Consider the following 72,089-nt stretch of genomic DNA (forward strand, 5'->3'; position numbering starts at 1 on the left):
TGAGATTTGTTCTTCTTCCTTGGCCTTATGGCCACATTTTCTCAAATAATTCTTGATAGATAATTTTCCAAGATCATGCCCAGTGCTCCGATATGATTTTGGTAGAATAATGGAAACTATGCAAAGCTTCTCTCGCACCTCTCCACTAGTTTGCAAAAAAGGCTACAACTTAACTACTTGTGCTTTTAGGCTCCTTACCTTTCCGTTTTCCAAGAGCGGACATTAAAGAAGAAGGTTATTCTTAAATGAAATAGACAAGTCTAACCGCAGCGGAAATATAAAATTTTAGCTATTTTCCTTTTCTCAAGACCCGTTAAGCATTATTTTATAGAAAGAGGGATTAAACAAGTGTACCTTTTCTGATGATCTATCTACCATTGCAAACGAAGTACCCACTAACTTCTCAACTGTAACAATAGAAAAGAAAATGGTTAATAATCAACCAATTAATATCAATCTAAATTGATTGCCTCTAAAGGAATCGACACGAGATCAAAAAGAGAGTAAACGAAAGTATTAATTAGACGAGTGGAGTTCGGAAGAATTTCTTCCCTTTTTATTTTGGCTTGGCCGAATTCTATAACCTTACAAGGTATTTATAGTCCCTTGAATATTAACAACTAATCACATTAGATTAAAACTCTTAATTAGAATCCTATTCGGAATAGGTATACTAATTACATAAATAAATACAATTATTATCTTTATCTATATCTAATATAAATAAATAATAATCCTAATCCTAATTATATATTTATTTATGTTAGGAAATTAATTTAATTAGAGATATAATCATATTAAACCTCCTAATTAATATTGTCACATAATACATTAATTTAACCATAACTATAATCTAATTATAATTATCAATTAAATTAAATTAGTCGCAATATATATAAATTCCGGCCCCCATAATTTCCACCCTCTCAATTACTATTTCGTCCTCCGGTTCCAAGTCCCGTGTGCGACCCACTAGAAAATAAATGTATTGTAATTAATTTAACCAAATTAATTTCAACTAAATATATAACAGAATGAGTTCGAAGACTGTTACTACCAGAACCGTAACATTCCCCCAGAGCGATAAGAAGTCAGGTTGATATTGATGTTTACCTTTCCGTATTAGGTTTAGTATAATTCGATCCTTCATCAGCTATATCCTTAGACGAATCTGTAACTATGGAATATGTCAAGTTATATATAATGAGATGTTTATTCTACTTGTCCATGTAGAATTAACTCTAAATAGATAGGTTAAGTGAAATCTCCATTTCTACTCTTAACCTTATCACATTGCAAGGATTTCCAGTTAATTCTTCCACAATAGGCCATGGATATGTCTCCTATCTATATATCATGAGTGAATGCTCAATCCAACATTAAAGTATAGTCTCACTTCATGCTTTATGAACACTTTATGATTACTTAAATAAACTTGAGATTTCTTTTATTTAACTTGATTAGTTCTGAATAAAAGATTAATGTCTTTATATAGTTGAACATACTATATCTCATAAAACAAATGATAACGAATGATTCATTTACAATTAGTTTATATCCTAAAACAATTGTTTATAGGATATAAAACTCCAACAATTCTTGCTCCACCTTGGACGCGAAGTAGCATCTAGTTCAATGACCTTTTTTCCTTTTGCAAAAAATTTCTTCTGCGTTTTTTGGTCCTCCCTCAAAATAGAATCTCGAACGATGGAACCTTTTAACGCCGATTATGGCCTGCTAACCGCTTCAGACATGCTCCCACTCAAACAACTCAACAAACCCACCTCAACAACGACACAATCCCCCCTAAGAAAGAGAAAAAATGTGCGAGAAAGTGAGAGTAATAAGAACAAAAACGATAAAGGCCAAAAGTAGTGAAAGGACTGACCTCTCAGTCTGGTAGCAAGATAAAGTAATTGTAGTCAGAATGATCTGACTTTCCAGGTTTTCAGACACCTTCCCTCGACAAGAAAGTCTAGCCAAAATAGTGATAAGGTTCGAATGAGGAATGATGAGAGATTTTTTTTTCTCTCTCGAATTTTAGAGCATAAAAATATCTTCTAGTGATGCCAACAAAGCTTATTTATACTAAACAACGGAAAGCCCTAAAGTCACATCCATCATTGAATTTATTAATGAGGTCGCCTTCAAATCAAGGCTCTTTGAAAACACAAGCATGCTTCAAAAGGAAAAAACTCGCATCTTCGAAGAACTTACCGGATGTAGACATTTGTAACTTGTTTACTACTCCATGACTGGTAAAAAGATCTTATAGGTCCCTCAATCCAAAGGAACTAATTTAAAGGTTTACATGAAATGCCTTACTAGATGAAGAAAGGAAGGACTTCTTGATGAAGCATTTGGGATTAAGCCCTCAATCATTCGTGAGACCATTCCGAGAGCTAGCTTGCGTGAAGTCCATATGTGGCCTCCGCATATGTTAGGCCATCTCAAGGACACGAAACCACGTAAATCCAATCGTTCCCGATCCCACAGCCACTCAAGACTCAAGGCAATGTGAACTTATTCTTCTTAATCAAAGTCTACAAAAGAGGCCACATCAAAGGAGATAAACTTGGAAATGGTAAATTTGATAAATCTGAACAAAATTTAAATCAATTTGTTTCAAATTTATGATATCTGCAAATCAGAAAAGGTAGAGCAAAGTTAGATGTTATACCAATAAAAAGAAAACATGATCCATGTTGGCGATTTTGTGAGTGACCGTTGAATTTACAAGAGTGGTGGCAAAAAAAAATGGCACGTAGGAGAAATTTCAGAGATTTGATATTCTCTACACAGCTTAAGTTCCAACAAAATGAAAAGCGAGAAAGGGATAAATTACATTTAAGGCCCAATATATGAAAGGCCTAATACACAAATAACTCCTTGAACTTGTCCAAATGTTGCAACTGCCGCCCTCAACTTTTAATTGTAACAACTTACCCCTCAAACTTGTCCAATTATAAAATATAACCCCTCAAACTTGTCCAATTGTAAAACATAACCCCAAATTTGGATTTTTTTTACCTCGTACTTGAAGCAACCATAAAAATGTTTCCCCGAATTCGTATCACGCTATGAAATCTTCAATGGAGCCATTTCTCCACATAAACACATTTTCACCCACATAATATCCCAAAACTTTGAATCAAGAAATCACTAAAAAACGAATAGCAATAACAAAAAGAAGAAGAAGTTGAAGAATTGAGGATTTGATTACTTAAATACTTATTTTTTTGGATCTAAAGATCTGATTATCACATTCCACGAGCGTTTGCAGCTTTTGTATTTCACGTGTTTCTTCAATTGCAGTCCGTGTCAGCATTTGGAGTTCTGTTTTACAATTGAACAAGTTTGAGGGGTTATGTTTTACAATTGGACAAGTTTGAGGGCTAAGTTGTTACAATTGAAAGTTGGAGGGGACGGTTGCAACACTTGGACAAGTTCAGGGGGTTATTTATCTATTAAGCCTATATGAAATGATGCGTACTGTTCTATTAAAATTTTGAGATCAATTTTAGCACCACGTTATTAAAAAATTTAAAAACTAGTTTGATTGTTATTTAACTATCACATCGTATCTTTCAAACAAATTTGTTAACAAACTAAAACAGTTTTGTATATTTTTTTGTAACAATATTTATAACACAATAAATATTTTAGACAGTTTAATAAAAAAAAATTGTGATTAACTCATGGTGAAGAATTTTTATGAAGATTGAGAGTTTTGAGATCTATCTCTTCTCTTTTAGATCTTTCTCTCTCTTTTAGATCTATCTTCTCTTTTTCAGATCTGTCTTCTCTCTCTCAGATCTGTTGTCATGGTGAAGAATTTTTATGAAGATGGAGAATTTTGAGATCTATCTTCTCTCTCTCAGATCTATTTCTCTCTTTTAGATCTTTTTCTCTCTTTTAGATCTATCTCCTCTCTTTCAGATCTCTCTTCTCTCTCTAAAACACATGATCAATTTTATAACTCAATTTTTTTTCTCTCTCTCTCTCTCTCTCAATTAGTTATAACTAAATTAACTATAACTAATAGTAGAATTTAACACCTAAATCCTAAAAACAAACGGGCGATTCTTTTGGCGATTTTTCATGGCGAAGGAATGAGAGGCTAGGTCTAGGGTGACGATGGGAGGAGCGGGCGGCCGGGCTGCGAAGGAGGCGGCGGCTCGTGTGGCAACGAAGGGGCTGGGCGTGGATCTGGATCTGGATGGAAGATTGGTGGAGGAGGCTAGGAGATCGGCGGATATTTCTCCGCGGGTTAGACGGTTCAGTACCGACCGTATTCGTGAAAGGTCGAGGGAACGGGTTTCTGTTCCGGAGGAAGGTGTTGCTGGGGCGGGGCTTGGTGGCTTGGAGTGTGGCCAGATTATGGCCGCGGCTTCGGGGGCGCTGGGACTGGTTGATGGTGTAGGCGGGAGCGCTGGCTCTGTTTCTCTACCGGTTGCAGAAGAGGGGGAGCATGAGCGGGGGGCGGGATCCTTGGCATGTGTTGCGGATTTTATCGCCTCGACTGGGGAGGGCGGTAGGCCTTCGCCTGGCGCTCCTACGAGTGTAGGCAGCGACGCGGGGTTGCCGGCACTAAAGGTGGATGCCCAAGGTGAGGCCCCGAAGGATGGCACGGAGTTTAGGGATGTTGGGGATTTTGTGGCTCCCCCGTTGAGCGGGGCTTTGGCCCAGGGGGCTGCTTGCCTAAAAATCTCAGTTCCTAGGTCTAATCCCGGTATTCATGGTAACCCTGGATTAGGGCTGGGGAATTTATCCTGGAAAGACAAGGTAATAGGGGTGGTAGAGGAAGAACCCATGATTGAGGATGACATTATCGAGGAGGTTTCTGAGGGAGATGTTTCTGACTCAGATATTGAGGATGGTGAGCAAGAGGACCCTTTGTGTCCTGTTATCCGGCTTTCATCGGAAGACAAGCGGGTTCTTAGATCCAAATGGAAACTCTCCTTAATTGTCACTGTTCTTGGGAAAAGGATAAGCTTCAATTACTTTGCCTAGAGGATCCAGGCCCAATCGGCAAAGAAAGGGAAGGTTACCATCACGGATCTAGAGAATGACTATTATGTCATAAAATTTACAAGGGCAGAAGATTACAATTCAGTGATTATTGGTGGACCTTATATCATATCCAATCATGTTTTAGCGCTGAGGCCTTGGGTACCAAATTTTAATCCGCATGATTGCTCTGTTAATAGGATCCTTACTTGGGTTAGATTCCCAAGTCTACCCATTGAATACTATAATGAAAGATTTTGGAATAAGATTGGTGGCCTGGTTGGGAAAGTTCACCACATTGACAAGACTACCGTGGGGGCAGAAAGAGGCAAGTTTGCCAGGGTTTGTATTGACATTGATCTTGCTAAGCCTCTTTTGTCTAAATTCTTCGTTCAGAATAAGGTCTTTTATATTGAATACGAAAGTATTCACAATATCTGCTATGAATGCGGTATGTTTGGCCATACCTATGATGGCTGCCCCAGAAGAAGGAAAGTGGTCGAGGAGGTGGTGGTGCCTATCATAGGCAGAGATGAAGGTAGCAAAGGTGAGGAGAAGAATTTTGGGCCATGAATGTTGGCCAAAAGGTCAGCCCGAAGGAAGCCACGTGCTTATGCTTCTCGGAATCAAGTTCCAGACATCAGCAAGGAGATGACCTCTCTCCAAATTGCTCCTGAGATCAAGGCTAGGCCTCCTGATACTAAGAGTGGTGTTGGTAGGGACTCAGCTTCCGGTTCAGGATCTAGATTCGGAGCCCTGTCTATTGTGGATGGTCAGGATTCGGAGTTACCAGCTGAACACATGGAGTTAAGTATGCCAAGCCTGGAATCTGCTGAGCCAGCTACCATCCTTGGTGACTCTATTTGTAACGCCCGTAAAAAAAATATTATATTCATACATCTAAGGTTTCTAAGATAATTAATTAAGTTTTATTAATTTTAAGTAAATGAAAATATTAATATATGTTTATATTTCAAAAAAATATTTTGGTATATAAATAGCCGTAATAGATTAGCACATAGTAATAAATTATTATCAATATATATCATGAATGCTAATGTGTTTGTATTCCACTTAAAATGTTACATATATATATTTTTTTTATATTATTAATAATTAATGGTTATTTTAATTAAAAGCAATTTTAATTAGGTTACACTTCCTTTCCTTTTCCATGTATATATAAAATCTTCTTTATGTTGGAGGGGGCAACCGCAAATGATAGAAAAAAATGGTTTATTCTTTCAAATGTAGGATACATGTATGAATTTGAAGATATATTATCATCGCTTGCTAATTTAGTGTTCTGTTTCGGAATTGAGGTAAGTGGTTAATTATATACGTAGTTCTTCGTTCTTTGCTTGTTTGTATGTCTATTGTAATTGACTGTTATACTTCTAATGAATGTGAGTAGTTAATTAAATATATGATACATTTGATTGTATATTTGTTGTTATACTGACTAATTGATATAAATTGTGTAATTGGTTTGATATATGGGTTTGGCATGTCTATATGATACGTTAATGATGATCGTGTTGGTAGAAAAATATTTGAGAATGACATTGATGATGATGGCATGAGAATGAGAAATATATATATGGCAAATGTAAATTGGACTCTAGAAAATGTCAGAGATATGAGAATAAAAGCTTAAACTAGGATAGTATATTCAATGGTTGCGATTGAAATGAGAAAAAGGAATATTGTGATCACGTGAAATATAAACACCGGGTATTTTTTACGACAGGGTGTTAAGGTACTGGGTATTTGTTACGACAGGATACCTAGAAGACGGGATACTGGGTATTTGTTACGACAGGGTATCCCAAGATATGATTTTATTGGCCAAGCAACCATTGAGTATTACTAGACTAGAGTAAGCAGGGCCCTTGAATAAATTAATAGTAATTCATTAAGTATTGGATGTTTTGTTTGATAACTAATAAATATTAAATGCATGTAAACTGAATTGTATGCACGTGTGGATGTACTATGTATATAGTTGGCTATCTTACTGAGCCCCCCAAGCTCACCCCACTCTTTGCCAGTTTTCTTTTCAGGTTAATGTCATTAAATGCTTCGTGATGCTCGTATGGATCGGCCAGTATGTAGAGTCGTAATTATTAGGTTTATATTACTAATAGTCTAGCTTATGTGCACTTTTGGTAAATTTTAAACGTTTGGTTTCATTTATTTGAACCTATTGGAATGCTTTTATAAACGTAATGGAACTGCGTTTTTGTTGTTGTTTTGTTAGTATATTAAATGGAAATTACTTTTGTTCTAGAAATCGACGGTTTTTAAAAAGGGATGTTACACTATTAATCCTCTCTTCGATCCCAAAGCTTATGCCAAGGGGAAATCCCTGATCACTGGCTCGATAGGAAAAGCAAAGCTTAATGAGGTTAGTGTCCTGAATCCCCTTGTAGACTAATGTTATCTGGAGTTTTTGTGCATGCGCATGGATAAATTCGGGCGAAAAGCACGTTGTTGGCGTTCGGCAACCGAGCGGAGGCGTATCGGGCAAGACGGCTCGATGAACTGGCCTATTTTAGGCCAGCTCGCCGAGCTGGCTATACCAGCTTGCCGAACAGGCCCTTAGGGGCCTGCTCGGGCGAGCTGGCCTTCGTAGGCAGAGGCCTGCTCGCCGAGCAGGCCGGCAGAGGGCTGCTCGACGAGCAGCGCCTGCTCGCCGAGCAGCTCGCCCTGCTCGGCGAGCAGGCCTGCGGGAATTGGTCAAAAAGACCAATTCCGCCCCCACGACGCCATGATGGACCCCATGACTTCCTACCTGCATAAGGACACGAAATAGGTCAAGAAAAGGGGCCGAGCCGCGTCTATAAATAGGATTTTTCCAATGTAAATTAGATATCTTTTATCTTTGTAATTTTCTTAGCTTTTCATCTTGAGAAATCCTCTCCACCTCCTCCATATCCTTCAAACCTCCATTGAAGACACCTCCGAAGCTCCGTTCACCGAGGATTGCTCAAGCTCCATCCTTAAGTCCTAGGAAGACGCCTGCATTGGTAGATAGGTTCCCTGAAAGGGACTGTCTAGCCTCTGATACATGTTATGAATCCTAGGCTCATTGTAACTTCGTGACAATACTTTCATCTTTGATATATATTATAGTTCTTGTTCATTCAATTGTTTTAATGCTTTAATCTTTATCTTACGCTTTGTCTGATTGGTTTAACTCATTCGATAATCCCAAAATCAAGTTGGCACATATTGCGAGCTGAATCTGACCTAGTCAGTGCCTATAGTATTGACGACCCTATAGAAGATTAAGCCCAAATTACTGAGTCTTAGAGCTAGTTTCGGCCTTACAAGGGAATCACGAACTAGGGACTTTAGGAGGATAGGTCGGGTTAATCGCCTCGGACACAAGTGACTTAGGTTTTAATTCAATTGCTTAAACAATCTATTTTCATTATCATCGTATCCTTTCATGTTCCTTCGGATAATTGCATTGGTAAATGATCACTTAGGAGTAGTTTAACTTAATTAGGGGTAGAGTAACTTAATTAGGCGTAGAATAACTTAGTTAGAATCAGATAACTTAGTTAGGAATAGTATAATTCAACCTAGGAGTAGATTAACTTAGAAAAACCAACTCAAAACCCCCTAAGCCTAGATAACACCTGAAACCAAGTAACTCGATACTTGCAGAAATAAATCCTGTGGACGATAACCTGGACTTAACCAGAAATTTATTACTTGATAACGACGGGGTACACTTATCCCTTAATGAGTCTCGCGGTATGAACGCCGTGAGGCGCATCAAGTTTTTGGCGCCGTTGCCGGGGATTTATTTCTTCTGCAATATCGAACCAAAGGTCGATTTGTTAGTTTAGGCATTCATTGTGAATACCTTTGTTTATATCATTTATACTTGTTTATATATACTTGTTTATATATACTTGTGTATAATAGTCATACTTGTATTTATACTTGTCAATAATAACTATACTTGTTCATACTTATACTCGTTCATATCATTGTCTATATATATACTTGTTTATATCATACTTGCTTATATTTGACTATAACTTATACTTGCATATACACATACTTGTTGATATACTATTACTTCAATTCTGTAACATTACTTGTACTTATAAAATCATTCTTCCAGCAATTATGGACAACAGAGCTTCAAATCCGTCCATGAACGATCTCAACACAAAAATGGATTTTCTTGTGGCTTCATACAGCCGTGATAGCCAACCAAGGACACCATTTTGCGAGAGATGTGGCCAGAATCACCCCGGTGAGGTATGCCACGTCAACTACTACGTACCTAGAGGTGAGAATGTAAGTTACTTGGGTAATCATCAAAGGTATAATTCTGAACCCCCAACTTACAACTATTACGATCAGGAGCATACACGATATCCACCGGCGCCCTACATGGCACCCGTGGATACCCTTCCATGTCCCCATTCTAACTCTGATTTTTATGGCAGGCAAACAGAATGTTCAGAAGGAATAATGACCCTCTTAAGAGAGATATCCGTCCGACTGGCAGCCAACGAGGAGGCATGCAGGACCCTAAGCAACCAGCTTGCCGCAATCAGACAAGAAGAAAGGGAATGCCAAGAGGCGTTCCTCTTACAAGAGGAGGCGATTCAAGCCATCGCCCTAAGGAGCGGCAAGGAAGTAGACACACTCGTGGCACTTCCATCGCAAACACATCCGTCACCTCAGGTAAGTAGGGAACCGGAAGTGGTAAGCAACCCCGGTCCCGCATCTGAAACTCCAGCTCCTGAAATAGCTGTAGAAAAAGTAGTTAGGCCTTACGCACCAAAGCTGCCATTTCCTCAGAAACAGAAAAAGGCCAACTTAGATAAGAAATTTGCTCGGTTTTCGGAAATCCTTAGTAGATTAGAAATCAATATTCCATTAATGGAAGCACTAGAGGAAATGCCGAACTATGCAAAATTTCTTAAAGACATGTTGTCGAAAAAGAAAAAGTTTGGGGAAAATGAGATAGTGGCCCTAACAGAATAATGCTCGGCCATAATCACCCATAAATTACCCCCCAAGCTTAAAGATCAAGGGAGCTTTACCATCCCGTGTAGGATAGGCAACATGCACATAGATAGGGCATTATGCGATTTAGGAGCAAGTATTAATCTAATGCCTTTATCAATTTTCAGGAAATTGGGACTCGGAGAGCCTAAACCAACAAACATGACACTACAGCTAGCGGATAGATCAATCGTATGGCCTAGAGGCATAGTTGAAGATGTCTTGGTGAAGGTGGACAAACTGATCTTCCCGGTCGATTTTGTAGTCCTCGACATGGAAGAAGATGACTCCGTCCCCATTCTTCTTGGGAGACCGTTCCTTGCAACCGGTAGGACACTGATAGACGTCCATGGAGGTAAATTGGTCCTAAGGGTGCAGGACGAAGAGGTAACATTTAACGTTTACGAGTCTATGAAATTTCCTCAAGAACGTTCCAAAAGTTGTAACTTTATGGATGCACTAATAGATGAATGTATTGAGGAAGTTGACCTTAACATAAGAAATGCCTCTTTAGAACTCGGTCTAGGTGGTGAGGAATGTGAAAACTCGAATGAACCCTTTGAAGACCTCCCACCTGAAAAATGTTATTGGGTCAAGGGTAGAAAAGAGGACCTTGATCGTGAGATAAAACCTAAACCCAAAACCTCATTGGAGGAACCTCCGGAATTGGAGCTTAAACCCTTGCCCGACAATCTGAAATATGTTTTTCTTCAACCTCCCACAGATTTACCCGTTATTATTTCTTCTTTGTTGACAGTTGAACAGGAAGAAAGATTGGTGGAGGTGCTGATGCAACATAAAGGGGCCTTTGGATGGTCAATCCACGACATCAAAGGCATCGACCCCAAAATCTGCACGCATAGGATTTTTCTTGAGGAAGAGATCAAGCCATATGCCCAACCTCAACGACGGCTCAACCCTAACATGAAAGAGGTGGTAAAAGCCGAGGTTATAAAACTCCTCGACGCAGGTATCATCTTTCCGATTTCTGATAGCCAATGGGTAAGCCCGGTTCAATGCGTGCCCAAAAAAGGGGGAACAACGGTGATGGAAAATGAAAAAGGGGAATTAATCCCAACTAGAAAGGTTACGGGTTGGCGTGTATGCATAGATTATAGGAAATTAAATGAGGCCACCCGTAAAGACCACTTTCCATTACCATTTATTGATCAAATATTGGAACAGTTGGCAGGGCATGAATTTTTCTGTACTTTAGATGGGCTATCCGGTTATATGCAAATTCCCGTGGACCCTTTAGACCAAGAGAAAACCACATTCACTTGTCCCTACGGGACTTTTGCATATAGACGGATGCCTTTTGGATTATGTAATGCCCCTGCCACATTCCAACGCTGTATGATGGCTATGTTTTCTGACATGGTCGAAGAGTTCCTAGAAATTTTCATGGATGATTTTAATGTTGTAGGACCTACTTTCGACCAATGTCTTGAAAACTTGGACCGAGTCTTAGAACGTTGTGAAGACAAAAACTTGGCACTCAATTGGGAAAAGTGCCAGTTTATGGTCCAAAATTGCATAGTGTTAGGACACAAGGTGTCGGGAAATGGGATTGAGGTCGATCCGGTAAAAATTGAGGTGATTGAAAAACTTCCACCTCCTACCAATGTAAAATTGGTTAAGAGCTTTTTAGGACATGCGGGGTTTTATAGACGGTTCATAAAAGACTTTTCAAAAATCACTAAACCCCTCACTCAATTATTACTAAAAGATGCTGATTTTAATTTCAATGAAGAATGTATGTCTGCATTTAAATTATTGAAAAAGAAATTAATTGAAGCACCTATTATGGTAAGCCCGGATTGGTCCCTTCCCTTTGAGTTGATGTGTGATGCCAGTGATCTGGCTGTAGGAGCCTGTCTTGGGCAGAGGGTGGATAAACTTTTTCGCCCAATCTTCTATGCTAGCAAAACCTTAAATGATGCACAGCAGAATTATTCAATAACTGAAAAGGAATTGCTAGCCGTAGTTTTTGCCTTTGACAAATTTAGATCTTATTTGGTGCTATCTAAGGTAATTGTTTTTACTGACCATGCAGCCTTGAGATATCTGATGAGCAACCAGGATGCAAAACCTAGACTAATCCGTTGGATCTTACTACTCCAAGAATTTGACATCGAGATCAGAGACAAGAAAGGGGTGGAAAACGTGATAGCAGACCACCTATCCAGGTTAGAGTCAGATCAGCAATCCTTAGAGCATGAGGCAATCAAGGAGGTATTCCCGGATGAAACGTTATATTCGGTAAAAACTCTCCCCTGGTTTGCAGACATCGCGAACTATAAAGTCGGTAACATTCTTCCTCTTGATTTAGATGAGAAAAAAAGACGTAAGTTTTTGTTTGAAAGCAAACAATATTTTTGGGAAGAACCTTATTTATTTCGATTCTGCACTGATGGCATGATTAGGAGATGTATACCTATGGAGGAGGTAGAGTCAGTGATTAACATGTGCCACTCTAGGGAACCAGGCGGCCACTTTGGGCCAGATAGGACAGTGGCAAAAATCCTCCAAAGTGGGCTTTGGTGGCCACAAATGCATAGTGATGTCAATAGTTATATTAAATACTGTGATGCATGTCAGAGAGTAGGGAATATCTCTAGGAGGAATGAGATGCTTCAACAAGGCATACTCGTCTGTGAGCTATTTGATGTTTGGGGCATAGACTTTATGGGACCTTTCCCTACGTCACACACCAACCAATACATTCTTGTCGCGGTTGATTATGTCTCTAAATGGGTGGAGGCCGAAGCCCTACCCACAAACGATGCTCGAGTAGTGATAAAATTCCTGAGAAAGAATATCTTTGTTAGATTTGGAACCCCCCAGACTATCATTAGTGATGGGGGATCCCATTTTTGCAATAAACAGTTTGACACGTTGCTCCAAAAGTATGGCGTAGCCCATAGGGTCGCAACACCTTACCATCCTCAGACGAGTGGTCAGGTAGAAGTGTCAAACAGAGAGCTAAAACGTATTCTTAAGAAAACGGTGGGGAATGCTAGAAAAGATTGGAGTCTTAAACTGGACGATGCTCTTTGGGCATACCGGACAGCATTCAAGACTCCCATAAGAATGTCCCCCTACCGTTTAGTTTTCGGGAAATCTTGTCATTTGCCTGTTGAATTAGAGCACAAAGCTTATTGTGCGCTGAAATTTCTAAACTTTGACCCTAAACTTTCAGGTGACCTACGGTTAACACAACTACATGAACTGGATGAGCTCCGATATAACTCTTACGAGAATTCCAAGCTGTACAAAGAACGAACCAAGAGGGTGCACGATAAAAAAGTATAGCGAAAAACCTTCCAAAAAGGCGACCAAGTACTACTTTATAACTCCCGATTGAGATTCTTCCCTGACAAGCTCAAGAGTAGATGGTATGGACCATTCTCAGTTCTTGACGCACATCCCTCCGGTATGGTTGAGATTATGTTGAATGATGGAACCACCCAAAAAGTAAATGGACATCGACTCAAACTTTATCTCGGTATCGGGTGTCCAAATCCTCCGTCTTCAAGATGATCAGTAAGTTGTCTTCTCCACCCTAACTTTTTGCACTTGTACTTTATGGTTTGTGATGCAATGTTGGAACTTATTGCATATTTTTAGTGTGAGGATGAGGGGTAGACAAACTTACAAAAATTGTATAATTTTTAAAATTTTTGTTGCGTCGTGTCTAGTTTAGTTTTGCATTTTTTGGGTTTTATTTATGTTTTGCATGTTTAGGACCTAAAACCGTGAACCTCCTTCGAATCTAAACTTTGTTATTTGTCCTTGAGGGCTGAGAACCGAATCTAAGATTGCATGACAACTAGTTTAGGTGTAGGACACAATCCTTGTATCTGTAAAAGCATGAGCTAAAGTTTGCATTTAGACCCTACTTTTGAAGAAATGTCAAAATCATTACTTAGGTAGATAACTTAAGAATTGAAGGCATGTGATGTTAAACTTGAGTTTGGGGAGAACTAGTAAACACAAAATTGAAACCCAAAGAATTGTGAGTTGAATTTGAGCGTAAGAGCGAACATCAAAAAGCTCTTTTTCTTGACATTTTTGTGTGAATGCTTTGACTTGTGGAAGATTACAGATTTTGCACCTAATACTGAGTTGAACCTACATGCAATGATTTGAGATGATAAACGATGAAATCAGCCTCATTAGAATTAACCCTTTTCTTTACCTTATTTTCTCTTTTTCAACTACTCTAGGAAGCCCCTTTGAGCCTGTGTTTTTGTAGTTTGTAGAATTTTTCTTTCGTTCTAACCCTTATTTTTGCAAACCATCACTTAGTTTGTTACCTAACCCAAATTTTTGCAAAGCTCAAATTGAGCCTTTGTTTTCTTCTAGCGCTTTTTCTTTGTTTATGGCATTATAGTAGCAAGCCAAAAGGCTAAGAAGTGAATGAGCATCACTATCCAAAAAAAAAAAGAGAAAAACAGGAAAAGAAAAGAGACAAACTAAAAGGGGAGAACTTCATCCCCCAGTTCTTGAAATCAAAACGTCTTAAGAAAACATCCCAAAAAGAGGATAATGGATGAATAAAAAGCTCAATCACTTCATATTTGCTAAAGCCATTTGAACCTCGTTTTTCTAACGCTAGAACTATTAACCCTTGTTGTACCTTTAACCCTCTAACCACATTACAACCCCAATTCGAGGCTGTTTTTGATATCATCGGAGTCATATAGCATAGTAGAGGAACTCGGATGAATGTGCAAAATCAACGTAATCCTAAGCAAGAATATTAGCCGAGAGTAAACACTTTAGCCACCGAAAATTGTGTGAAATGAGTGAACTACCTATGGTGAGGTGTTTTACTTAGCGATCCCCTCAAGCTCGTTTAATTGAACATGTGTCCTTTTGCTTAAAACATATGACCTATGATAATTGAAATGCGGCTTTTGGATATCGTGTCTCTACTTTGTATTTCCGAATGCATGTGATTACAGATGCTCGAAATTATGTCAAACACCTAGTCAAACCGGGAGGTTTTCTAGCTTGTTTGTGATTACGGGTTTAGTTTTTTAGTTTACTTGGGGACAAGTAAAGTTTTAAGTGCGAGGAGGTTTGATAGGGGTCAAAAAACCCTATATTTGGGTACGGTTTTAGGACGGGTTTTAGCGTTATTTAGTTAATAAGCGAGCAATTCTCGCATTTAAATGCTTTTCTGTGAGTTAGTTAGAAATTGGAAATGTTTTATTTACTTTTCGTTGTTTAGACTCGTTTTGTGATCAATTTAGGCAAATACGGCCAAAATGGCATGCGTATAATAATTCCGTTATCTTTTGAAGCTAATTGATCCATCAAAAGTCGCACCAAACGAAGCGTTTGCTCAAAATAAGCGATTGGCGGGTCAATTTAGCCTTTGGACTAATGTTATCTGGAGTTTTTGTGCATGCGCATGGATAAATTCGGGCGAAAAGCACGTTGTTGGCGTTCGGCAACCGAGCGGAGGCGTATCGGGCAAGACGGCTCGACAAACTGGCCTATTTTAGGCCAGCTCACCGAGCTGGCTATACCAGCTTGCCGAACAGGCCCTTAGGGGCCTGCTCGGGCGAGCTGGCGTGGCCAGCTCGCCGAGCAGGCAATGCCTGCTCGCGACGAGCAACGCCTGCTCACCGAGCAGCTCGCCCTGCTCGGCGAGTAGGCCTGCGGGAATTGGTCAAAAAGACCAATTCCGCCCCCACGACGCCACGATGGACCCCACGACTTCCTACCTACATAAGGACACGAAATAGGTCAAGAAAAGGGGCCGAGCCGCGTCTATAAATAGGATTTTTCCAATGTAAATTAGATATCTTTTATCTTTGTAATTTTCTTAGCTTTTCATCTTGAGAAATCCTCTCCACCTCCTCCATATCCTTCAAACCTCCATTGAAGACACCTCTGAAGCTCCGTTCACCGAGGATTGCTCAAGCTCCATCCTTAAGTCCTAGGAAGACGCCTGCATTGGTAGACAGGTTCCCTGAAAGGGATTTTTCTTCTTTTATATTCTGTCTAGCCTCTGATACATGTTATGAATCCTAGGCTCATTGTAACTTCGTGACAATACTTTCATCTTTGATATATATTATAGTTCTTGTTCATTCAATTGTTTTAATGCTTTAATCTTTGTCTTACGCTTTTTCTGATTGGTTTAACTCATTCAATAATCCCAAAATCAAGTTGGCACATATTGCGAGCTGAATCTGACCTAGTTAGTGCCTATAGGATTGACGACCCTATAGAAGATTAAGCCCAAATTGCTGAGCCTTAGAGCTAGTTTCGGCCTTACAAGGGAATCACGAATTGGGGACTTTAGGAGGATAGGTCGGGTTAATCGCCTCGGACACAAGTGACTTAGGTTTTAATTCAATTGCTTAAACAATCTATTTTCATTATCATCGTATCCCTTCATGTTCCTTCGAATAATTGCATTGGTAAAAGATCACTTATCAGTAGTTTAACTTAATTAGGGGTAGAGTAACTTAATTAGGCGTAGAATAACTTAGTTAGAATAAGATAACTTAGTTAGGAATAGTATAATTCAACCTAGGAGTAGATTAACTTAGAAAAACCAACTCAAAACCCCCTAAGCCTAGATAACACCTGAAACCAAGTAACTCGATACTTGCAGAAATAAATCCTGTGGACGATAACCTGGACTTAACCAGAAATTTATTACTTGATAACGACGGGGTACACTTATCCCTTAGTGAGTCTCGCGGTACGAACGCCGTGAGGCGCATCAGGAATGCCCTAATAGTAAGGAGGTTTGGCAGAAAGTTGTTCCGCACCACATTCTCCCCTCCTTCTTTGCCTACCCTGAGAATGACTGGTTCTCCAATGGGGTTAAAGGTAGGTTAATGGCTAGCATGGAGCATGGAGACATTTTATTTGCTATTATCTGCCACCACCTTTGGAAGTGGAGAAACGAGGAGATCTTTGGTGAGAAGACTGTTTTTATTCAGAACTTACCCGAGTTCTTCTCTAAAAAGCTCCTTACCATTACGGGGAGCTTCAAAGGGGACCCCTTTGCCAATTCTACCCAGAATAAAAAGGTTCATCTCGTTGGGTGGTGTAGGCCGAAGGATGGGGTGGTTAAGTTGAACACGGATGGCTCCTGTCTCAACAATGGAAAGATCGCGGCTGGAGGCGTGCTCAGGGATGCGGGAGGTGCCTGGTTGTCTGGATTCACCCATAACCTGGGTTTGGGCTCATCCTTTTCAGCGGAACTTTGGGGTATTCTTTCTGGAGTCAAGCTTGCCAGAAATCTGGGTATTAAAGGCTTGCTGTAGAGTCTGATAATATGGAGGCTATTAGTATGATCTCTAATAATCATGCTTTTTGTCTTAGTAGCCAGAACCTTATCAAAGCAATAAGAAGTCTTGGCTCCTCCTTTGAGTCCTTAGAGTTCAGCCACATCTACAGAGAACAAAATCGAATTGCGGATCGTTTGGCGGCGGCTGGGCACGAGGGGATGTTAGATGTTTCCACCCTTCCTGATCATCCTATCTATCTTTCTTCTCTCCTTTTAGAGGAAAGAGTTGGGGTTAGCTTTCCTAGACTGATCCCAGGTTAGCTTTTGTCTCGGTGTTGGTTTGTTTTCTTTCATGTTTCTACCAACAAAAAAAATAACACTTTTTTTTAAAGCATTTAAAGTAACACTTAAATACTAATTTTTCTAATTTTTTTATAATTTATTGTTAACTTGATTTTGTTTAGAAATATAAAAATTAAATTTATATTATTTCGTGACTAAATTTGTACATGTTAAAATTAAATTTAGTTTTTATTCCTATTTTTATCAACTCTACAAGAATTACCTGTTGGAGTGAGAATTTTGATAAATGGGGTCATTATATTAGGGAAAAGCTATCCGGATAGAATTTATCCGGATAGAAGGGATAGAAAAAAAATTCTACTAAAATGCCCTTTTGAAATATTTTTATTTTGTTTATTTTTATATTCTATTAATGATTCAATACTACTAATACATTAAATACTATTTTAGTTTGTGAGTTCCCATGACTACAAATATATAAACGAAATCTAATTTTATTTTATGAAAGGTAATTATGATATTTTAACTCATTCTATCCATTCTATCCTCATTTTTTCTATCCATTTAGCAGTGTCCATCGTATTAATAAATTGCAAATTTCTTGTGCTATAATGTTCACAAAGCATAATTAAAGTAAGGTGAAAGTTTGTGCCATATTATAGTTCACCCCAGAGAAAGTTACACTTTCTTTTATGACAAATTTAGGATGGGTCCCACTTGCGCACACAAATTTGTAATGAAGCTGTCTGAAATTGCCTCGACTACCTTCATACTTCTCCTTCCCCCAACGGTCATTTCTCTTCTCTGCTATAGGAGGAGTAATATTTATTTTGGATTTAATTTCTTTATTTTCATTTCTATATTATTTTCAATCCCTTCAAAATAAATAATTTACATTTATTTTTTAAATATAACACAAAAAAAAAAAAAAATATTACTACCTCCGTTTCATATTACATCTAAAGATTCTTTTTTATTTCATATTACATGTCATTTTATATGATCAGTACACGTTAAGTCATCATTTTTTCTGCTATAAAATGCGGGTTTACGAAAATTAATTAGCATAATGGACTTATTATAGAATAAATAAATATTGGAATCAATAAATAAGTGGCAACAATGTTTTTGTTTTAATATCCTTAATTTCTATATAACTCTCTAAAAAGTCATGTAATATGAAACGGAGGGAGTAATATTCTATTAAATATATTCAAAAATATATATAAATATTTAAAATTATTATTATTTTTTATGAATATTTTTTATATAGACGTTTAATAAAAAAAAATTAGATTTACATGTGATACTCACCCCTAAACTAACATAATTTTAGAGGGTTAAATTTTGTTAAATATAGTTTGGATAAAAAAATTATAGGGTAAATTCTAAAAACAACCCCTGTGATTTCATGTTGTTAAAAAAAAACCCATGTGGTTTGTTTTTACAAAAAAATGACCGTGGTTTACGCCGTTACCCAAAAAACGGAAAACGGCTTAACAGTGTTAAAATAGAGAGGTAAAATTGGAAATTCCATATTTTTTTATTTTTTATTTTATTTTTCTTTACTTTTCTTCTTCTTCTCCTCCTCCTCCTCCTCTCTCTTCCTTCTTCTTCGTTTTTCTTCTTCTTCTTCTTCCTCTCTCTCTCTCTCTTCTTCATCTTTTTTTTCTTTTTTTTTTAATTTTCCAGAATTCTGGACGTCTGAAATCCAGACGTAACGTCTGGATTTCAGAATTTAAAAAAAAATAGAAGAAGAAGAGAGAGAGAGAAGAAGGAGGAGGAGGAGGAGGAGGAGGAGGAGAAGAAGAAAATGAGGAGGAGAGGAGGAAGAAGAAGAAGAAAAATAAAAAGAAAAATAAAAAAATAAAAAAAATATTTTTCCAACTTTATCCCTTGCCACGTCAGCAATTTTAACACCGTTAAGCCGTTTTCCGTTTTTTAGGTAACGGCGTAAACCACGGTCCTTTTGTTTTGTAAAAACAAACCACATGGGTTTTTTTTTTAATAACATGAAACCACGGGGGTTGTTTTTGGAATTTACCCTTTAATATTTTATATGTCATTTTTAATAAAAAAAATGAAATGAAATTATATTAATATGGCCTAATCAAATGAGAACTTTAAAAGGCACACTGTAACGATCCGATTCGGAGTGGGTGGCGCCAGGATAGAATGCTTGAGCAAGAAGCGGCGTTAAGGGATGACGATGGAGACATGAATGAATTGAATCCCACATCGGAAGTTGAGAGAGAGTGATTGAGACTTATTAGTAAGGATTGAATCCAATACATGTAGATACGTTTTAAAACCGTAAGGCCAATGTGTTGAATTTGGACCAGAGTGGATAATATCTATATGGTATTAGACCGTGATGTTACATACACGTACTCTACTCCTTATTCCTTGTCAAAATAAGCGAAAGCAGCATGTATTTTCAAAATATTCATCGCTCACTTAAACATTAGAGTGGAATCGTGGGTCCTCACTTATCCGCTGACTACTTTTCTATCTTATTTTACGCGATTAGTACGATCAATAAGTTCAGTTTGGGAATTCATATATCAACTACAAATCACAGTAATACAAATTTCATCATTGAAATTCTTCTGATAAAATGGATCTTCTCCAAATTTATTATGAAATTGTAAAAAACATACTAACTTTTTACTTTTCTTTTTTCTTTTTTAATTTTTGAACAAACAGATATGTAATTAACTTAGAATCTGTGAATAAAATATTTAAAGTTTTTATTTATTTAATAGATCTGAACCATAATGAAATTGGTTAAAATAGTTATTCTTAACAGAGGGTTAAGGGTGAAATTGTCATTGGTTGACAACGATACTCCTTACACTCTGCTTGGATGAAAGTTTCGTAAGGTTCATTAAAGGAAGGGGAAGGGAGGGAAGGGAAGGGAGAGGAGGTTAATTAAAGGGAGGGGAAGGGAAGGGAGGGGAGATTAGAGAACCTCCAGATCCCACCAATTTGGTGAGACTGAAATTAGAGGTTTTTGAACATCCATTTAACCCTCATTTAAACTTAAACTCCTTCCTAAGCAAGGTTAAGCAAGGTTAGAAAAATAACCTCCATTTAAACTCCTTCCCAAACAAGGTTACACAAATAATCTCCCTTTAATTAACCTCCACTAACCTCAATCCAAGCAGTATAGGGGTATTTTTGTACGTATCACATACAGAAAATGATTAGCTTCCATCTCAATTAGCATTGAATTAGCCCATTTAATTAAGCAATTACATGATTTCGTAATGAGTGAATTTAATGTAATCAAATGATAATTTTAACTTTCTTAAACTAGTTTTAATCAATAGATTAACAGTACAGCCTCAAACTTTATCAGAAAAGTACCCATAAACTTTAATAGATTTTAATGTAATCAAGTGATAATGTTATGATTTTTATGTTGTTATTGTGTCAATCTTGTAAAGTTTGATAATGTTATGATTTTAATATTGGAATCTCTTATTGTTGCGCCTTTTTGTTGTTATATACCACTTCGGAAAAACACGTTCGGACTTCACATATTGAAATCTGCGAATTGAAATCATCTAATAACCCAAACATTATCTTTGCAGACCTCAGATATCGTGAAATCTGCATAGTCAGATGGGAGGGAGACAGACACGGCGTAAAATTACAAACATATTGTGAGTCTCTCATTTTACCCAATTTTGTAATTTTCCCTTAGCCCATTTAATTAAGCAATTACATGATTTCGTAATGAGTGATTTCAATGTAATCAAATGATAATTTTAGCTTTCTTAAACTAGTTTTAATCAATAGATTAACAGTAAAGTTTCAAACTTTATCAGAAAAGTACCCATAAAATAATATCTCCTGAAATCTTATAACCAGAAACAGAATCACATAGACGACAAAACCCATTAACTTCATTACAGCTCACTAATAGAAAGCAGCAGCTCTTTTCACTTACCCAGCTTTTCTTTTTCCTTTTCAAGGACCAGAGGTTTCAGTTTTTTTTCCCCCTTTCTCTACTTTCTGCAACTTTTCATTTTCATTTTCATTTTTCTGTGTTGAATCTTTCCATCTTCTTCTTTAGTTTTTGTAATTTGTGTTATCTCAGCAGTAATCAAACATGGGTCCATTGTTGTTTTGCTGTCAGATGTCTTTTTTGATAGGTAAGTAAGTTCGAAATTACTGTGTAATAATCTACATTTGTTTGTCGTTTCTTATGTTTCTTACTGTTTCTACTTAATGCCTTTTTCTTCTTCCGTTTTCACTATTTTTTGGGGGCATTTGTTGATAATGTTCTTGGCTGCATTTGCTGATTCTTTTTTAGGGTTTTGTTGAAATCAATTGGAATCTTTTCGGTGTGGCATTGAGAAGGTTTGATTGAAGTGAAAATGTTTGGTTTCTCTGGTAGACGTATGAAGCTTGGCAGGTTAGTTCAGTTCTCTTCCATTTAGTTCTGGTTTTCTCCAAAATGTGATATGTGATACTGAAACGTTTCTGAATTTGATTTTCATGTTTTCTTCAGAGTGAAGAAGGTACAGCTTTCAGATTCTTCACTTGTAACTAGAAGCCCTGCTAGACCTCTTAAACGAAGCAGCAATGCTAATGTAAGGCCTTGGTTTGTTTAATTTTAGTATTAGATTTATGGATTTTTGTTAAGGTTTGTCTAGAATCCTATTTAGTTTGGTTTTTCTAATTAGAAAAGGAACTGTGCAAGGATTGTTTGTTTACTTTTTTTGCATGTTGAGGGTTTTGGAGCTTGTGTGCTCTTGGGGTATGCATATGTGTGAGTTTTCGGGTGTGATTGGGTCTCATGGGATTTCAGAGTTAGGGACTTGGGTAAAGGATAAGATCTTCTTACTGTTAGTAATACTCCTTGCCGGTGAATGTAGGCAAAAATAGCTGAACCACGTAAATATTTAAACGTTGTTGTCGTGTGACCGAGAGGTCACAGGGTTCCAGTCTTAGGAGCGGCCTCTTGCCAAAAAATTGGCAGGGGAAGGCTTGCCCCAAATACACCCTTGTCGTGGGACCCCTCCCCGGACCCTCGCTTAGCGGGGACACGTAGTGCACCGGGCCCTTTATTGTATGTCTGATTTCCTATTCCGCATGTCAAGCTTGTTATAGTAAAATAATGATCCAATTCCGAACAATTTTTATGGGGTGTGATAAGCTCTTAATCTTTCTTTCTCTCTCTCTTTTTAGGCTGTTGTAACTAGTCATGCTGATGAGCTTGATTGTGACTGTTCATCTGCTCAACCCGAGATAAATAACTCAACATCTGTGAACTCCGAGAACTGGATGGTTTTATCTATATCTGGGGATAAACCTGCACCACGTTCCAATGTAAAAGATGACTAACTTTTTCTATTGTATTGATTATCTTCTTATGCATATTCAACCTGAAAAAGTGAAAACTTTACTTTTTTCTTGATTAGCATGCAGCAACTGTCATTGGTAACAAGATGATCGTGGTTGGTGGCGAATCTGGAAATGGATTATTAGATGATGTACAGGTAAGCAGTTCTTCGTAAACTTATATTTGAGTAAGGAAAACATAACCTTACTTTATATTGCATTAGAAATTTACTTCTTTCGAAATGTTGTTTGAGTGTAATAATTTTTGATTGAGGAGATTCTTCAATGTTTTTTTTTTCATAAATGTATATAGCTGTATAGGAATCAGATCCCTCAATCATAGCCTTAATCATTGGTAGGTGTACCTATTCATAGCATAATATATTCAAAATTCTCTTCATTCTCTCTATCTTAATTTTTTTTTAAGTAAATAAGTGCTTAATTTGAGGGCGAGCCTTGGCGCAACGGTAAACGTTGTTGTCGTGTGACTGAGAGGTCAAGAGTTTGAGTCTTAGGAGCAGCCTCTTGCCAAAATATTGGTAGAGGAAGGCTTGCCCCCAGTACACCCTTGTGGTGGGACCCCTCCCCAGACCCTCACTTCAGCGGGGACGCGTAATGCACCGGGCCGCCCTTTTTAAAAAAAAAATAAGTGCTTAATTTATTGAAGCTGTTCCTCTTTCCTTACGCAGGTGCTTAATTTTGACCAGTTTACTTGGAAAACAATTTCATCAAAACTTTACTTGTCACCAAGCAGCCTGCCACTGAAGATTCCTGCTTGCAAGGGTCATAGTCTGGTATTTCCACATCTTCTCACCAGTAATTCTTCAACTGCATTCCTCTGCAATATGTTCTTCAATGTTCATCTAAATAGGCATAATCTAACCTTTTTTCTCATCAATTTTTGCTTGTAAGGAACATTGATTGAAACTGGTATTTGTACATGACATTGATAGAGTGGAAGTATGAAAAGAAGTGTATCATTGCAGTTTGAATGGATGTTACATGTGTTTCTATGCGCTGTTATTTATTTGTGAAACACAATTTTGAATTTATGAAACGGTCTTTACTTCTGGCACGCATGTCCTTTAAATTACTTCTGCTATGCCTGGCATAGGTCTCATGGGGAAAGAAGGCACTTCTAATTGGAGGAAAAACTGATCCTGCAAGTGATAAAATTTCAGGTTGGGTTTATATGTTTGTCACACTTATATTTCCATTACTTAGCTCTCATGGATAATGCAGACTTACTCCAATTCTCTTTCTGGCTTTTATAGTGTGGGCATTTGACGTGGAAACAGAATGTTGGTCTCTTTTGGAAGCAAAGGGAGATGTGCCGGTAACATAATAACATATCTGATATTACAGTGACTTCATTTGTTCAAATCTATAAGATTTTGTAACTCACTACATGTTGTGAAACTGTCGAATTTATGTGCAAACAGAGCAATTTCGTAAAAGAAATGCATTCTTCCTAATGAGAAATTATTTATGCATTACAGGTCGCTCGCAGTGGTCATACAGTGGTCAGGGCGAACTCTGTTTTAATTTTGTTTGGAGGTGAAGATGCTAAGAGGAAAAAGTTAAATGATCTGCATATGTTTGATCTGAAGTCGTTAACGTGGCTTCCTTTAAATTGCACGTGAGTTGATTTTCCTGTTCTGATCTCTCTGGTCTACTTGATGATGATGCACTTTAGTTTATCAGTTAGCATTAATTTGTGCTATGCAGCGGGACAGGACCATCTCCAAGATCCAATCATGTGGCTGCTCTTCATGATGATAAAACGCTTCTTATATTTGGAGGGAGTTCAAAGTCCCGGACTTTGAATGACTTGTATTCACTTGACTTCGAAACGGTGCTTAAGTTCATTCTAATTAATACCATATTGGTTATTTTGCACCAAATAATGTGAACTTCATGAAAGCTTTTACATTTATTTTTGTTGTTCTTTTGTTTTTTTTTATTTCCCTAGATGGTATGGTCAAGGATAAAGATACGAGGTTTCCATCCATCTCCTCGAGCTGGTTGCTGTGGAGTTTTATGTGGAACTAAATGGTACATAGCAGGGGGTGGTAGCAGGAAAAAACGTATGCCACATGATCTAAGAAACATATGCTTTAAATTCTTTTTAGCTATTCAAACTTTGCAACTTTATCTGGAAAAAGGAAACGGATCAGCTGAGTTTTTCCTTGCACATGGCTTTTATTTATGTACCTCCCCTTTTAGTTGCAACCTTTCTTAGGTGTTTGAGACCATCTTCATGATTTTTAACTTTCTCTGTTATTCATAGACACAAAACCTTTCCTTTTTATTATGCTGTTATCTTTCCCATATTGCCACATTCTGTTGAAAACCGTTTCTTGTTATGACTACAGGACATTCAGAAACTTTAATTTTTGATATTCTGAAATTGGAGTGGTCTGTGGCCTTTGCAGCATCCGCATCTTCTGTCACCAGCAACAAGGTGAGGTTTGTTGGTTAACTCCTCCACAGGACACTCCTTATTTTATTGCATCTTGTAATTGGAACCTCTTTGATTAGATTGGTTCTTTTAATCTAAACATGAGCTTATGCTGTAAGTAATTTTTGTATGAATAGTCTATTTTATGTTGATCTAGGATTTTGAGTGTTACACTTACACATGCAATAAATTAGACAAAGATCAGGATTATTGTGGATTTCATTAAAATAGGAATCGAAAACTTCATCTTAGTGAATTCTGTTAGGAAAAAGATTATACTTTTAGGCCTATATAAGCAAGAGTTTTTTCCAAGTGTCTATTTTGTGGATTTCATTAAAATAAGAATCGAAAACTTCATCTTAGTGAATTCTGTTAGGAAAAAGATTATACTTTTAGGCATATGTAAGCAAGAGTTGTTTCCAAGTGTCTATTTGCACTAAAAGTTTTGGAGCTTGTGCTCTTGGGATCTCGTATGTGTGAGCTTTTAGGTGTAATCGGGTCTCATAGGATTTTTGAGCTTTAGAGACTTGGGTAAAAAGATGAGATTTCCTTACTGTTGTACCAACTTGCCACTTACTAATGAATTATGGGCTCTTCCTCCCCTGTGGATGTAGGCAAAAATCATTGTACCGTGTAAATCGCTTGTTCTTTTCATTGCATGTCTAATTTTTTGTTCCATACATCAAGCTTGTTATAATCAACAATCGATCCGATTCCTAACACTTAACTTATATTTATTACTTTCCTAATACTATTGTTTTCTTTGTTGGTAGCATAGCCATATACTTCCATCCTCATAGCCTATTTATCATGTTTATCTATAGAAGTTTCTTTTCACTCACAGGGATTTAGCTTGGTGCTTGTACAACACAAAGAAAAGGATTTTCTCGTTGCATTTGGAGGGTCAAAAAAGGAACCTTCAAATCAGGTTCGGGACTGAAAGCATATTTATCGTTTATGCAATGAAGTTGTGATTTTTGACTGCTAAAGTTGTATTACAGGTTGAGGTAATGGGCATGGATAAAAATGAATCATCCATGAGTAGGCAATCTGCTGCTAGTAAAGTTCCTGGACATTTGTTGTCCGGAAAACGCTCATTATCTGCTGCAGTTGCCGCACAACTTAATAGTGGCTCTTCCCAGCATTCAGTTGAGCACCATGGTTCTGGTCGAAAATCTTTATCAGAAACACTTGTTGATCCAAATAGTAGGGCTGGCGATGTGTCTCTGCGGAGACAGTTTCATGACGAAGAGCATAACACAGTTATTAAGATGACAAAGAATGCAGAAGATGGAACTTTTTCATCAGCAGTAAGTCGGACTATTAACGTAGAAACTGTTGTAGATGTTTATATTCATTATTAACATGTACGTTGTTTTGATTTCAGGGAACAGAACATCGAACAAACCAATCCGACATGTCAATTCAAAATAGCATGTCGATAGGTAAAATAATCTCAGTGGACACATCTTATGCATTTGAATCAGAAAATTTGAACTCCCAGAACCAAGGAGTCGGGAACCATCTAGTCGATGGCGAGGATATAGGAGCACCGGAAACTGATGCAATGACAGGGGCTCATTCAAGTATATATCAATTGTATGAAACAAAAATTGCTGCTGTTATGAGAAAGAACGGACATCTAGAAGGACAACTTGCAACTGCATTGTCTAGTCGAGAAGCTGCAGAGAAAAATCTATCCTCGGTTCTGAAGAGTAAACAAGAGATGGAGAAAAAATTGGCAGACACAATGAGAGAGGTGGAATTGCTTAAAGAGAAGCTAGCTGGTGTAGAGCTAGCTCAAGAAGAGGCCAACAGCTTATCAAACATTGTCCATTCTGACAATGTTAGACTCGAGCATGATGTGGCTTTCCTGAAGGCGGTTTTGGATGATACACAGAAGGTAATTTTACATCTATGCCGTTCCTGTAAAGCAATATCAAACATTGACTGATCAATCTTGTTTTTTGACTGATGGGAAATTTTTATAGGAGCTACATTCTACTAGAGGAGTTCTCACTGGGGAAAGGGCAAGAGCATTCCAACTACAGGTAATGACTCTTGATATATATACTTGGAAAGGTAGATACTGAAGAATGGTTGTTTTCGACAGATTTGTTGATCTTAATGCAACAAATTCAACAACCATATGGATTTACTCTTTGGTTGAAGCACAGAATTTAGCCCCTACTTGTAGTTTCTTCCAAGCTATCTTTATGGAAGATTGATAATCGTTGGCATCGCGTGCTTGCCGACACTGTCTTGGCAGTAGAAATGCCAATGGCCCCTTCCGAAGGGGTGTTAACTCAAAACGGGTCCTCATGTCATAATCATGTTATGTTCTCATGATTATATATGATGTGAATGTAAACAAAATGATAATCGTGTCAAACGGCCTGTTGTCTATGTAAATTGTGTTGTAGTTTCAAAAATAGACAGTTCTTGTTCCAATTATATTGTCTTCTTTCAGTAGTATAATCATGTGTTCTTTGCAGGTTGAAGTTTTTCATCTGAAACAAAGATTGCAGTCGTTGGAAAATCGAGTTCCCACCCCAAGAAAGCCATTCAACGTGTAGTAGGGAGAAGAAAACAAGGATGAAGTATCTGAATACATGTTCCAGCTGATCAGCCAAACTGTTGCACAGCTCAAGGCCATCATTTTGATACAAGCCAGTAGCAAACTGTACATGTAGTACATCTTATGGATTTTTTGGTTTACTTTCATGTGTATATATGTGAAGTCTATGATTAGATCTACTTGTTTGCTCAGTTAATGAATATTTCTTGTTATCTAAATTCTGAAACAAACAAAAAAAGAGCAATTTCCAGTATTACTCTCCTGGATATACCCGTGTACCTGCCTGCCTGTGTCCAATCAGCGGGGTTTGAATAGGAGAAAATAACATTAGTCCTGGCCTAACCTTGCCTGTTTTTGTCTTGAGCTTGGATTTATAGAAACAATTTATAAAGATAATCCGTTGACACTATTATCATTTTTGTATCGTTTCCATCATATATAATCATGTAATTACATAATGCGATTATGATACGATCACTTGAATAACGTTTAAGGAAGAATAATGGCCTGTTTTTTGGAAATTAGAGGGGATATATAATTTGAATACTTTCTTCCCTCTTCATCTATCCATCCGAACAAACAAATAGTTCAAAAAAAGAAAGGAAAACATCCATTCAAAATCAAAGCCTGAAATGACTGGGAATCTGAACCAACATCTCTTTATTACAATAGAGAGATGGTAAAATACAAGCAATAATTATGGCTGAAGTTACATCATTCAAATGAAGCTTTCAATATCAATCAAGATTGGTTTAAATGGTTAAGGGTATAAAGTGTTTAAGCTAGAGATCTCCAAGTTCGAATCCTAGTATACACAGTAAAAATTAACTGAGAGAATCCACCCAAAGAGTGTCTGACCAGCCTCAAACCGATTAATCGGAAAAATTAATTACCTCAGCCAGTGATTTTAGGGAGGCAAGTTTGTTGGCAGCAACTTTTGTTGGGCATTCTCTCTTCTAATTTACAACATCATCAACAATCTGCTCTATCAAATCTCACTTCCAACAAGTGTGGCTTTACTCTCTCACAAAAGCTCAGTCTCTTCTTGATCTGCATCAGCATCTTCTACCTCATTTTCTTCATCTTCTTCAGGTGCATCCGGATCTACCCCCTACAACAATGTCCACAGTTAGAAAAAGGAAAAAAGCATCTTCAACTCCCAGATCTTTTGGACTCACCTTCAATTTGACACATTGAAGCCTGAATCAATTATAATCACACATCAAGCTTTTGTTTGCCATTTTAGTTAGTTGTAAATATATAATTCAGTTAAACGAGCATTACTCGTTTCATTTGCGTCTGAAATTGTATTCATTACATTCAAAATAAAGGTTTTTACCGTTTCTCTATAGCAACATCAAATGTAATAAAAACTACTTTCAAACTGTTAAAGATGCAAATTTACACTGCAGATGAAATGAATAACGATCTGTTAACAGAGTTTTATGCTTAGCTGACTTTCCTAATCACCGGGTGCTTAAATATTTAGCTGATAACTAAATGTAACAGTGACAAAAGCATAGAAACAAAAGAACAAACCTTCATCTGTTTTTCCAAGCGCTCTAGCCCTTTCTTTGCAGCTTCATTTTGTGGGTTTATTCTGCAATTCAAAATTAAGATTGAATGTGAAGGCAACAACTTCCGCCAGAAACTTTGTTGCATCATTGACAGTCAACAATGCATCTTACAAATTTTTAGCCAGTTATCACTTTCTGATACGACTGCACATATACATAGACAATCCACCTAACACGATCCATTTGACACAATCATACTCCCTCCATTTCAAAATAATTGTCACATTTTGAAATTTTTTCTTATTTGTCCGTTTTAAGTTTTCAATGTATGAAGGGTGATTCAATTTAATGTGTGACAAAAAAAATGAGGATTATTAATAAAGAGATAAATTTAGTCTATCTTCCATAAATTTAATGCAAATCAATCATTTTCCTAAATATGTGTGATTTGGTCAAATGTGACAATTATTATGAAATGGAGGGAGTATATAATATAATCATGTAGAATATAAAGATGACATAACTCATTTCGACACCCCTATATTTAGGTACACAGCCTATGTTCCATTGCAGTCTAGAGTTTAAGGAATCACATAAGAAGTCTAACCTCAATGCGGCCTGATAATGTGACAATGCTTCTTGCAGCATATTTGTGGCTGCAAATACTTGAGCCAGCTTGACATGAAGAGAATCATCAGCCCAATCCTTGAGATACCGCTCGAGCAGAGACACAGCATCTCCATTTCGGCCCTCAATTACGTGTAGCTCAGCCAAGGCTAAAGCAGCACCTAGATAACCAGGTTCCAGCCTCAGTGCTGACTCGTAAAACTTCTTTGCCTGTTTCCAGTTGAGGTTAGCATTGACATCTTCATAAAAAATAAATCTGCAGATTTTCGTGAAATGATCTAAAACGACTTCAAAAGGTAAGGATAAAAGATGCTAAAATAATTTGTTATAGATAACCTTCTCTCTGCCACCAGGATTAAAAGCATGTACATCGCCGACTAATTTTAGAGCCTTTGCAGATTGAGGCATAGCCTTCATTGCCTCCCGAGAAGCATACAATGCTTCCTTGATTTTGGAAAATGCCAAATAAGACTGAACAAGACCTGAAATAGTAACCAGGCCAATTATTTTAACGTCTGTTTTCAATCTTGACAGTTCTTTTCTTACATGTTGCAATGGACACGCATGCTAACAAATTTAGATAACTTAGATGCTATGCAACTAAAATATTGAAAGTTTGATTTCATTATAATCTCTACTTATCACACCTTGATATGTACGAAGATCAGGTCTCAATTCTTGAGCTCCCCTGAAAGCAATTACAGCTGCCTCCGGGCGCTTCAGTGACAAGAGTAGATTACCCTGCATAAAAAAGATTCTTTGTTCCTTAAGATCATGAATAGCTCAATTCTAACTCAAAAGAAAGCATTTGATAAGAATTTTGCATTTGATAAGAATTTTGTTCTATCAGGGATAAACTAATTATGTACCTTCATTATATATCCTGGAATGTGCCTTTCATCAATGCGGATGCTCTAATTGCAAATCAATTCAAATTGTGAGATTTTAACAGTTTAAAGAATAAGATCGATGACACTATGAATAACAATCTGACCTTCTCCGCATAAGACAATGCTCCCCTTTCATCTTTCCTTTCCCATAGTACAGACAAGGCTACAAAAACTTCTGGCCTTGTAGGATCAATACTGAGCAAATCATGCACCAACTTATTAAGCTTTGAGTAATCGGACTTTGTTTTTAGAAGCATTGCATACTCGTCCATATATGTTACGACATATGGATCAAGTGATCGAACCTGCACTAGCAATACCATAACATTAGCATGCTTGTATGCATGAAGATTATCCAAAGCGTCAATATAATAGGCAAAAGTTCTAATACCTTTTCAAAATTCATTATAGCCTCATCATTCTTCCCAATGATTGCTTCAACCTGAACAGTATGAATTAATGCATAAGTGAAAAAAGATCATACACTTTTAATCATATTGGGTGCTTTATACTACAACAATCCTGACCTTTGCTATCTCAAGTAATATATGTATATTACTTGGAAAACGTTGTAGAAGTTCCCCAAATAGTTCCAAACCACCTACAGAGAGGAGAGTAAGAGAGAGAGAAGCAATTTATATTAGGAGGATTTCATAAAGGGCGGCCCGGTGCACTACGCGTCCCTGTTAAGCGAGGGTCCAGGGAGGGGTCCCACCACAAGGGTGTACTGGGGGCTAGCCTTCCCCTGCCAATTTTTTTTGGCAAGAGGCCGCTCCTAAGACTCGAATCCGTGGCCTCTCGGTCACACGACAACAACGTTTACCGTTGCGCCAAGGCTCGCATTAGGAGGATTTCATAAGTAAAAAATATGTGACCCTACATTAATATAGAAACTATTCAAAGTTTCTCTAACAGAAAGCTGATGGCATGCATGAGCTTATTAATATTTGTTTACTTTTTAGTTTGTCATAGCCAGCTTACTAGCAATAGAGTTCTAATCCAAGATTCATCAGAACAATATATATTGGTCTAATAACACAAACATAGAAGTTGGACAAGTTGGGAGGCTATTAGGCCATCTATATTTAAGAGTTATGTGTCTGGAATTCTCAGGAGATCAATCAAAACTGCGGAAATTGCTGTGAAATCATGCAAACAGATAAATCTACTTGCATATACAAGGACACATGATATCTCAAATTCATATTCAATGTCAAGTATTGATCATGTTATCAGGAATCAGAATCAACATGCAATTGAACTTCAGTCTGCCACTATAAATTAGAACACGAAGTTGTAAAGCAAAACACCAGTGCCATCTGTAACATAAAAAAATTCTGCACACCTTTACTCATATTAGGTCGCTTTACCTTTTTGTGATTTATTATAAAGGGTAGTCAGAACTTAAGGACTCAACCTATGTTGGAAGGAAAATTTGATGTTAAACCGTTTTGCGTTTCAGGAAAAGTTTTGGAAACCGACACTCTCGGAAACCTGTACGAAATGTTTCAGGTAACGTTTACGTAATTTAAGAAAATTGGAAACTCATTTCTTAGATAGGATGTCATGTATTTTCAGAAATAGATAAATGCTAATCACAAGTTCAGTAAATCCCTAATATTTTCTAGATTAACTTTTACAAGCTTTCAAAAAGAAAAAATCTATTTTTCCTCTATTATATGACCAGTATGTAGTTTTTTTAATTTATATATAAAAAAAATTAAACATATAATAATTTTAAAACTTTCTAGATATACCCTTGTATTTTTATTATTTACACGTTTCCCCACATTTCCGTTTCCTATATTTTTACAAATATCGCTTCTCAGTGTCCATTTCTGATTCAATTTCTGTATCTATTTCCATGTAACATAGGACTCAACTTGGTAAGAAATGTAATAATGTATCCTCAAGACTGAAGACTCAAGAGACAGAGGCGAGGTGGAAACCTAACTTTCCCATGCTATAACACATGCACATATCAATTTTGAATATAAACCAAGTTCACCTTTGTAATCATTTGAAGAAATGCAACATTGTGCCTCTACATAGCGCTGCAAACAAAAATAACAATGATAAGCGAAAATAAGTAAGACACAATAGGCAACTCGAGAGAGGAAAATAAGATAATTGGGTTCGTTAATAAAAGAGTTGCAGCTATGCTAGCAGGCAATCAGCTAGTTCAGAGTCCAAGATTTGCCTCCACTAGTGTGATGAGTGATTTGCCCAAACATTCTTCAATCTATTAGTAGATTAGAATAATTTTTGCATTATTTTGGATATTTGTAATTCTTTTCCTCACCCAATGTAAAAACATTGAAATTTTCAGATTCAACATTAAGATTTATTCATCAATTAATCATAAAAAAAAAAATCTTTCAAAAACAATTAAGTAATGGCCCACTATGAAGCAATAAGTAATTTGTAATGGATATCAGATCTTCTCTACATCTTTTACTCACTTGAAGCCAGCGACTTGAGTCCGCATGATCAAATGGTGCCCTCCCGTTTCTATTTGAAGCCTGCAATCACAAGACAAATGGCCTCAAAGACAGAAACTATCAAAAATCAGATTCAGAACCCACAACAAAAGTTCAAGCTAAGTATATTTGCAAAGATGTTATTACCCCCTATGCAGAAAATATCTGCAGAACATCCCATCCCATCATTAACATTGAGATGAAAACCTATCGGTGGCAGAAAGCCACTAATCTATTCTAAATCATATCGATGTGCTTTCAGAACAATTTAATAGTTCTAGTATTCTAATGGAAAACCATATTCTTTAATGATATAAAATACCAAAACGGTGTCAATTTCATGAAAGACCACATCACCATCTATTTTAGTTATTATAACTTTCACTCTTTATAATTTGACTTCTGCTACTACGCGTAAGGAATTCGTGACTCAACCATTAGGTCAAGTTGAATAAAAGTTGAAGTTTCATGTACACACTACACAACATAAGTTGCACTGTGCTCAGCATGGTTCAAATTTATTCCTCCAAACCACCTTAATTAAAACCTTTGCTAACTTCTTTAAGCAACAAATTAGTATTCTTCAGCGTGTGAGAACAAACTATGCTAAAACATGTTTCTCCCTTATACTGTGTGAGGATGGATGGTTTCAATCTTCCAAGAACAAACCTGTGAAAAAATTGAAATGATATCCTTGGCAGCGACTCCCAGTTCAGCTAAAGCTATTATGGCCTCCATGACATAAGGGCAATGCCTGCAGAGGGTATGACAGGGAGGAAATGCATTTCAAAATTCAAAAAAGAAAATACAATAAAATATGTTTATAAATTTATTTATTCATTTTGTGTGTGTGCGCGTGGCAACTGACAAGTATAGGTGTGGCCAAGCATGCACTCAAAAGAGGAATCTGCATAGTAAAGACAATTAACAGCAACTTCACACATCTGATAATCAATAACATTCAAATAAATACAGCACCTTTTGTAAGATGACCATGATATGGTAATTGAAGAGCTAAAATTGATATGAATTCAAAGAAAGGATACAACCCAATGCACAGAACAAATACAATGATGATAATATAGCCATTATTGGCATGTATTCAAGTCACAGAGAAGCTTAAAAATTAAAATCAATGTTTAAGACCATTACAGAAAAATCAAAGTCTTGCATGTTTACATATCTGGATACAACACAAATAGCTCATGGACAAAATTCCACAATGCTTATGAGATAAATATGTGTATATTTACAAGTAAGCATTATGCAGTATTTTACATTGAGGAAAAAAAAAATACTAGCGTGTTAAAATTTGGCACAATGAGACCAAGAGGTTGAATGGAATTTGAAGTATTAAAATATGGTGGAGGCCGGCCCTTATAACAAAACCATTGTGCGTGTGAGTAGGGGTGGCAACTTCTGACGGGATAACATGATTTACAGACACAACCTGATTGACACTATTATCTTTTTTCTTGGATTTATATCATATATAATCGTATGGAAGTTATAGATAAAATAACAACATAGCCGGATTGCCACCTTAAGTGTGTGTGTGTGTGTGTGTGTGTGTGTGTGTGTGTGTGTGTGTGTGAGGGAGAAGTGCGAACTGGACTCAGACAAACCTTAGACACTCTTTGAAACAAGCAACAGCAAAGCGATTATGTTTGGAATTTCGATAAAGCTTTGCCATTAATAAGCTCATCTGCAAAGTTCTTCCTTTGCTAGGAATTGCCTCCATCTGCAAATAGGAAACAGATTACAAAAAAATAGGAACTGGTGCAACTCAAAAGTGAAGGGGGCAAGAGAAGATAAACAAATAGCATGCAAAGACAAGGGAAGTAAAACAAAACCTCCACAAGCGCAGCTCTTGTTTCATTAAGGGCAGAATGAGAAGATGCAATCTTGAACCTCACCTGCCACAAACAAATTCAACATCAAACATGCAATTCCACTATCTATAATGCTCTATACATGAAAACAAATAAAGATACAAATAAAAAAACAACACAAACCTACCTCATTTTCATTGATTGGTGAAATGTTAAGCGAATTCGGCGGAGAAGCCCTGTTGGATAAAGAACTCCTGGAAGATGTTGCATTTTGTTTGGGAATAATCTTATAATACTGCAAAGCCTGCTTGTAAGTTTGCTGCCAACAAAAGTAACAAAATGCAAAATAACTCCACAGTCTTCAACCAAGGAAAGAAAGATTCATCAATACATAAAGCAATTAAAACACATAAACCCCAAATAGGCACACCCACAATTGCCCTACGAAACTCCCTCTCTCGATACAATGCATCTCCGAGAAAAATCTGTAACAATACAACAAAGATCAACACATGGACACAAAAGAGGGAAATTTTATTCAGGAAATTTAAGTAAAAAGGAACAAGTCATTACCAAATTTTCGGCCTTTAAATGAGGGCTGGTCTCTGGATTAACTGAAGACGATGAGGCAAGAAAGCAACCCTGTTCAGAAATCCACAAGTAAAATTAGACGGAGTAGGAGATTGCGCAAACTGACAGAGTAAAAGGTGTTAAAGAAAAAGTACAAGCATTTGAGCAGAAGTGTAGAGTTCGTTATCGAGGAGCGTGGCGAATTGGTCTTTAGGAATTTCCATGTCTGCAGAAGTCTAGAAGAGAGTGAAAGAGTGAGCAATAGCTTGTTTGAGGGTTATAGATGAAACTGATTTTGATTTTGAACAGCTTCAATTTTTGAAATCAACGGTATAGAAGGAGGAGGAGGGGGAGAAGGATGTAATCTACCGGCGGTATCTCTGTCCGGTTATAAAAATGGTCTCTTTTTCTTCCTGATTCGAATGCTGCCCTCTTTTCTATTTCTGCTTTAAAGTTCAAATCGTCAAATTGGTGGTAAATTTCACTAATAGTCATTGAAGTCTACAGTTAGTTTTAAAAAAGTACTAAATTTTATTTTGTTTTAATCAAGTTATTTAATTTTACCTTTTATTTATAGGAAGTCATTTCAATCAATTCACTTTAGAAAAACTAGAATAGTAAGATGATAAATACGTTAGAAAGAATTTGTTTACGTATATGTTATGTAAGAGCTAAAAATAATAAAATTAATTGTTATGTGTCAGTTTCAACTAGTTGAACGTGTCGAGTTCTATTCAGACGCTGTGTCAGATCTCCGTAGCTTGGTGATGACTTTTTCCTATTTGGCTTAATATCCATAGTTTAAGTAAGTAATAAATTTAATTTTTATTTCTTTTGTTGTCATGCAGTTAGCATGTCGTGTGTAAAAATAAATAATTTCTAACGTAACTGTCTTATTAAAATATAATGAAGTTTGTGATATTTTTAGAACTAAATTCTAAACTTCAATGGCAGTCGGTACAATTAACTCTCAATTTGGTTATTTAAATGTAAGAACATCAAACAATCCTCTATATTTATATTACAAAAATAAACAAATTCAAAATTTAATTTATTTTGACACAAATTCAAATTTATTTATTTAATGGTATAAATGTATTAAAATAATTTAATTCATTGTTGGCGATGTTTTAAAAACTGGATCAGAAGTCAGATCAAATTAATAACTGGATTACCGATTAATTCGGATTAAGTAAGTCAGATAACGTCCAGAGTCGTCCCTGGGCATGGACAGGAGGGACGTCTGTCTGGGATCCAAAAGTAATATTTTTTTAAATAATACATAAATTAAATTTCAAAAGATAACTGTTATTGAGATAATCATAGGCCTAGAAATATTGTGACACGTGTCTAGGGCACAAGGGATGGAACGATCCAAAATTATTTATACAAAATTTCTCAAAAGATGCAGCAATAATAATTATAATCTCTTGCCCTAAACAATTACAACACACAATTTGATGACTACATTTTCTTTTAATAATTTTTTACATGATGCAGATGATATTTTTCAGAAATGAAACAGTTGCAAATGACTTTAACAAATGTGTTAGATATCATCAATTAAAATTCAAGTTTGTCAAAGCAACAAATTGTTATCCAAATATTTCAATTATTTTTGTAATCCTCGTCACTAAGCTAGTAACCATTGTATCTGCTGAAAGAATTTTTTCGAAATTAAAATTATCCAAAATCTATTTGAGATCATTGTGTCATAAGAAGCGTTGAATGGTTTAGCTATTTATATATTGAGAGAAATATGTTGGAGTATATTGACATATAATATATTATTAGTGATTCTGAAATGCTCGTAAATAATGTTATGTATGACTACTTAAAGCGAAATAAAATATTTTTTTATATGAAATTAGATTTTTTTATTAAGTGTAACAAAAATGTGTCATTCTAAGTATTCTTTTAGATCATTGATTTTATATTTTATTTTTTAATTATACTTATTTATTGGGCCTTCATTTGCTACTGTGCCCTTAGGCCTTCATTTACTAGGGGTTGGTGTTTCCTTTGGCTCGAGAGCGATTCCGTATACGTGGTCTCCCTTTCCCGTCCCTTGGGTTTTAAGGTTTGAATGACAGGAATGTCATGGTATGTCAATGCGCTTCGTCATTTCACACATTTTTCGTGAAAGTAATCAGGTCACCGAATCCTTAGCCAATTTCGGAAGGATTAGCACTGAGGAGTTATGTTGGGATGGTCATCCGCCATTTTGCTCTAGTTTTGTTCTTCAGAATTTTTATGGCCGAGATGTTTATTAGTCTGTCTATCTTTTGCTAGTGTTCTCATTTTTTCTTATATTTTTTTTTGTGTAACTCTATTTTTATTATTATTTATTTATTCTATTTGGGTTCGTGTTTGTGTTCGAGGTGGGTCAGGGATGCCAACCTAGTTTGGATGTCTTGGGTCCTTCGTTCAGTCCTCCGCTTTTAATTAAATAAACATAATATGGTTTACATGTTTATTCGATTGTTATCTATATTTACGGTGAGATCTTTGGTTATTCTACAAAAAGAAAAAATATATATTAAGATCTATATAACAAATAATGCGCATTATAACGTGTGTATCTTTTATCACGTCTAAGCGCGGAAACTCCCGGACCAGAAGTAGTAGGGATTGACTTGCCTTTTTCTTTTTTGTTATTCTGTAGAAATGTATCCTCCCTCTAGTTTACTAATTCGAGGGAGGATACTGACTTTTTATATTTGAAAAACTTTCGGCATTAGGACGATGAAGGTATGGTTGAGACTCTCCTCCAACGACGTGAAGGGTTTTTTGGTTCAATATCTTCTCTTATCCCGTAGGCCCGCTATGCCAAAAGCGAGAGAAACCTCATCCCTCTCTTTCCTTTTTTCGCCCCCAGGCCAGGCCTTACTATAACCAACCTCACAGATCCCACTCAATCTTTTACACCGATGTATCGTACTCCCTCACCTATTAGGTACTAACTTCTCTACGGAACCTGCCCATTACTGAGTGAGCAGCCAATTTGTGATACTCCGAGAAGTTAAAGAGGGCTTTTGCATCCCTATAAGAAAAGAGTTTTCTTCTTTGCTCATCAAAGGAAGGAATTGAATTGGATTGAGTAGAAATAGATGAAGGGTTCACTCCAGCTAACCAAGCCTCTTCAATCCTCCTGTAAAAAATTGATAATACAATCTTGGTAATTGAAACGTATTGGTGTTATCTTTTACTTTAGCTTAGACTCGTTCATGAGTTGGACCGGGCTGGGCTCGGACCGGGTCTAACCGGGCTTGACATGTAATTAGTTTGTCCACGCCCAGCCCATCCCATAGTATATTCACATTGGCTCGGGCTGGGTTGGGCCAAATTAATGGAACTAATTTCCAAGCCCGACCCAACCCACCAATTAATATATTTTATATTAAAAAATAAAAAAAAATTAAATTATGATTAGTTATAGAAATAACAATCAATTAATTAAATAAGAAGTAAAAAAGGTTAATTGAATATGGATCAGATTTATAAAACATACACATTTTAATCATAATTTAATACATAATAACATTATATTTGTTCATGTTTCATTAACAGCTAATCTTAGGTTTTATAAAATACTAACTAACAGTACACATGAATTAAAATACTAACTAGCAGTATATTTCTAATTCAAAAGAATATGCATGTGTATATGCATTGAATTAAAAAAACTTTAATATACTAAAACTTTAAACTAATACATTTTTTTAACAAAATAATAATAAAACTGTAATATATAATATAAAAGCGGGCCGGGCTCAGGATTTTGAGGCAAATCCCAAGCCCAACCCATTTGATGTGCGGGCTTGAACAGGCCTGGGCCTGGGCCGGACCAAACATAAGCTATACATGTCCAAGCCCAATCCATAAAAGTCGGGTTTAGACGGGCTGGGCGGACCAGCGGGCTCTTGAACAAGTCTACTTTAACTATCCTTTTTTTTTCATTTGCTTTAATCGATGATTTTTTGTTCGATTTTACCAATTAAACTCGTAAATTTTTTTCTTTTTAAGAAATTAAACTCGTAAATTTTAATGTGTTAAATGTAAGTATTTTAGATCTTCTACTAATTTAATTATTTCCCATTACACCTCGAGTTGCATTACAATTCAGTAGGTTTACTAGGTTTTTTCTTGATCACATAATCACCTCTTTAATGTTATTTCTGCATTTTTCCTAGAATACTTTTGTAATTACTTCTAATGACACCCTCAAATGCATTATTTTCTCATCAATTAAGTAGATTTTGGTCTTTTCATTGATACAATTTGGTGTTTTTTTCCGTAAATGCCCCTAAAGGCAATTGAAATACATAACGTTATTATCAGCAAAACGAACGATGCTTAATATATAGTCATTGTTGTCTTTTACTTACTTCTTTCTTTCTCATTGTTTCTCTTACTACCTTCTATTATCTCTAATCTCTTCATCATAATATTATCTACCATCCCGGTTGGGTTTTCTCTCACTTCTCGGATTCTCCTAGGCAACGATTGCTCGATATCTTCGAAGAGATCATCGATAAAGGAATTAAACTGAAACATGTAACTTTTTTAGGAGTTTTTTTATGTCTATAGCCACTCAGGACTAGAACATCTAAACTAAATGTCCAATAGACATAAAGTGACCCATTGTGTTGTCCGACATGCTCTGGCTGTTTAGATGAGGCTTACAGTTTAGCTAAATCGATTAGTATTAACCCCAACAAAAGCGTTCTGTTTTGGAGCACGTTGCTTTCTTAATGTCTCCTGATTTTTGTTTCTTTTGAGCTTTCATGAAGCTAATATACTAATATCCTGTGTTGGATTTGGTCTCCCAATAAATTCTATTATTGAAGTTATTTGTAGAGAGAACTTATTTATAAGATTCTGTATTTCGTTGCAGCAATAAAATTTGATTCTAGATTATGGTTTTGGTTGGTATGCATGCAGATGAGCATATCAAAAATTGAATTATACTTGTGTAGATGAGCATATATTAATATTTTTGGCTAAAAAAAAAAATGAACTCGAAGAACAATGAAAATTGTCTGTTTACGGGAGTTTGGTCCATATCGGCTGAATTTGATGAAGCTATACGCAAAATACAAGAGGTGTTTAAGAGATTAAACCGAACCATGTAATCTTTCTAGGAGTTATGCTCAGTGAAGATATAGAAGCAGACTAGAACTTGGATTGCAGACCAAATAATATGATCTTGCAAACCTGCTCCAACTTCCAATAAATAATACATTGCACAACAATTATACATGACAATGAAGTAATTGCTAAACTTTCATCTCCCAAAATGGTAAAATTGGCACGGCCTTCAGCTCTTAGATCATTGACTCTCTTTTTTTATCCATCTTTAAGAATTTCTGTACAGATTCAGTTGCTTGTATTCAATAAGTTCAGTGCCCTCTATAACGTATTTTGCATACCTTTAACCACCAACTGCATTAACCAATCCTGCACGGTTATGGCCTCCGTTGCCTGCTGAACCAGATGTAAGAGCTCCTCTACATCTTGGAAGCCAAAATCAATGGCTTTCTTGACAGATGTAATACAATCTTTATTTTGTGCCTCTTCTAAAGCTACATTATCTTGTGTCTGCAATAATCAAATGTAGCAAAAGATAAGAAAATACATGACATGAGAGCTTCAAGGTATATTGTTTCACAACTCCAACCTAAATAAACAAAAACAACAAGTTTCAATTACCAGTATTTTGGAGAACCAAGTCCAAAAACGTTTTACCACTGTTAAGTATACCACCCACCAAATCACAAATCATATCCTATGGCACATCAATGAATGCAAAGCTACAGAGAAGCCTCGGTGGAAGTTTATGATAAAATTACAGGTACCACCTTAAATTGCTGAAGACATGATTCTTCTAAGATACACAGTTGCAATTGCTCGCAAACAGAACATAGCCTCTCGACTACCATATATCAAAAATACCACAATGTGACTGACTTGGCATAAACATGATTATTGAATTGGATATACCATTCTGCCGAAGCATTTATAATAACCGACTGTTGCACCAATATGCAAGAATGAGAAATAGAAAGACCTTGTCAAACAACCAAAATTAACTAAAGTAAAGGTGCAGAGAAATAGAATGAGAAAAATCCTATTTATAGACGCGGCTCGGGCCCTTTTCTTGACCTATTTCGTGTCCTTATGCAGGTAGGAAGTCGTGGGACCAGTCGTGGAGTCGTGGGGGCGGAATTGGTCTTTTTGACCAATTCCCGCAGGTTTGCTCGCCGAGCAGGGCGAGCTGCTCGGCGAGCAGGCACTGCTCGTCGCGAGCAGGCTCCCTGCTCGCCCGAGCAGGCCTCTGAGGGCCTGCTCGGCGAGTGGGCATGGCCTGCTCGGCGAGCAGGAACAGCCTGCTCGGCGAGCTAGCCTACGAAGGCCTGCTTGACGAGCTGACATAGCCAGCTCGGCGAGCTGGCCTAAAATAGGCCAGTTCGTCGAGCAGTCTTGCCCGATACGCCCCCGCGCGGTCGCCGAATGCCAAACATGCGTTTTTTCGCCCAACTTATCCCTGCGCATGCACAAAAACTCCAGATAACATTAGTCCAAAGGCTAAATTGACCCGCCAATCGCTTATTTTGAGCAAACGCTTCATTCGGTGCGACTTTTGACGGATCAATTAGCTCCAAAAGATAACGGAATTATAATACGCATGCCATTTTGGCCGTATTTGCCTAAATTGATCATAAAACGGGCCTAAACAACAAAAAGTAAATAAAACGTTTCCAATTTCTAACTAACTCACACAAAAGCATTTAAATGCGAGAATTGCTCGCTTATTAACTAAATAACGCTAAAACCCGCCCTAAAACCGTACCCAAAGATAGGGGTTTTTGACCCCTATCATGTTTCCTGCTGATAAACATTACAAAACAAGTGCACAATATTAGGTTTAGATTCTCACAAGTAAATGGAATGTCAGTTATAAAATGAACTTTTTACCTGCACCCAGAGGATTTCCTTTCACTTCTGCAACCAAGTTTTGAGATTTACTCAAAGTATAAAATCTAGATTTCTTCACTAGATTTGCTTCTGCAGGAGGCTGGTTCATATTGTTCAGGGAGTTTGATGACCGCATCATGCCACTGCTGATACCTGCCTTCAAGCCATGTTTCTTCTTTGCCTGTGTAGACCCTGTATTCAGGGAATTAAGACTCTGAAGGCTGTGTTGGACATGCACTCCTGATGTAGTTCTGCTGGTATCATTTTGCATCCTTTTTTGATACACAGCATTGAGAGCTTTTGTTGTCTCCTCCTCACCGATGAGAGCTTTTGTTGTCTCCTCCTCACTGATGTCACACCGGTTCTTTCCAGGCCTATATGACAATGCCAAAAAGCTTATGAATCAGCACAAAAAATGTCTGTATTGCAGGAGATGTCTTTTACACATCCACTTTTCTTTCAAAATATCTAAATAGCCCTTTTGATCTATTTATAAGAATCCAAGAAGATAAAACCAAGAAGATCTTACCTTTTTACAAATTTACAAGGTAAGACTTTAGTCAAACAAATTTAACATTTAGAAACCAACCATATTAAGAGGATCTAGACTTAGTTGAATTAATTCAATTAGACAGATACATATTCAAAAAAAAAGAAAAAGAAAGGGGACAAAGTTATTTTCTTCCATAGAAGTATTATTATAGCCTGAGGAGTTTCAAACAAAAACAATCCATGGTTTATAAAATTGCATCTCATGTTTATACGTCAAGCAAAGTACTAAAGAAAGAAACTTACAGCCAGTTAAGCATACTGCACAGCCACTCCTCAGGGAGATGCTTAGGCAATATGTCACAGGGTAACAGCCGCCATTTCCGACATCTGTCACAACCGACCCAATTTTCCATTATAAGTCCAGGATTTGGGTTTGGAGCTGGTGGTGCCACTTTAGAAGCAAGTGCATTTCGAGCTGGAGAAATGCCTAAATTTGCAACATCCTTGACAGATGAATGTATGGGTTTCTTATCAAAAGATGCATTGTGTACCATCCCAAAACCACCAATGGTAGAATCCTTCCGCTTATTAACAAAAGGTCTCTCAAATAAACGCATTTGACTATCCTTTTTCTCTATTTTGGTATGATTTTTTAGATTCTCTCGAAATTTACTGCTATCTTGAAATCTCAGCTTTTGCATCTTATCTTGACTTTTAGAAACACTATGAGTAGCCTCTGACAAATCTCTAGATTCTCGATTGACACCAATCTCCACACTTCCATGAGGAACTGCCCTTTTGCTACTCTTGGAGCTATGCAACTTCTTGCCCTCTGATAATGGCTTTTCTATAGCAGAAGATGTTGGTCTCTGGTAATTAGTTCCAAGGGGGGGTTAGGAACTAATATAACTTTTTTCGTGTTTTAATTAAGCTGACTAGAAGTTATTTTGAGAGTATATTAACTTTAGCCTTTGGTCAGCTTGGTGAGATATATCTCAAGACAGCTTTAGTCAGATGTTGACCAAAGTTGTTTTCTTGAGAGTTAGGAATTGACACTCTTGGGGGTCAGCTACTAACTCAGCACCACTTACTTACTCAGGATCAGCTTAGGCAATTTATATGCTGAGTAAATAAAACAAACAACACATGCAATTATAAAAGAGAGTTTAGAGATTACTCAGTATCACTTATCCTGGTTCGGCCTCTCTGCCTACGTCTAGTCTCCAGAGTCCTCCGGGCTTTTTGAATCCAATACTGAGCTCTTTAGAGGTAGAGCACAAACCAATTACAAGGCAGTTGAATATGCAAGAGTACCTTCCTCTATTCGTCTACTCAACTCCTACTAAGTGCAACAACCCAGCACCTAGATTTCTCTACCACTAAAATGCTTACAACCAAACACTCAGCTTTATACTCTCAATATTCCTATTGATCACAGACTTGTCCTTTTTGAACTAAAGAACACTTTAGATGATTACGAATCAATCTAGCATTTACACATAGAATAGAAAAGTAGGTGTAAGATCCTTTTTGTATTTGAGTGCTTTTGAATCTTTCTCTCTTGTATTTTTCTTTTGATGCTTCAGTGTTTTTCCATGTTTTTCGATTGTCCTTTTATAGAGGGAAATCTGTGGATTTGATCGTTTTTGAAGGAAATTAAGGCTAAGGTATAGCAGCGGAAATATAAAAATTTTAGCCTACTTCCTTTTAACCATAGGATCCGTTAATCGTTATTTCATATAAAGAGGGATAAGAAGGAATACCTTTCGATGAACAATCTACCGTTGTTAAAGAAGCGCCCACAATTCTTCTCCGAGATTCCAACCACAAAGTTTAATACGGTGAGGCTAAGATGAAATCGACCCTTATGAGATGCAACCAAAATAGATTGCCTCTAATAAACCAACACAAGATCAAAGAGAAAGAGGGATGAATAAGATTAATCAATCGATGGAATGCCGAATTAATTCTTGTCCACGAACTTGGGGAATAGAATTCTTTTTCTCTCTTAATTAAGCAATTTCGAAAATCACTTAAGGGGAGGGATATAGGCTTAGTCGAAATTCATTAGGGGAGGGGTATATATATTAGCTTGTATCTAAACCCTAGTTAGATAGGAATATGTTACTTAATAGGAATCCAATTCGGAAAAGGATTCGTAATTATTATCTCACTATATATCTAATATATTTAGGATAATAATAAATAACCTCATTGGATAATAATAGGAGAATATTAATCTAATTAAAACTCTCAATTATATTATCTCTTAATTAATTTAATTCATAATCCTAATCTAATTAGGATTAATGTGATAAAATTAATTCCTTACTAACATATATAAATTTCGCCCCCCTCCTAGTATTTGGGCCTTACTGGGCTTAATTGGGCTTCCATCTATTAATCATATCCATCTCTCTTTTGGTTCCAAGTCTTATGTGTGATCCATTAGGTCCTTACTACTTCTGGCCGTATGCAACCTATTAAATTAATTTCTTCAAGAATTATATTTAATCCATTGCATAACGGAATGATGTACAGAGTATGTTATTGGCAAGTCCGTAATCATTCCCCCAGAGTCCGTTAAGAAGACAGGTTGATTCTGTCGTTAACCCTTCCGTATTAGTTACGGTATAATACGATCCTTTATCAACTACATCCTTGAACTGAATCTTATGACTATGGGTAATGTCAAGTCACATATAGCGAGACGTTCGTTTTACTTGTTATTGGCCGAGTCAACTCAAAAAGATAGGTTAAGTGAAATCTGAATTTCTACTCTTAAGCTATCACCTTGCAAGGGTTTAGAGTCGAGTCTTCCACAAGCGATCCTTGGATGTATCTCCCATTAATCGGGAGTGATAAATGCTCAATCCAATGTATAACTATCCTGAAATTACTTCCTGTGAGACCCAACCTTTGCAGTTCACACCCCAGAGTCATCTCTGTTAAGGATCGTGGGACCACATGATCAAAGTCTCACATTCAGTAATTCAGGGTGACCAATTAACATTCCTTTGAGTCTGAGGATTAGTTATACCTATTAATACCAATGAGATGAACAGTTGACAAGGATGAATCTACCCATCCTGTTATCTCAAGTCGGATCCCCAATCCTAATGAACAACATTTCACCGGATCTATGTAACTGTCCAGATATCTATATATGTGAAGCTTGTGAGATCAACTTTCTGTCGGACAGAAGACATTGTTACATACAAGTCTCAACTGTGATATATCAATCCTAAATATATCACTTGACTTGGGGTGGTTTTAAGTTTATTAGTTTATTATAAAGTTTTGTCTCACTTCATGCTTGTATGAACACTTTATAATCACTTTAAACAAACTTACGGATTTCCTTTTATCAGACTTTATTTAGTGCTTAAAAGGGATTGCCTTTATATAGCTATAAAACATATATCTCATTAAAACAAATGACATAAAGAACAATTCATTTACAATAAGTTTGTATCCTGCAACAATTGACTATAGGACACAAAACCCCAACATACTCCCACTTGGACTAAAGCCAATTGTTTCTAAAACTTATCCCAGTAAAAGTTAAATGACGATCATGTACTTTCTGGGGTTAAAGGCTTTGTCAACGGATCTGCAACGTTGTCCTCTGTAGATACTCTTTCTATTCTCACATCTCCTCTAGCCACAATCTCTCTTATGATGTGGTATCGCTTTAGGTAGTGCTTGGATGCATTGTGAGACCGTGGTTCCTTTGCTTGCGCAATGGCTCCATTGTTATCACAGTACAGAGTAATGGGATTGACAATGTCAGGCACCACACCTAGTTCTGTAATGAACTTTCTAATCCAAACTGCTTCCTTTGCTGCTTCCGCAGCAGCGATGTACTCTGACTCGGTCGTAGAGAAAGCTACGCTTCCTTGCTTGGAACTTTTCCAACTGACCGCGCCCCCATTTAGGATAAACAGGTATCCTGATTAGGATTTAAAATCATTCTCATCTGTGAGATGACTAACGTCTGAAAATCCTCGTATTTTCAGATCTCCTTCTCCGTACACTAGAAACATATCTTTAGTTCTTCTCAAGTACTTAAGAATGTTTTTTTTTACGGCAATCCAATGCTCGTCTCCCGGATTCCCTTGGTAACGACTCGTTACAGATAACGCGAACGCTACGTCGGGTCTAGTGCATAGCATAGCATACATAATCGAACCGATCGCGCTGGCGTACGGGACTACAGCCATACGTCGTTTGTCATCATCAGTTTTAGGACATTGATGATTGTTTAACTTTACTCCATGTACCATGGGTAAGTTACCTCGTTTCGATTCAAGCATGCTAAACTGATTTAGCACCTTTTCAATGTATGTAGCCTGTGAAAGACCAAGCAGTCTACGTGATCTATCCCTATAGATCTTTATACCAAGTATATAGGCTGCTTCACCGAGGTCTTTCATTGAGAAGTTACCGGATAACCATATTTTCACTGACTGTAATAGAGCAATGTCATTTCCCATTAACAGTATATCGTCCACATATAGTATGAGAAATGCTATAGAGCTCCCACTTGCTTTCTTGTAAATGCAAGCTTCTTCGCAATTTTGTTCGAAACCAAATTGTTTTATGGTTTCGTCAAAACGCTTGTTCCAGCTTCTAGATGCTTGCTTGAGTCCATAAATGGATCTCTGAAGTTTGCAAACTTTATTTGCATCCTTTGATATGAAACCTTCAGGTTGCATCATGTATACATCCTCAAGCAGGTTTCCGTTTAGGAAAGCTGTATTCACATCCATTTGCCAAATCTCATAATCAAAATGAGCGGCAATTGCAAGCATGATTCTGATTGATTTGGACATAGCAACGGGAGAGAAGGTTTCGTCATAATCAACACCTTGTTTTTGACGATATCCTTTCGCTACCAACCTAGCCTTGTAGGTGCTAACCTTTCCATCCATGTCAGTCTTCTTTTTGAAGATCCATCTGCACCCAATGGGTTTTATCCCTTCGGGTGGATCAACCAAAGTCCAAACTTGGTTAGTATACATGGAATCCATTTCAGAATCCATGGCCTCAAGCCATGCTTTAGAATCTGGACTAGTAAGAGCCTCTTCGTAGTTTTCGGGTTCGTCGTCTAACACGGGAACCTCGTCATCATCTCCCACTAGAAAACCATATCTAACTGGGAGTTCACGAACTCTTCGTGATCTACGAATAGGTGCCACTGGAGTCTCATCTAATGGGACTTCTTCGGGTACCTCGACCGCCTCCGTTGTTTCAGTCGGTGTTTCTTCCTCTTGAACTTCATCGAGTTCAATCACGCTTCCCTTTTGTGTTTCTTCGAGAAACTCTTTCTCTAAGAAGGTTGCGTGTTTGGATACGATTACTTTCTGATCATCTGGATGATAGAAGTAATATCCCATAGTTTCCTTAGGGTATCCGATAAAGAAACATTTATCAGATTTAGAATCTAATTTGTCGGACGCAACACGTTTGACATATGCTGAACAACCCCATACTCTCATGAAAAAGAACACGGGTTTCCTACCAACGAACAATTCATATGGCGTGGAACTAGCGGATTTAGTTGGTACTCGATTTAGGGTGAAGAGGGCAATTTCTAAGGCATAGCCCCAAAACGTCTTTGGAAGTAAGGCCATGCTCATCATGGATCATACCATATCTAATAGGGTACGGTTTCTCCTCTCGGATACACCATTGTGTTGTGGCGTATAGGGAGGTGTCCATTGTGAGCATATCCCACATTCAGTTAGATAATTCAGAAAATCATCAGAAAGATATTCGCCACCTCGATCAGATCGAAGTGTTTTTATTTTCTTTCCTAATTGATTTTCCACTTCATTCTTGAAGCATTTGAACTTGTCAAAAGCTTCTGATTTGTGCCTCATCAAGTAGATATAACCATAGCGAGTATGATCATCTATGAAGCTAATGAAGTATCTGAATCCTCCTCTTGCTTGGATTGACATAGGACCACATACATCTGAATGAATGAGTCTTAGAGTGCCTGATACACGCTCACCTTTATTGCTAAAGGGTGTCTTTGTCATTTTACCTTTTAAACATGATTCGCATGTTTCCAATGATTCAGAATCGATTGGATCTATAAGCCCATCTGAATGTAGCTTTAGCATGCGTCTCTTGTTTATATGGCCTAAACGACAATGCCACAAGTAAGTTGAATTATCTAGCTTATGTCTTTTGGTATCAATTGCAAAAACAGGAGTTTTATCATCTAACACATAAATCCCATTTTGTGATATTCCTGAAAAATAAAAGATCGAATCTTTATAAAAATTGCAACTATTGTTCTTTATTGAAATATGAAAATCGTCGTCAACGAGACGGCTAATAGAAATAATGTTACGAGACATCTCAGGAACGTATAAACAATTCCTTAATTCTATTACAAGCCCAGAGGGCAAAAGTAAAACATAATCTCCAATTGCGAGGGCGGCAACTCTTGCTCCATTTCCCACTCGCAAGTTTATGCTTCCTTTCTTTAGTTCCTTAGTCTGTTTTAGTTCCTGCATATTTGTACAAATATGAGATCCACATCCGGTATCAAGTACCCAAGATTCAGACAATGAAACCGTATTTATTTCAATATAGAACATACCAGATGAAGAAGCACCGCCTTTTCCCTTCTTGAGGGTGGCTAGATACTCCTTGCAGTTTCTCTTCCAATGCCCGTCTTTACCACAGAAGTGGCACTCTCCTTTGGGCTTCTTAACTTCCTTTCCCTTGGACACATCTTTCTTACCTTTCTTGGGATGTTTAGAATTGGGAAATTTCCCTTTTCTTTTCCTCGATCCCTCGATTACAAGAGCCGATATGGCCTTGTCTTTCTTCATATTGGGCTCAATTGATTTGAGCATGTTTGCAAGCTCTTCAAGAGAGGTTTGCAAGTCATTCATTTGGTAGTTCATGATGAACTGTGAATAACTCTCTGGGAGGGACTGAAGAACCAAGTCGGTACTTAATTCGTTGTCCATCACAAATCCAATACTAGAAAGTTTGGTAATATAGCCTATCATCTTGACACAATGTGTCATGACAGATGTGCCCTCTTGCATCCTGCAACGATATAACAGTTTTGATATCTCGTAGCGTTCGCACATGGTTTGTTTCCCAAACAATTCCTTTAGGTGCATGATGATGGAATAGGCATTCATCTCCTCATGTTGCCTTTGTAATTCCGATGTCATCGATGCAAGTATGATGCAAGTGGCATGATCATCATCAGCCTTGTGCTTCTGATAAGCATCAATTTCCTCGATGGGAGCATCATCTTCAGGGACATGGGGTATCGATGTATCAAGTACATACCCAATTTTCTCGAACTTCAAAACAATTTTGAGGTTACGAAACCAGTCGGTGAAGTTTGAACCATTCAATTTGTTATCGGTAAGGATGTTTTGCAGATTGGTTTTAGTCATGATTTTAAGAGTGTGTGTTTAAACAAAACCTGAGAGTGAGAAAGAGTAAACGTATGTCATTCATTTGCTTTAAAGTTTAACAATCTAAAATTATAGGCCTTTTAATTTATTTCAGATTGCTCCCACTATTTTTCCAAATTAATAACCCTCCATATTAATTTGAAGAATTTCACAAATCCTTTAGTGAGCTAGGATCCTAACTCCTGAGATTTCGCCTTGAGTTTACTCAACAAGCTAGTCTCATTCATTAGGTAGATTCATACAATCAATCATATCTTTAATGTGATTCCTAGGTTATTGGGTTACTAACCACATTAGTAACTAATATGCTATTCATATTAATCCCAACCGTTTTGCCCATTAGTTTATGACAACATGAGTTTACTCATCCAATTATCATAATCTAATTTAAGTATTACCCCATATTCATGAAAAATGATTTTCGATAATTCAGGTGTTACCATAAGACCCCGAGCTTGAGTTTACTCAACAACCCAAAGGCCCCCAGTACTGCCGGCTGAATTATAATATTAGGGAGGGGCAACCGATTTTAATAACTTACTTATTTACTTAACTTTTTAATGAGGGATTTTATTTAAGTCTCATAATCTAACTTAGTCTTGATTTGCTTTAGCATACATCAGACATACATACATTCACATACATTGGCGTTATGGACACATTATCTAAATTATTTCGTCGAGCCAGAGACGGAATAAAAGGCCAAACCTAAGGAAATACTAACTATTACATATTTATCTTTAGGTCCTCCGTCTTCTCCATGGCGCCTTGAAATTACATATTAATTTCTATACTACTATAAGAAAACTTCAATTGAATTGAAGGGAATCAGATGAGAGGAGAAATTACAATAGATAGTAGAAAGGCAGGACGCGCAGGCCCTATTTCAAAAATACCAAAAGACTAAAAAGAGGGTCCAAATATGTCCATAACTCCAAACATGCATAGACTCAATTAAATAAATTTAATTGGTTGATTACATAACCGGCTTATGTAATATTTAGGTTAATCACATTAACTTGTCAAATTAACTTTCATCCAATTTTACTTCTAATCGTTTTGTATCTTTATATTAATCCTTAGATTAATATAACCATATAAAACGTTGATTATGCTCGTCCCATTTATTTTGATTTTAATTCATTTAACACTTTGATTTACATATTTGTAAAAACAAACATTTAAACGAATTATTCATTCGATAATCAAAACAGAAAACTATTAATTTCTGAAACATATATATACAGTTAACATAAAACGATTTTAAACCTATTTTAAAATCAAGTGGGTGTCGGGCCGGGGCCACTGCCGATTGGCAGCAGCCCTTAGGGCACGCGGGGTGCTGCCGCCTTGCGGCAGCGGCGCCCCTGCGCCGCACGCGGCCAGTCGCGCCGTGAGGCACGACTCGGGCTGTTGTCATATTTTTTTTTATATTAAATATATATATATATATATTTATATATATATCAGTTCTAAAATAATTTTAAAACGGTTTTCAGAAATAGGATAATCTATAATAGATTTCCGTTTTATCATTTAGAATTAATAAAACTAATTTTATCAATCTAACTATAAAACTAATAGGTTTTGTTATAATGATTATTAACCGAAATAATTAGGAACATAAGCATAATTAGTTTTAATTAACAATTAATTAAAACTTTATTTATCTTTAGAATTAATCAATCAATATTATTTGTCAATTAATCCTAACCATAAATATTTATTCAATCCTATTGAAAACTTCTATATTTTCATATATGAAATAACGGATTTAACGATGGCTCTGATACCATTGAAGGAAATTAAGGCTAAGGTATAGCAGCGGAAATATAAAAATTTTAGCCTACTTCCTTTTAACCATAGGATCCGTTAATCGTTATTTCATATAAAGAGGGATAAGAAGGAATACCTTTCGATGAACAATCTACCGTTGTTAAAGAAGTGCCCACAATTCTTCTCCGAGATTCCAACCACAAAGTTTAATACGGTGAGGCTAAGATGAAATCAACCCTTATGAGATGCAACCAAAATAGATTGCCTCTAATAAACCAACACAAGATCAAAGAGAAAGAGGGATGAATAAGATTAATCAATCGATGGAATGCCGAATTAATTCTTGTCCACGAACTTGGGGAATAGAATTCTTTTTCTCTCTTAATTAAGCAATTTCGAAAATCACTTAAGGGGAGGGATATAGGCTTAGTCGAAATTCATTAGGGGAGGGGTATATATATTAGCTTGTATCTAAACCCTAGTTAGATAGGAATAGGTTACTTAATAGGAATCCAATTCGGAAAAGGATTCGTAATTATTATCTCACTATATATCTAATATATTTAGGATAATAATAAATAACCTAATTGGATAATAATAGGAGAATATTAATCTAATTAAAACTCCCAATTATATTATCTCTTAATTAATTTAATTCATAATCCTAATCTAATTAGGATTAATGGAATAAAATTAATTCCTTACTAACATATATAAATTTCGGCCCCCTCCTAGTATTTGGGCCTTACTGGGCTTAATTGGGCTTCCATCTATTAATCATATCCATCTCTCTTTTGGTTCCAAGTCTTATGTGTGATCCATTAGGTCCTTACTACTTCTGGCCGTATGCAACCTATTAAATTAATTTCTTCAAGAATTATATTTAATCCCTTGCATAACGGAATGATGTACAGAGTATGTTATTGGCAAGTCCGTAATCATTCCCCCAGAGTCCGTTAAGAAGACAGGTTGATTCTGTCGTTAACCCTTCCGTATTAGTTACGGTATAATACGATCCTTTATCAACTACATCCTTGAACTGAATCTTATGACTATGGGTAATGTCAAGTCACATATAGCGAGACGTTCGTTTTACTTGTTATTGGCCGAGTCAACTCAAAAAGATAGGTTAAGTGAAATCCGAATTTCTACTCTTAAGCTATCACCTTGCAAGGGTTTAGAGTCGAGTCTTCCACAAGCGATCCTTGGATGTATCTCCCATTAATCGGGAGTGATAAATGCTCAATCCAATGTATAACTACCCTGAAATTACTTCCTGTGAGACCCAACCTTTGCAGTTCACACCCCAGAGTCATCTTTGTTAAGGATCGTGGGACCACAGGATCAAAGTCTCACATTCAGTAATTCAGGATGACCAATTAACATTCCTTTGAGTCTGAGGATTAGTTATACTTATTATACCAATAAGATGAACAGTTGACAAGGATGAATCTACCCATCCTGTTATCTCAAGTCGGATCCCCAATCCTAATGAACAACGTTTCACCAGATCTATGTAACTGTCCAGATATCTATATATGTGAAGCTTGTGAGATCAGCTTTCTGTCGGACAGAAGACATTGTTACATACAAGTCTCAACTGTGATATATCAATCCTAAATATACCACTTGACTTGGGGTGGTTTTAAGTTTATTAGTTTATTATAAAGTTTTGTCTCACTTCATGCTTGTATGAACACTTTATAATCACTTTAAACAAACTTACAGATTTCCTTTTATCAGACTTTATTTAGTGCTTAAAAGGGATTGCCTTTATATAGCTATAAAACATATATCTCATTAAAACAAATGATATAAAGAACAATTCATTTACAATAAGTTTGTATCCTGCAACAATTGACTATAGGACACAAAACCCCAACAGTTTTGAATTGTCATAACCGTTAACATGAAAACGGCTCTTTTGGGGAATAATTTCTGGAAATCTTCAGACTGCACCTCCATTCCCTTTCTCTGTTTTCTTCAGGCGTCAGGTTTGTTTTCTAGCGTCTGGTTTGTCTGTTTGTGCCAGTTGTCTGTTTCCAATAATCCAACGTCCCATGACTCTCGGAATTAGTCTTTTAGGTATCTTCGAGGTTTCAATTATTGGTGCAGAACATTTGTAGACTTTGTCTTTTTGTGAACGAATCCTTCATGCTGTCCTGATTGTTACTCAGCTTCGGTTGTTCATTTCGAATGTTCACGATTCATGCTGAGTTCCTTCAAGGTCAGCTCCGTTTTGTTTAACCGCTCCTGAAGAAGTCTTCAGCTTTAGTCAGCTTCGTTTTGTTTCTTAATTTCAACTCCACTCAGCTTCTATTCTGTCATGCTGAGTTCCTTTCTACTCAGCTTCGGTTGTGCTGACTTTTGTCCTGTCTTTACTTTATATATTTTTGCACTCAATATTTAACAAACATATTAGTACAATTAAATCAAAGCATCTAAATTTAATTGCCTCTTAATCATGGATGATTTTGTCAAATCAAAATCTTGTGGAAAGGTGTTTCAACAAACTCCCCCATTTTGATGTTGGCAAAATACATAATTACGGAACTCACTTATAAGTTACCCCATGATTGAATTATTTTTCATGCTGAAACTGCTCCCCCGTAAGGGTTGCATACATTTTGTTTTAACTTTATTCTAAGTCTTCCAAGATCTAATTTAGACTTAAAACATTTGAGTGTACTGACTCAGTTTTGGAAGGATGTTGTCTCTTAGTTTATTTTTGGTGTTTATTGTTTTTGACCTTTTTGATTTGTTCTGTTCAACCTAGATTAGTCAGATCAGAAAGAAAACAACTATTTGTAATATTGAGTTTTTAAACAACAGAAACAAACAACCAAAAAAAAATCTACCCAAACAACATTTAAAGACAGGCTAATTTCTGGATATGATTAAACAAGTTCTACTTCTTCTTTTTCTGAGCTGAGGGTTCAGCTAGGGCAATTCCTTTGCCTTTTTCCTTGCTTCCAGAGGTATTTCCTACAGGCTGAGTTCCTTGTCTTCTTGTCTCCCCCGTTTTGCCATCATCGGGTTGGTAAAGAAAGGTCTTATTTCTAGCGGCAGAGGAGAGATAGTTAGAGTAGCGATGAAGCCTTTTTGTGCTTTCACCCAAACTGTCAATGACGGGAATGCTATCGTCCTGGACGTGCCTAGGAACTCGAAGGGAGCTGCTGATCATACTGAGGAGACATTCATGGGCTTTGCTCAGGCAGGAGATTGAGCTGGTGACCTGACCATAAGATTGATGGAATAGTTTTAGCAGAGCAGAGTCATAAAACATGCGTTGGGCATCGTTGATCCGCATGGCCTTCATGATAGCTTGTGAAAAGCTCATGAGTTCTGTGTTGGAGACTGGATCAACATCCATCTGGGCTCTATCAATGTTCAGTAGTCTGACTGCCTCACTTAATTGGTCAATAGTACACTGGGAAGAGGAGGATACTAAATCACGTGTACTTGTCAGCTCAGTATGAAGCTTGGTGAAGCATTGTTGAAGTTCGGTAGAGGTGACAAACTCAGTATGGCTGGGTGGACTGGATTTGGTTAGTTCAGCATACAGCTTGGTGAAGCAATCTTGCAACTCAGCAGATGTTGCAGACTCAGTATGGGCAGTTGCTCTAGAGGGGGTCAGTTCCGCTGCTAGCTTAACAAAACAGTTTTGAAGCTCAGTGGAAGTGACATACCCTGGATTGGCTTCAGACAGTTGTTGAATTTTCCCTTCAAGAGAGTTCATATGGGTGGCCATTGTAAGCACTAATTCAGTTAGTTTTGCCATTTGCTCTTGGTTTGGTTGCTGAGTCTGGACTGCAGTGATTATACTAACCAGATCTTTTAGGCTACGAAGTTCATGCAGAAGCTGAGTGATACCTGTCAGGTGAGAGGACTCAGCTTGAGTGGATTGGCAACCTTCAGCTTGAGTAGGATGAAAATCTTGAAGCAAGGACTGAGCAGAAGCAATGACCCGTCGGCCAGACTCAGTAGCATTCAAGTATGCAAACTTATCAGTATTAGACTCAGACGCTGGTTCAGGATTTGATGATGATGGAGGTGTTGGTTCCTTGCCAGATTGAGTACCTTGATTGGTACCTGGACTTTGATGGATTTGATGAGCTGAGTCATCAACATTTTGTGGTGGAGTTGAGGCATGAGTTGGCTCAATTGGAGCAGTTTGAATTGGATCTGCAGGGTTTTTGGCATGTTCCTCATCCTGAGTAACAGATGCTTGCTTTTCCACTGGATCTTCTGGTGGTGACTCAGTTTCATTGGAGAAGTACTGAAACTGGATTGTAGAGAGGTCAGTTTCAGGCTCGTCAATAGGAAAATCGGTCATGAGATCAATTTGCTTTTGCGCTTTCTTTTTTAATCTTCGCCGGGTCTCAGTTTTTGGCGGTGAATGGTCAGTTCGAAGACCTTCACTGAGCTTAGTAGCAACTGTCTCCTCTTCTACAGGTTGCTCATCATGGCCTTCAACAACATTACTTTCATTCTTTCTCTGCTCAGCATCATCCTAAGATACTTCAACATTGGAGTATCCTTCCCGCTCAGTATTAACTTTGTGATGCTCAACCTGTTGCTCAAATGCTTCCACATTCTCCTTTTCTTGGTCAGTTCCATGACCTTCAGGTTGAGTAGAGGCTAGTGGGACAGCTTCAACCATCTTTAAGGAGTTACCCTTTTTCTTCTTCTTTAAAGGGGTTTCTGGAGTTTCTTCACTCTCATCTGCAGGTTCTTCTTGCCTCTTTCTTTTCTCAGCATGCTCCTCAGCTTTGTCAGCTTTAGCTTTCTGTCTTGATGAAAGCCTTACTTTCTTCGGGACAGCATGAATGTCCTTGGAGCAGGTTTCTACAGCCTTCCTCTTCTTTCTTTTCTCAGGCTGAGCTGTTTCTGGTGACTCAGCATGAGCATCAACCTTTTCTACACGCACAGCTTCAGGCTCAATTTCTTGTTGCTCATCTTCTTCATCTTCTTCAGCATCTCCAGCTCCTTCATATCCCTTCAAGGGTTGATTGTACAACAGTCCATTCAGCAGAATAGCAGTAATTTCACTTCCCAAACTACTTGTTTCACCTTTCGTCTCAATCTGATTGTCTTCAAGAATCTTTGTGATGAGAGATCCCAAGCGAAGTTTCTTACCACTTCGTTGGAACGCACCAACTAGAAAGACAGGAAGATTGAAGGGAGTGCAGGTCAACATGTGCCATATGAAGCACTGTTCGAAGTTTGATGCGGATGAAGCTGAGCTGAGTTTGGGGAAGATAAAGTTGGTCAGCATGAAGTGGACCATCTTTTGTTCTTTACCCATGCAGGTGCTGGGTATTTCCCCCTTATGATCTTTGGGTTTACAGAACCCCTTTAGCTTCTCAGATGTGGCTTTTGGTATTTTCTCCTTTGTCGTTCTAAATTGAATTCCTTCGTCTGGTAATTCTAGCAGTGTGGCTAGATAAGCAGGGGTTATTACGATTTTCTGACCTTTTACAGTGGTCTCCAAATAATCAGAGTCATCCGCATCAACTCGTAGATTTGAGTAGAATTTCCGCACTAACCTGGGGTAGGCTGTTCCTGAGAGTGAGAAGAGACCTTTCCATTGGTTCTTTTCGATCCATTCACAGAATGGAGTCTCAGATGATACGAAACTTGGAGAGAACCATCGGCATTTTAAGACTTCCAGATTGTTGACCTTTGAGTGTACCTTGATCATTGTCCTCTCCCTTTCCATCGAAGGACCCGCGTGGTCAGTGGGTTTTTCTGTGTTTTGAGTTTTTGGGGTTTTCTTTTTGCTGGGAGACATTTTTTACGATTTTGAAATTTTTAGAGAGAAGGAAGTTTGATTTTCGGGAATTTCAGGTGTAAGGAATGACGAGTGGGGTTTCTTCTATCTTTTATATTAATTCATGAAAGCCCTAAATCATTATTTAGCCGTTTTTCTCCTAGGGACGTTCAATCGACAGACATTCTGTCAATTATGACATCTTCGGCGCATGGGTTTTTGCCATTAATGTGCGTCTTCCCAAGGTGTCAGAGGTTACACGTGTAGATTCACTTTATACGAGTGGGTTTCTACTAGGTTTTACTTAGAATTCGAAACATCCTAGATATTGAGTGCCTAGCTTTTGTGAAGATTATCGTACGTCACTCACTCAGCATGTGCATTTACTCAATATAGAGTGATTACTCAATATGTTTTACTACTCAGCATAGGATGTTTACTTAGCTTTTATGCCTACTCAGTATCGTTACTTAATATGTATGCATAGGGTGGCTTTTTCATTTTTAAGCTTAGTAGGGAATAGATATTTTACTCAACATGGCATTTGCACAATCATTCGAAGTTCCACTCACATGGCAATCATTCAATACAGATTTAATTAGAGTGGATTTGACATACCAATTGCTTCCCTTAGTGTGTTGAATTGTTCTCGTGCCAAGGGCTTTGTGAAGATATCTGCAAGCTGATCATTTGTAGGTACGTAGGTTAGCTTGATCTCATCTTTTAGTACATGATCTCTGATGAAGTGATGTCTTATGCTGACATGCTTCATCCTGCTGTGTTGGACTGGGTTCTTTGATAGATCAATGGCACTTTTGTTGTCACATTTGATCTCTATTGTCTTTGTTTTGACACCATAATCCTCAAGCTATTGCTTTATCCATAGGACTTGTGCAACACAGCTTCCAGCAGCCACGTACTCAGCTTTAGTTGTAGACAGAGCTACGGATGATTGCTTCTTGCTGAACCAAGATACTAGACAGCTTCCAAGGAAATGACATCCTCCTGAAGTACTCTTTCGTTCTAGCTTATCTCGTCCATAGTCAGCATCAGTATATCCAATGAGTGTGAAGTCATTTGAGGTTGGATACCATAGTCCTGCATCAACTGAACTTTGCAAGTATCTAAAAATTCTTTTTACAGCAGTTAGATGAGATTCCCTGGGGTCAGCTTGATATCTAGCGCAATATCATACTGAGTATTGAATATCTGGTCTACTAGCAGTGAGATAGAGTAATGAACCTATCATACCTCGATAGAGTTTACTATCAACTGACTTACTCTTTTCATCCTTGCATAGGACAATATCAGTACCCATGGGGGTTGATATTGGTTTGCAATCTTCCATGCTGAATTTCTTTAACATTTCCTTGGTGTACTTAGACTGACTTATAAATATGCCATTCTTACCTTGCTTGATTTGAAGTCCAAGGAAGAAGTTGAGTTCACCCATCATGGACATTTTGAACTCAGTTTGCATCTGTTGGCTAAATTCTTTGAACAAAGATTCGTCAGTAGCACCAAAGATTATATCATCAACGTATATCTGTGCAAGTAGGGTATGTTTACCCTTTTTCTTAATAAACAAGGTTGTGTCAGCTTTTCCCCTGACATAGTTCCTGGTCAGCAGGAAGTTGGTCAACCTCTCATACCAATCTCTTGGAGCTTGCTTTAGGCCGTACAAGGCCTTTTTGAGTTTATAAACGTGATTTGGAAATTTTGAATCTTCAAATCTAGGAGGTTGATTAACGTATACCTCTTCGTTTATAAAGCCATTAAGAAACGCACTTTTTACATCCATTTGGTATAGTTTAAAATTCATGTAACTGGCATAGGCACACAATATACATATAGCTTCTAATCTAGCAACAGGAGCAAATGTTTCTCCATAGTCTATACCCTCTTGCTGACTATAGCCTTGGGCTACAAGTCGGGCTTTGTTTCTAATCACATTTCCATGTTCATCTAGCTTATTTCTAAAGACCCACTTGGTTCCTATGGGCTTTTGATTCCTAGGTATAGGTACTAAATCCCATACCTCATTTCTGGTGAATTGGTCAAGCTCCTCTTGCATAGCATTGATCCAATATTCATCTTGCTCAGCATCAGCAAAGTTCTTTGGTTCATGTATTGATATGAATGCAACATTGCTGAGGTATTTTCTAAGTTGATCCCTGGTCATTAGTTTGTTGTTGGCGGCATCAAGAATGGCTTGTTCTGTATGACCTCTTGGGATCTTTATTTCCTTGGGCAATGTTGAGTTGTTTGGAAGAGGTGTTTCTACAATCTCTACATGAATAGATTGGTCAGCAAATGATATTTCAATTTCTTGCTTACTTTGGGTCAGCTCCTGTATGTCTGACACTGTGGCTTCTGGTTGATCAGTGGAAGCTGAGCCTGGTTCATCTTCTTCAAGCTGAGCTGACTTACCTATGGGTTAGTTTCATCGAACTCAACATGTACAGACTCTTCTACAATCTGGGTTCTTTTATTAAATACTCTATATGCTTTACTGTTTGTTGAGTACCCTAAAAAGATCGCCTCATCAGCTTTAGCATCAAATTTAGCAAGATTGTCTTTTGTATTGAGTATAAAACACTTACACCCAAAGGCACGAAAGTATCCAATGTTGGGCTTTCGACCTTTCCAAAGTTCATATGGGGTTTTCTTGAGTATAGGTCTGACTAGAGCCCTATTCAGTATATAACATGCCGTGTGAACAGCTTCACCCCAGAAGTACTTTGGAAGCTTATTTTCACTCAGCATTGTCCTAGCTATTTCGACAATGGTTCTATTTTTCCTTTCAACAACCCCATTTTGTTGAGGTGTTCTAGGAGCAGAGAAGTTGTGGTCAATACCACAGGTTTCACAGAATTCATCAAACTGTTGGTTTTTGAATTCTCCACCATTGTCGCTTCTAATGTGAGCTACTTTTAGGTCTTTGTCATTTTCAAGCTTTTTGATCAATGTGGTGAACATCTCAAAGGTTTCATCCTTGCAATTCAGCAAGATGATCCAAGTGTACCGAGAGAAATCATCTACAATAACCAAAGAAAATTTCTTACCTCCCAAGCTGAGTGGCTGGATAGGCCCGAAAAGATCCAGGTGTAGTAATTCCAACGGCCTTTTGGTTGAGACGATATTTTTGCTATGAAATGACTTTTTAGTTTGTTTACCCTGCTGACAGGCTTTACATAGTTGATCTTTTTCAAACTTTAATTTGGGTAATCCCTCAACTAATTGCTTTCTAGCTAATTTGGCAAGAAGGTCCATGCTGACATTCCCAAGTCTTCTATGCCATAGCCAGGAGTTGTCCTCTTTAGACACTAAGCATATATTTTTTGAAAACTGTTTTTCCAAGTTTAACATATATACATTTTCTACACGAGGGGCAGTTAAAATTAATTCATTTGTATTTCCCTCGAGTATTTGACACTTAGTATCATCAAATACAACCCTTCTGCCGCTCTTGTAAAGCTGAGCTACACTCAGCAGATTGTATTTGAGACCTTTAACTAAGGAGACAGACTCAATGGTTGGGTTACCTCCGATAGTACCTGAGCCGACTATCTTACCCTTCTTGTTGTCTCCAAAGCTTACACTTCCACCTCGTTTAAGCTCTAGTGTGATGAACTGAGTTTCATCACCTGTCATATGCCTTGAACATGCGCTGTCTATATACCATAGTTTTGACTTCTCCACGCATGTCAAGCTGACCTGCAGTTTAAACTATTCATTTTTAGGTACCCAATTCCTTTTGGGTCCTTTCTTGTTAGTATAGACAGGTGCAAAGTCATATTTTAACTTGTGACGGCATACTTTTATGGTGTGGCCTGGTTTACCACAGAAGTCACAAAAAGATACCATTTGCGGGTTGAACTGAGTGTAGTCAGCATTATTGTGTTGGGCATGCCAACATACTTTTGTGGTATGCCCTTTTCTTCCGCAGAAGTCACATTGGACAGTCCGCTTGTTATGCCAACACACATCCTTTGCGTGCCCCCTTTTTCCACAACATTCACATTGAGTGACTTGCTTATGCTGACTATTATTTGCGTACTCAGCATGGGCTTTATTTCTGTTTGAGCCCTTCCCTTGACTCTGTAATGTTATGATATCCTTTCTAAGTTTCTTTGACTCAGATTGAACCTCCGTGACAAACTTATGTAAGATTTGCATGTTGGTATGCAAGTCAGAGTTGTCCTGGAGAAGATATCGGAGGTCACTCAGCTTGACCTCTTCAATCTCATCACATCGCCTGCTGAGTGCCTTATTATTTTTGTTACACTTCTTAGTTAGTGTATATAAGTCACTCAGGGCATTTACCATTTCATTTCTAAGCAAAAGTAAAGATGTTACCTCATTGTTGTGATTCTCTTGGTCAGTTTCATCAGAAAGGCCAGCATGCTCAGATTGGGATTGGTCAGCTCCATCATCTGCCGTAAAACATATGTTGGCTGTTTCATTTTGCTCAGCTTCAGATGATGTTGACTCATCACTGTCACTCCATGTGGCTACCATAGCCTTTTTGCTTCCCTTCTTCTCTTTCTTGAGGTTGAGACAGCTTGACTTGATGTGCCCGGTTTGATGACACTCAAAACATGTGACAGATTTCGAGCTGTCCTTCTTGTACTTGTCACTTGACTCAGCTTTGTCCTTATCATTTCTTCTAAATGATCTTTTGCCATTTCTATCATTTCTCCTGAACAGCTTTTTCATCTTTCTGGTGAACATGGCCAATTCCTCATCATCAGTTGACTCCGCTTCAGTTGAGTCAGCTTTCATGACAATGGATTTTTGTTTCTTATCTTCTGATTTTTCTTTCTCTTTGGCTTCAAAGTTTTTCATAAAGATTTCATGGGTCAGCAGGGATCCGATCAGCTCATCATATTTGTAGGTAGTCAAGTCTTGGGCTTCTTCTACGGCTATTTTCTTTGCTTGCCAGCTCTTGGGCAGACTTCTCAGAATTTTCTTCACCTGTTCTTCTTCAGTGAAGTTCTTTCCAAGCCTTTTTAGCTCATTTATAATGTTTATGAACCTTGCGTTCATTTCTGAGATGTCTTCATTCTCCTTCATCTGAAACAGTTCGTAGAGTCTCATATGTTGATTGACTTTAGACTCCTTAACTTTGCTTGTGCCTTCATAGGTTACTTCAAGCTTCTTCCAAATCTCCTGCGCTGACTCACAACCTGAAATCTTATTGTATTCTGCAGCATCTAACGCACAGTGAAGCATGTTTATAGCCGAAGCATTGTTTTGTTGTTTTCTGAGGTCATCCTCTGTCCACTCAGCCTCACTTTTAATAATTTTCTCATTGTTAATAGTTTTGTATGGCACATGTGGACCTTGAACAATTGCAAGCCATGCACTCATGTTTGTGGCTTGAATAAAGTTCTTCATCCTATTCTTCCAGAATGTATAATTTGATCCAAAGAATAGGGATGGTCTAGTGATTGATAATCCCTCAGGGAGTATCTATGTTGTTTGGTTTCCAGGAAGGAAGCGAGTGCTATTCTCACCCATTTTTAGGGATCAGCTCAAGATTGTTAAATCTTTGAGTAGTGAGCTTTTGCTCTGATACCACTTGTTGGTCCCTGGTAATTAGTTCCAAGGGGGGGTTAGGAACTAATATAACTTTTTTCGTGTTTTAATTAAGCTGACTAGAAGTTATTTTGAGAGTATATTAACTTTAGCCTTTGGTCAGCTTGGTGAGATATATCTCAAGACAGCTTTAGTCAGATGTTGACCAAAGTTGTTTTCTTGAGAGTTAGGAATTGACACTCTTAGGGGTCAGCTACTAACTCAGCACCACTTACTTACTCAGGATCAGCTTAGGCAATTTATATGCTGAGTAAATAAAACAAACAACACATGCAATTATAAAAGAGAGTTTAGAGATTACTCAGTATCACTTATCCTGGTTCGGCCTCTCTGCCTACGTCCAGTCCCAAGAGTCCTCCGGGCTTTTTGAATCCAATACTGAGCTCTTTAGAGGTAGAGCACAAACCAATTACAAGGCAGTTGAATATGCAAGAGTACCTTCCTCTATTCGTCTACTCAACTCCTACTAAGTGCAACAACCCAGCACCTAGATTTCTCTACCACTGAAATGCTTACAACCAAGCACTCAGCTTTATACTCTCAATATTCCTATTGATCACAGACTTGTCCTTTTTGAACTAAAGAACACTTTAGATGATTACGAATCAATCTAGCATTTACACATAGAATAGAAAAGTAGGTGTAAGATCCTTTTTGTATTTGAGTGCTTTTGAATCTTTCTCTCTTGTATTTTTCTTTTGATGCTTCAGTGTTTTTCCATGTTTTTCGATTGTCCTTTTATAGAGGGAAATCTGTGGATTTGATCATTTTGAATTGTCATAACTGTTAACATCAAAACGGCTCTTTTGGGGAACAATTTCTGGAAATCTTCAGACTGCACCTCCATTCCCTTTCTCTGTTTTCTTCTGGCGTCAGGTTTGTTTTCTAGCGTCTGGTTTGTCTGTTTGTGCCAGTTGTCTGTTTCCAATAATCCAACGTCCCATGACTCTCGGAATTAGTCTTTTAGGTATCTTCGAGGTTTCAATTATTGGTGCAGAACATTTGCAGACTTTGTCTTTTTATGAACGAATCCTTCATGATGTCCTGATTGTTACTCAGCTTCGGTTGTTCATTTCGAATGTTCACGATTCATGCTGAGTTCCTTCAAGGTCAGCTCCGTTTTGTTTAACCGCTCCTGAAGAAGTCTTCAGCTTTAGTCAGCTTCGTTTTGTTTCTTAATTTCAACTCCACTCAGCTTCTATTCTGTCATGCTGAGTTCCTTTCTACTCAGCTTCGGTTGTGCTGACTTTTGTCCTGTCTTTACTTTATATATTTTTGCACTCAATATTTAACAAACATATTAGTACAATTAAATCAAAGCATTTAAATTTAATTGCCTCTTAATCATGGATGATTTTGTCAAATCAAAATCTTGTGGAAAGGTATTTCAACAGAAGACATCAAGAATTTATCCTTAACACAAAACGCAGCTTGTTGAACAACCTTATGTTTTGAAGGAGCAAGTGATCCACGTGGAAGATCTTCCTTGTTTCCAGATGCATCAGAGCAAGCTTTGGAAGGATTAGCAGCCACTTTTCTTTTCTTTAAAAGTTTACCCGCTAAAGAAACAGACTCTTTTGCAAACAAGGCAGAACTTGTTTGACCACCCTTGACTAATGGGAGAGGTTTAACATCCCTGGAGAATCTCTCCTTTCTCTTCAAGCAATGGTCAGCAGAACTGGTTTGACCACCTTTAAGGAATGGGACAGGTTTAATACCCCTGGAGAATCTCTCCTTTTCCTTCAAGCAAAGGAAACTTTCATGAAGAGGTGATATTATAGCACCCCCAGGAACCGGAAAGGAAGTCATTATCTGTTTCCAATACAAAGATAGCCATATAATTTTTAGTTCATCAATTAACCTTGATTTCTCATAAGATATTGTGAACAAAATGTCAAAAAAGTTAAAAGACTTACCTTAAGAATGTTGGTAGCACATTCTTCTGTAGCTTTTTGTGTGCTACAATTTCTCAGTTGAGTCTTTGGATGAGACCAAACAGAGATTCTTGGAGGAGATGGTGCATAGCTACGCAAAAATGAGCCATAATGGCCATATTTAGCCGCTAAAAGAAAAAATGTCCACCAATCATTTTCATATATAAAAATATCACACCATTACTTCTATGGATCTTTAAAAACTTTCATTTGGAGCACTTACCCAATTCCTCTTTAGAAACATCACCCTCAAAATCCTTTTGAAAATGGCCCAACACATTTTGAATCTTCTCATCCTTTAGCAAAATAAAGAAACTATGAGTGACTTGCATAAAAAGAAGTAATACATGATAATTATATATGACAAGTGCAGACCTTATTCAAATTGACAAATCATTATTCAAATTGACAAATCATTATAATAAAAGGTAAATTAAATCAATTGCAACAAAATCAAGTGCAGGCCTTATTTTGATATATGGTAAAACTAAGAAAGTGAGAATAGAGAAGGAAGAAAGAAGAATTTCTGGACTTAAGAGAGGAGAAACTGAATTTGCATTTTCATTGATAAAAATCCCAGCAGAGGCTCGAGGTACAACTAGTCGTTTCCTGGGCTTGCACACAACATGTGTCAATCCATTCTCTCTCCATAACTAACTTTCAGCTACAGATAAAAATAACCAAAACACAACACAATAGGAATAAAACGCAGCAACGAAAAGTAAACAGACTCAGCAGAATTTACATATATCATTCCACTTCCCTTAAAACCTTGCCTCAAGGTCAAACTCAGGAAACCTCTTCTGCAGCTCATAAGCGAATTCCCAGGTTGCTTCTTCTGCAGTTCCTCCTGTCCACTGTACAAGAAGTTTGGTAGCTGCCCTGTTACCTCGTTTCACCATCTTCCTGTCCAGAACAACCAAGGGTGTAGGAATTTGCTCTATGGGTCCTGGCAAATCATTGAAGTTACTACAGTATCTGAAACCTTCCTCTTGAGTTGAGAAACATGAAAAACTGGATGAATGGCTGAAGCGGCTGGTAGATCAAGCTTGTAAGCCACTAATCCAATTTTATCTTCAATTCGATAGGGGCCATAATAAAGTGGAGCCAACTTCTTATTGTTCCTTTGCACCACACTTTGCTGCCTGTAAGCTTGCAATTTAACATACACACAGTCTCCAATCTTGAAAACTCTGTCTGATCTATGACTATCTGCTTGTCGCTTCATCCTGTTTTGAGCCTTTTGCAATTGATACTTCATAATTCCCAAAGCCAGCTCTCTATCTTTCAACAACTGGTCAACTGACTCCACCTTAGAATCTCCGGGAAAATAGGGAATGTGTATTGGTGGAGGCATTCCATACACTATCTCAAAAGGAGTTAACTGAGTAGAAGTGTGGAAATTAGTATTATACCACCACTCTGCCAATGGAAGCCACCCTTTCCACTTCTTTGGATTCCCATGTGTCATGCATCTCAAATATGTTTCCAAACATCTATTAACCACCTCTGTTTGACCATCAGATTGAGGATGATAGGCGGTTGAACGAGCCAATTCCACTCCCTGCAATTTAAACAACTCATTCCAGAAATTACTCACGAACACTGGATCCCTATCACTCACAATTGTTGCAGGAAGCCTATGTAGTTTAAACACATGGTTCAAATAGAGTTGAGCTACAGACTGAGCTGTGTGGGGGTGGTTAAGACTTAAGAAATGGGCATACTTGCTAAGCCTATCCACCACCACTAAAATGACATCCTTACCATTGGATTTTGGAAGCCCCTCTATAAAATCCATACTAACATCTGTCCACACTCCTTCTGGTATTGCTAAAGGTTGTAGTAATCCAGGAGACCTCATAGTTTCATATTTGCAGGTTTGACAAACTACGCAATTCCTGACATAGTTTCGGACATCCTTCTCCATTCCCTTCCAATAAAACATGTGCAGCCTTTTGTAAGTAGCTTGCATCCCTGAATGGCCTCCTGTCGCTGAATCATGCATAAGTTGTAACAATTTCTGCTTAAGTCCAGGCTTATCCCCAACCACTAGTTTCCCTTTCCTACGTAGCAAGCCTCCTTGCCATGTGAATGGACTATCATTCATGTTCCCTTCTTGTAACTTCTTAACAATTTCCTGCAAGTAAGTGTCTGTACTCCAACTATCTTCAATTTCTGGCATCAAGCTGTACACTGGAGTTGAAATTGTGAGTACAGCTAGTTCGGCTACTGGTAACCTAGACAAGGCATCTGCAACCAAATTCTCCTTCCCCTGCTTATACGTGATTTCGAAATCGTATCCGAACAACTTTGCTATGTACTTTTGTTGGTGAGTGGTAGTAATTCTTTGTTCCAACAGGAACTTCAAACTCCTGTGATCAGTTTTAATTAAAAACTTGCTATGACCCAAATAATGATCCCATTTCTTCACTGCGTGCACAACAGCCAACAACTCTTTCTCATAAACAGATAAGCCTTGGTGCCTAGAAGCCAAAGCCTTACTGATAAAGGCTATAGGATGCCCTTCCTGCATAAGGACTACCCCTATCCTTATGTCACAAGCATCAATTTCCACCACAAACTGCTTGTCATGTGAAGGTAAAGCCAAAACTGGTGTGGTAGTTAAGGCCTGTTTGAGACATCCAAAAGCTTGAGTAGCTTGGTCATTCCACAAGAAACTGTCCTTTTTTAGAACATCAGTCAAGGGTTTACTTTTTACTCCATACTACCGGATAAACCTCCTATAATACCCTGTCAATCCTAAAAACCCCTTTAATTGTCTCAAATTGACTGGAATTGGCCAATTTGCAACTGCCTCAATTTTCTTAGGGTCCGTAGCTACTCCCCCATTATGAATCACATGTCCTAAGTATTCAACTATAAAACTACCAAATGAACACTTACTCTTTTTTGCCAACAACTGATGCTCTTTTAGCTTGTCAAACACGACCTTAAGTTGGATAACATGGGTGGCCATATCCGGACTATACACTGTTGGTCCCGTGTGATTAGTTCCAAGGGGGGGTTAGGAACTAATATAACTTTTTTCGTTTAATTGTATGCTGACTTAGTTATTTTGCAAGTTGGTCAGCTCAGCTTTTGGTCAGCTTGGCCAGATATGCTATAAGACAGCTTTGGACGGATATTGACTAAAGTTGTTTTATTTATAAGTTAGATATTGACACTCTTGGAGGTCAGCTTCTAACTCAGCACTTGAAATTACTCAGAGTCAACTTTAAACAATTTTATATGCTGAGTAAATTTCACATACAACACATGCACATATATATATTGAGAGAGAGTTTAGAGATTACTCAGTATCACTTATCCTAGTTCGCCCTCTCCGCCTACGTCCAGTCCCCAGAGTCCTCCAGGCTTTTAGAATCCAATACTGAGCTCTTTAAAGGTAGAGCACAAACCAATTACAAGGCAGTTGAATATGCAAGAGTACCTTCCTCTATTCGTCTACTCAACTCCTACTAAGTGCTACAACCCAGCACCTAGATTTCTCTACCACTGAATGTTTACAGCCAAACACTCAACACAGCACTCTCAATTTTACAATTGATAAACACTTGTTCCTTTTCAAATAAAGAACACTTTAGAAGATTACAAGTAACCACTCTAGCATTTACACAAAGAATGAAAGATGGGTGTAAGATCTATTTTTGTAACTAAGTGCTTTTGTATCTTTTCTCTCTTGTATTTTTCTCTTTTGTAATCCGGCAATGATCCAGGGATTTTGATTGTCCTTATATAGGAGAAAATCTGGGATCGGATCATTTTGAAATGATGTAGCCATTAAGGTTAAAACGGCTCTTTTAGGGGACAGATTCTGGTCAGCTTCAGACTGTTCCGGCCATTCCCTTCCTCTGTATTTCTTCAGACGTCAGGCTTGTCCTCTTGCGTCTGGCTTGTCTTTTTATGTCAGTTGTCCTTTACCGATAATCCATTGACCCATACATCTCGGAATGTGTCTTCTGCGTATTTCCAAGGATTCAATTATTGGTACAGGAAGGCGGTAATCATTGTCTTTTAGCTAACGACTTTTTCATGCTGTCCTGAAGAATCACTCAGCTTCTACTTCGTAAAACCTTGTTATTTGCATTTTCCAATCTGAGTATAAGTTTAGTCAGCTCAGCTTCGTGGGACAGTTGTTGTGGGCGTGTATGTCTTTGTCTTTTGATGCTAAGTTTGATTCCACTCAGCTTGATACTTTAGGCTTCTATGCTGACCTCTTCCTGTCTTACTTTTTATATTTATCTTTTATTTATATTTATACTCAACATTGAACAAACGGATTAGTACAATTAAAATAAAGCACATAAATTTAATTGTCTCTTAATCATGGATGATTTTGTCAAATCAAAATCTTGTGGAAAGGTGTTTCAACAAACTCCCCCATTTTGATGTTGGCAAAATGCATAATTATGGAACTCAGTTTTGAAATTCCCCATGATTGATTTATTTTTCATATTTCTGAAATTTCTCCCCCGTAAGGGTTGCATCTGTTAATTTACCTCTTAAACCTACCAGGATTTATTTGAGATAAACTAAGGATGTGTGTACTGACTAGATTTAGTTTTATTTTGAGTCTAGGTCAGCTTTCAGAATTGCTTGAATACTCAGTTTGTTCAATTGGCTTATGTTAATGTGTATTGACAAGTATGGCATTTGAACAGAATAAAGAAAAACAGTTCATTGAATGAAACATACACATACATAAAACTTATGCCCACAAAATAGATCTTTAAAGAAAAATTAACTTAAGTTTCACTTCTTCACAGTTTCACTTCACACAGCCTTACCCTTTCCTTTCACTTTGCTTCCTGATGCACCTGTCTGTTGTTGAGTTCCAGTTTTAGTTCTCTCCCCCGTTTTGCCAGCATCGGGTTTATAGAAAAAGGTTTCATTTCTTGCAGCTGAGGATAGAACATTCGAATAGCGTTGTAAACGCTTCGTGCTCTCACTCAAGTCGTCTATTACAGGTACGCAATCATCTCGAACATTTCGAGGAACGGGGATAGATCCAGTGATCACATTGATAATACACTCATGGGACTTGCTAAGCCAGGTAAGGGAGCTGGTGATCTGAGCAAAGGATTGATGATACATCTTCAATAGGGCAGAATCATAGAAGATGCGTTGAGCATTGTCATAACGAACAGCCTGTAGAATTCCTTGTGAAAGTTTATCATTGATGGGGTCAACATCCATCTAAGCTTTGTTGACACTGAGAAGACTCACGGCTTCACTGAGTTGATCAATTGTACATTGAGAAGTGGAGGAAACGAGCTCTCGTGTACATGTAAGATCGGCAGTCAGCTTGGCAAAGCATCCCTGCAACTCAGCAGATGTGGCATACTCAGGATTAGCCAATGGCCCAAGGTTGGGTAGTTCTGCTCTCAGTTTGGCAAATTGTTGATCTAACTCAGCTGAAGTTGCATAGCCAGGATTAGGGGCAGAGAGATTATTGATTTTACCTTCAAAGGAATTCATGTGGCTTATCATCAGGAGGAATAGCTCAGTCAGCTTGGCAATGTGATCTTGCTTAGGTTGCTGTGATTGGATGGTGGTCACAATACTGACAAGATCCTTGAGTCCCTTAATTTCCGTGAGAAGTTGAGTGATGGCAGGTATATTTGTGGACTCAGGATGAGCAGACCTAGCAGCATCAGAAGTGGTGAACTCCTGGAGAAGAGATTAAGCCGTTTCGATGATGCGACGACCAGACTGAGTTGCACTAAGATAGGCATGTTGCTCAGTTGAAGTTGGCTCAGACGCAAGAATGGAGGTGGAGCTGGATGGTGGTGGAGTTGGCTGCTTACTAACTTGAGCAATTGGGACTTGATCAGGAAGTTGAGTTTGAACAGGTGGATCCATAGCTTTCTCCCCATGTTTAGTGACTGGATCTTCGAGCTCTTGCTTGGCAGGATTTGGATTCCGTGGAGTCTTGGCATGTTCCTCAGTGTGAGTAACAGAGGCTTGATTTTGCTCCGATTCCTTGGGAGGAGACTCAACAGGATGGGAGAAATACTGGAACTAGATTTCGGATGGGTCTGTAGTTTGCTCCAAAGAGGGAGACTCTGCCAAGAGATCAATGAGAGGAGTTTTGACAGCTTTCTTTTTCAATCTTCTGAGGGACTTAGTTTTTGGA

At 37.6% G+C, this 72,089-nt stretch overlaps 2 protein-coding genes across 3 annotated transcripts; one reads left to right on the forward strand and one right to left on the reverse strand.

Moving 5' to 3' along the window:
* Positions 1–21,496: 21,496 nt before the first annotated feature.
* On the forward strand, positions 21,497–28,255 carry LOC136219923 (acyl-CoA-binding domain-containing protein 6). Of its 2 annotated transcripts, none has more exons than XM_066007515.1 (18): positions 21,497–21,599; positions 21,720–21,771; positions 21,933–22,034; positions 22,131–22,212; positions 22,811–22,951; positions 23,044–23,121; positions 23,653–23,757; positions 24,078–24,144; positions 24,238–24,299; positions 24,463–24,602; positions 24,692–24,818; positions 24,936–25,050; positions 25,339–25,427; positions 26,269–26,352; positions 26,426–26,734; positions 26,812–27,327; positions 27,416–27,475; positions 27,920–28,255. In XM_066007515.1, the coding sequence occupies exons 3-18, from the start codon at positions 21,997–21,999 to the stop codon at positions 27,998–28,000; spliced, it is 2,094 nt and encodes a 697-aa protein (XP_065863587.1). In that variant the 5' UTR covers positions 21,497–21,599; positions 21,720–21,771; positions 21,933–21,996; the 3' UTR covers positions 28,001–28,255. The 2 variants fall into 2 exon arrangements, with proteins under 2 accessions (XP_065863587.1, XP_065863588.1); XM_066007516.1 differs by having other exon boundaries at positions 21,535–21,599; positions 21,756–21,771.
* A 380-nt stretch (positions 28,256–28,635) lies between these two features.
* LOC136219924 (anaphase-promoting complex subunit 7) lies at positions 28,636–36,345 on the reverse strand. The gene is made up of 19 exons (XM_066007517.1): positions 36,288–36,345; positions 36,074–36,154; positions 35,922–35,990; positions 35,783–35,833; positions 35,536–35,667; positions 35,370–35,432; positions 35,142–35,257; positions 34,186–34,270; positions 33,499–33,558; positions 33,045–33,090; positions 31,564–31,637; positions 31,428–31,478; positions 31,141–31,341; positions 31,016–31,060; positions 30,794–30,887; positions 30,483–30,628; positions 30,127–30,356; positions 29,542–29,602; positions 28,636–29,113 (listed from the first exon to the last, which is right to left on the reverse strand). The coding sequence occupies exons 2-19, from the start codon at positions 36,140–36,142 to the stop codon at positions 29,027–29,029; spliced, it is 1,680 nt and encodes a 559-aa protein (XP_065863589.1). The 5' UTR covers positions 36,143–36,154; positions 36,288–36,345; the 3' UTR covers positions 28,636–29,026.
* Positions 36,346–72,089: the final 35,744 nt, after the last annotated feature.

Source organism: Euphorbia lathyris, chromosome 2 (assembly GCF_963576675.1).
Source record: "Euphorbia lathyris chromosome 2, ddEupLath1.1, whole genome shotgun sequence".
Classification (NCBI taxonomy): Eukaryota; Viridiplantae; Streptophyta; class Magnoliopsida; order Malpighiales; family Euphorbiaceae; genus Euphorbia; species Euphorbia lathyris.

Bases quoted from the DNA above. Each gene is read 5' to 3' on its own strand.
- LOC136219923 (XM_066007515.1), top strand. From the start codon at position 21,997: ATGTTTGGTTTCTCTGGTAGACGTATGAAGCTTGGCAG. The intron at 24,603-24,691 runs GTGAGTTGATTT...TGTGCTATGCAG, and splicing joins TGGCTTCCTTTAAATTGCAC to CGGGACAGGACCATCTCCAA. The intron at 26,735-26,811 runs GTAAGTCGGACT...TTTTGATTTCAG, and splicing joins ATGGAACTTTTTCATCAGCA to GGAACAGAACATCGAACAAA.
- LOC136219924 (XM_066007517.1), bottom strand. From the start codon at position 36,142: ATGGAAATTCCTAAAGACCAATTCGCCACGCTCCTCGATAACGAACTC. The intron at 35,433-35,535 runs GTAGGTTTGTGT...TGTTTGTGGCAG, and splicing joins CACCAATCAATGAAAATGAG to GTGAGGTTCAAGATTGCATC. The intron at 31,342-31,427 runs GTATTAGAACTT...TTGCTAGTGCAG, and splicing joins CTATAATGAATTTTGAAAAG to GTTCGATCACTTGATCCATA.